Source organism: Hyla sarda, chromosome 7, assembly GCF_029499605.1.
Source record: "Hyla sarda isolate aHylSar1 chromosome 7, aHylSar1.hap1, whole genome shotgun sequence".
Lineage (NCBI taxonomy): Eukaryota > Metazoa > Chordata > Amphibia > Anura > Hylidae > Hyla > Hyla sarda.
In genome coordinates, this window is record NC_079195.1 from 83,680,162 (window position 1) to 83,752,250 (window position 72,089).

The following is a 72,089-nucleotide window of genomic DNA, read 5'->3' on the forward strand; positions in this document are numbered from 1 at the left end:
CACTGCGGCCTTCAACATCATCCAGCCCCCTCTCACCCCCTTTAGTTCTGAGTACTCACCTCCGCTCGGCGCTGGTCCGGTCCTGCAGGGCTGTCCGGTGAGGAGGTGGTCCGGGCTGCTATCTTCACCGGGGGCGCCTCTTCTCCGCGCTTCCGGCCCGGAATAGAGGCGTTGCGTTGACAATGACGCAGAAGTACGTTGGCAATGAACGCACCTCTGCGTCGTTGTCACGGCAACGTGACTATTCTGAGGCCGGGCCCGAAGCGCTTAGAAGAGGCCTCCCCGGTGAAGATAGCAGCCTGGAACCAGTATCCCACCGGACCACCTCCTCACCGGACAGTCCTGCAGGACCGGACCAGCGCCGAGCGGAGGTGAGTACTCAGAACTAAAGGGGGTGAGAGGGGGCTGGATGATGTTGAAGGCCGCAGTGGTCTTCAACCTGCGGACCTCCGGAGGTTTCAAAACTACAACTCCCAGCAAGCCCGGACAGCCGATGGCTGCCCGGGCTTGCTGGGAGTTGTAGTTTTCAAACCTCTGGAGGTCCGCAGGTTGAAGACCACTGCGGGTGGGGGAGTTCACTCGAGTATAAGCCGAGGGGGGTGTTTTCAGCACGAAAAATCGTGCTGAAAAACTCGGCTTATACTCGAGTATATACGGTAATTAATATTTTTACAGTACATGTCATTACAGACATGGCAATACCTATTATGTATATGATTTTGTTTTTTGATCTTTTTTGGTGATAATAAGGGCTTTTATTGGGAAAGGGGAATTTATTTATTTTTTTTTTTTTTTTACACTACATACTTTTTTATTTAATAACTTTAAATTTTTTTATTTTTTTTACAGGTTATACTATGCTGCAATACATATGTACTGCAGCACAGTATGACCCGATCAGCTGCACACAGTACAGCCTGTGCGATCCAGCCTGTGGCTGGATCTCACAGGTTTCCATAGCAGGCAGACAGCAGGTCATGATCTGACCTCCTGCTGCCATAGCAACCAACGGCGACCCGCAATCTTATTGCAGCACCCACGTTGGTGAACAGGGGGAGCACGTTCCCGATGTCAACACCATAGATGCTTGATCAGGATTGATCACGGTATCTATGGAGTTAATGCTGCCGGTACCGGCGCGATCGCTGCCCCGTCAGCTGCGGCTGGACTCTGGCTGTGATTGATAGCCAGGTCCCGCTACTGCCCGCAGCAGTGCAGGAGATCGCTAGGACGAATGCATATGTCCCAGTGCGCGAACATGTCAGGTGCTGGGACGTATGCATGCGTCCTATAGTGGGAAGGGGTTAAATACTTGTGAATGGGGGTGTGCGGATATGCCTTGCATTATAAAGTGTTTAAATCCAAATAACTTACAAACATCCTTTTTGGCCAGGTCACTCATTTCCTCATAGTTTGTGAATATGGTGTTTGCAACTTCTTCCCACACATCACGGATTGCTTGCCTTTTGCTGTGGTGTGCATCAGCTTGATTATACAAAAGTGGACGTGACTGTACCTAAAAAGATAAAAGATTTTAAAAAAAATTAACAAATGTAAAAATTAATTCATACTTATCTGTTGACCTGTACACCTGTACTCCACTTTTATGACATGGAATCAAGTTCTGGCACTGTGTCGTAGTGGGATAGTCCTGGCGCAAATCTACTGGCAATCTATCTTGCTATGTTGAGTGTTGTACTTTCACAACAACTGCAGGCACAATAGATTATAAACCAGATTTTTCCAACCAGCATGCCTCCAGAAGTTGAAAAACTACAACTCCCAGCATGCCTGGACAGCCGAAGGCTCCTACCCAGCTCTCCTAGACTCCTGAAAGGCCTATCAGACTGGACTCTGGCCTTTGTAGTACAGTGTTTCCCAACCAGCATGCCTCCAGCTGTTGAAAAACTACCAGCATGCCTGGACAGCCGAAGTCTCCTAGAGAAGGTGACAGCCCATTTGGAAACATACCTCAGTGATGAGAATATCCAGGTCCACACTCATTTTGGATGCAACCCTTTTTTTGGACATTTTGGTGCTTCTGTTAAGGGCTAGCCAGCAGGTGCAATACATCACCATGTGAAGAGCATGGACAAAAATGGCCGACTTTACTCCTCACACTCCTGTTTCCTCCTCCTCTTCCTCTTCCTCTTCTTTTTTCTCCTATGCCATGCTGAATTCTGTGCAAATTCTGCGTGCATTATGGGCAAATTCCATGTGCATTACGTGCAAATTCAGCGCAAAAAAAAAAGGTAATTTTGCAGCAGAATTTTGCAGCAAATTCCTCAGTGTGATCATACGCAAAGGGGTATGTCCCCTCTTTTACAGGTCTTAACCTTGGTATCAGGAAAAAAATTCAGTTGTTAAATTTCATATCAATGGAAACAACCTATTGCAATATTATTACTTTTATTTATATAAAAAAAAACGTTTGATATATTATAGATTAATGTATGCAGAATAACTTTCCAATAGCATGTTATTAAAAAATATGCTTCTTTCTATTCAATTTTCCACTTTGAAAAAATGACCACTAGGGGGTAATTTTTTCAAAGTGGAAAATTAAATACTGTAGAAAGAATCATATTTTTTAATAACATGCTATTGGAAAGTTATTCTGCATACATTAATCTATAATATATCAAAAGTTGTTTTGATGAAAGTTACCCTTTAAATTAGTTTTTCTTATTTTTACTCTTCATGTTACTAACCATGGTGGGGAACCCCACATCTAGAAATCATACCACCAGAACATTAGAAGACTACTAAAATATCCAATATTTAAAGCATATCTAGTGGACAGTGAATCCAATGATTTTGCTATGTTTGTATAAAAATTTTGATAAAAATGCCTCCAGTACAGAGCTACATAAATTTTACAATTTTATACATTGCAACAAAACTTTGGGATCTGAGTTGTTGTCACGATTCGGCTGGCTGGAGGTGGATCCTCTGTGCCAGAGAGGGATTGGCGTGGACCGTGCTGGTGGACCGGTTCTAAGTTGCTACTGGTATTCACCAGAGCCCGCCGCAAAGCGGGATGGTCTTGCAGCGGCGGTAGCAACCAGGTCGTATCCACCAGCAACGGCTCAACCTCTCTGACTGCTGAAGATAGGCGCGGTACAAGGGAGTAGACAAGAGCAAGGTCGGACGTAGCAGAAGGTCAGGGCAGGCAGCAAGGATCGTAGTCAGGGGCAACGGCAGGAGGTCTGGAACACAGGCTAGGAACACACAAGGAAACGCTTTCACTGGCACAATGGCAACAAGATCCGGCGAGGGAGTGCAGGGGAAGTGAGGTATAAATAGGGAGGGCACAGGTGAACACACTAATTAAGCCTGCTGCGCCAATCAGTGGCGCAGTGGCCCTTTAAATAGCAGAAACCCGGCGCGCGCGCGCCCTAAGGAGCAGGGCCGCGCGCGCCGGGACAAGACTGATGGAGAGCGAGTCAGGTACGGGAGCCGGGATGCGCATCGCGAGCGTGCGCCTCCCGCATCGCGAATCGCATCCCGGCTGAGAGAGGTATTGCAGCGCAAATGCGAGGATGTTGCGAGCGCTCCGGGGAGGAGCGGGGACCCGGAGCGCTCGGCGTAACAGTTGTCTCTGTGTTTTAGTGTTTACATTTATTTTAAAGTTGAAATCATTATTATTATTATTTTTTTGGTCTGGTCTGGGGGCTGAATACATTTTGGGGTGAGGTCTGATTGATTTTGGGGCCAGCAGTGGTCATAAAAAGGGACTCTCTCTGAGTGATCTGGGTATAGCAGATGATCTTTAATTTTAGCACTTACATTAAATGGAGGTACCAACCTGGGACAGTTATGGCATAGCCACACAATATGCCATAAATGTTCCCTAGCCACGCCTATCTTGAGGTTGTGGACTTCTCGACATTCGCCTTGTCTGTGGTAGACAGAAGTGGTTGAAAAGCCAAAAAAAACAGCTGAGCGAGTTGCTTTCCCTTTGTCTTTAAAGGGAGTTTTGTACTCAGTGTTGCACTGCATGCTATACTGCTGGGAGTTACACAAATTGAGTAAAATAGCCAGTTTGTCTGTTTCAGCTTCCTGACCACCTCTGGCATCATCAAACAAGGGAGTCCTTGTTGTCACATAGAAATGCCTCTTTAAAGATTTTGCCTAATGTCTTAACTCCCTGTTAGGGCCATTCCTGTGCAATGCTATTTTCCCCTCTCAGGATAAGCATTACATTAACCCCTTAATGACATTGGACGTAAATGTACGTCATGGTGCTGTGGTACTTAGCGCACCATGACATACATTTACGTCATGGACATGACCGTGAGCCTCGGACCGGTGCTCCTGTCATGTGCGGCAGGTCCGGTAATGGCAGACATCCACAATCGTGCCGATGTACGCAATTAACCCCTCAGATGCTGTGATCAATGCAGATCACGGCATCTGCAGCAGTGCGGTCAGAAAAATGGATGATGGGATCGCCCACAGCGCTGCTGTGGGGATTCAATCATTTGTAATAGCGGACAGAGGTCCCCTCACCTGCCTCTGTCTGTCTCCCGGGGTCTTATGCTCTGGACTGAGATCGAGCAGACCAGAGCAGAAGATGAACGATAACGCTGATCAGTGCTATGCCCTATGCCTAGCACTGCACAGTATTAGCAATCAAATGATTGCAATAAATAGTCCCCTATGGGGACATAAAGAGTGTAAAAAATATATAAAAAAATATATATAAAAATAAAGTAAAAAAATTTCAAAAATTCCCTCCCCCAATAAAAAGGTAAAATGTCTGTTTTTCCCATTTTACCCCCAAAATGCATAAAAAACTATTTATTAACATATTTGGTATCGCCGCGTGCATAAATAAATAAAAAAAAATTGCCAACATTTCAGCTTTTTTGTCACATCATATTCCAAAAAAAAAAAAATTAATGAAAGATGTATTAAAAGTTTTATATACACAAATGTGGTATCAATAAAAATTTGAGATGACGGTGCAAAATATTAGCCCTCATACCACCGCTTATACGAAAAAAATAAAAAGTTATAGGTCTTCAAAATGGAGGGATTTTAAATGTACTAATTTGGCTAAAAAAGTTTGAGATTTTTTTTAAGCGGTACAATAATAGAAATGTATGCAATCATGGGTATCATTTTATTTGCATTGACCCACAGAATAAAGAAACCATGTCATTTTTAATGTAAATTGTACAGCGTGAAAATAAAAACCTTCCAAAATTAGCAATTTCACCACACAAATAGTATTTTTTTGGTTGTGCCATACATTTTAGGGTAAAATGAGTGATGTCATTACAAAGGACAACTGGTCTCGCAAAAGGAAAGCCCTCATACTCGTCTTGGGATGAAAATATTAAAAAGTTATGATTTTTAGAAGGTGAGGAGGAAAAAACGAAAATAAAATTGGTCCTTAACCTGTTGGGGACGAAGGGCGTATGCATACGCCCTTGCGTCCTGGTACTTAAGGACGAAAGGCGTATCCATACGCCCGTGGGAATTTCGGTCCCTGCCGAGCGCCGGGTGGGGCCAAGACTGGGGTGACTGCTGATATCGATCATCAGACCCCCCATGTTGGCGATCGGCGGAAATCGCAAGTGAATTCTCACTTGCGATTTGCTCCGATTCTGGGTCGTACGGGTCTATGGTGACCCGGTGACCTGGAATATAAGGGGGATCGCGGTTGTCTAAGACACCCATGCTCCCCCTGAAGGGATAGGAGTGAGGTGGCAGAGGTGTCACCCTTCCTATCCCTGCTATTGGGTGTCAGAAGCGACGACCAATAGCAAAACTTACATTTTCCCCATCCTGCCCCCCCACAATAGGCCGGGCAGCATGGGGAAACGACGGGGACCGGGGACGCCGAAGATCCACTTACCCGTCTGGAGGCTGCGGGCGACGGTGATTGGCGGGCGGCGATGTCGTGCGGAAGAAGAGGACGGCTCCCTGGATCCTACGGTAAGTTGCCTAGCAACATCTGGAGGCCTACAGTCTGAGACCACTATATAGTGGTCTCTAACCTGTAGCCCTCCAGATGTTGCAAAACTACAACTCCCAGCATGCCTAGACAGCTGTTTGTGTATGCTGAAATATGTAGTTTTGCAACAGCTGGAGGGTTACAGTTTGAGACCACAGTGGTCTCTAAATTGTATCCCTCCAGATCTTGCAAAACTACAACTCCTAGCATGCTGAGACAGCTGTTTGCTGTCTGGGCATGCTGGGATTTGTAGTTTTGACACATCTGGAGGTCCACAGTTTGGAGATCACTGTGCAGTGGTCTATAAACTGTAGCCCTCCAGATGTTGCAAAACTGTTAATCCCAGCATGCCCAAACAGCAAACAGCTGTCTCAGCATGATGGGAGTTGCATAACAGATCCTTACTGAAGGTTTTCCAACTAGTGTGCCTCCAGCTGTTGCAAAAGTACAACTCCCAGCATGCACGGTTTGTCAGTACATGCTGGGAGTTGTAGTTTTGCAACAGCTGGAGGCACACTGGTTGGAAAATACAAAGTTAGGTAACAGATCCTAACTGAAGGTTTTCCAACCAGTGTGCCTCCAGCTGTTGCAAAAGTACAACTCCCAGCATGCACGGTCTGTCAGTACATGCTGGGAGTTGTAGTTTATAGACAGCTGAAGGTTTGCCCCCCCCCCCCCCCCCATGTGAACGTACAGGGTACATTCACACAGGCAGGTTTACAGTAAGTTTCCTACTTCAAGTTTGGGCTGCAGCAAATTTTTTGCCACAGTGCAAACTCCTAGCGGGAAACTCACTGTAACACGCCAGTGCGAATGTACCCTAAAAACACTACACTAACACATAATAAAGGGTAAAACACTACATATACACCCCCTTACACTGCCCCCCCCCAATAAAAATTTAAAACGTATTGCACGGCAGTGTTTCCAAAACGGAGCCTCCAGCTGTTGCAAAACAACAGCTCCCAGCATTTCCGGACAGCCACTGACTGTCCAGGCATGCTGGGAGTTTAGCAACAGCTGGAGGCACCCTATTTGGGAATCACTGGTGTAGAATACCCCTATGTCCACCCCTATGCAATCCCTAATTTAGTCCTCAAATGCGCATGGTGCTCTTTCATTTCGGAGCCCTGTGGTATTTCAAGGAAACAGTTTAGGGCCACATACGGGGTATTTCCTTAAGAAATTGCACTACAAATTTTGGGGGGCTTTTTCTCCTTTTACCCCTTATGAAAAGGAAAAGTTGGGGGCTACACCAGCCTGTTAGTGTAAACGAATAAAAAAAATTTACACTAACATGCTGGTGTTTTGGTGTTTTCCCATACTTTTTATTTTCACAAGCAGTAAAAAAAAAAAAAGACCTCCAAAATTTGTAACGCAATTTTTCCTGAGTACGGAAATACCCCACATGTGGGCGTAAAATGTTCTGTGGGCGCACAACAAGTGGAGTGAGGAGTGAGAGCGCACCATGTACATTTGAGGCCTAAATTGGGGATTTGCACAAGGGTGGCTGATTTTACAGCGGTTCTGACATAAACGCAAAAACATAAATACCCACATGTGACCCCATTTTGGAAACTACACCCCTCACGAAACGTGACAAGGGGTATAGTGAGCCTTAACACCCCACAGGTGTTTGACGAATTTTCATTACATTTGGATGGGAAAATGAAAAAAAAGTTTTCACGAAAAGAAAATACCCCATATGTGGATGTAAAGTGATCTGCTGGCGCACTACAATGCTCAGAAGAGGAGCGCCATTGGGATTTTGAAGAGAAAATTTGTCCGGAATTGAAGGCCACGTGTGTTTACAAAGTCCCCATAGTGCCAGAACAATGGACCCCCCACATGTGACCCCATTTTGGAAACTACACCCCTCATGTAATGTATTAAGTGGTGCAGTGAGCATTTACGCCCCACAGGTGTCTGACAGATTTTTGGAACAGTGGTCCGTGAAAATGAAAAATGTGATTTTTCATTTGCACAGCCCACTGTTCCAAAGATCTGTCAAAAGCTGGTGGGGTGTAAATACTCACTGCACCCCTTATTAAATTCTGTGAGGGGTGTAGTTTCCAAAATGGGATCACATGTGGGGGGGTCCACTGTTCTGGCACCACAGGGGGCTTTGTAAATGCACATGGCCCCTGACTAACATTCCAAATGAATTATCTTTCCAAAAGCTCAATGGCGATCTATCTCTTCTGAGCATTGTAGTTCGCCCGCAGAGCATTTTACGTCCTAAAATGGGGTATTTCCATACTCAGAAGAGATAGGGTTACAAATTTTGGGGGGCATTTTCTCCCATTACCCTTTGTAAAAATGGTAAATTTGGGGAAAAAACTGCACTTTAGTGAAAATTTTTTTTTTCATTTACACATCCAATTCTAATGAAAAGTCGTCAAACACCTGCAGGGTGTTAAGGCTCACTGGACCCCTTGTTACGTGCCTTGAGGGGTTTAGTTTCCAAAATGGTATGCAATGTGGGGTTTTCTGCTGTTCTGGCACCATACGGGCTTTCTAAATGCGACATGCCCCCCCAAAAACCATTTCAGCAAAATTCACTCTCCAAAATCCCATTGTTGCTCCTTCCCTTCTGAGCCCTCTACTGCGCCCGCCGAACACTTGACATACACATATGAGGAATTTCCTTACTCGAGAGAAATTGGGTTACAAATTTTGGGGGTATTTTTCTCCTATTACCACTTGTAAAACATCAAAAACTGGGTCTACAAGAACATGCAAGTGTAAAAAATGAAGATTTTGAATTTTCTCCTTCACTTTGCTGCTGTTCCTGTGAAACACTTAAAGGGTTATCAAATTTACTGAATGACATTTTGGATACTTTGAGGGGTGCAGTTTTTAAAATTGGGTCATTTGTGGGGTATTTCTTATATGAAGGCCCTTCAAATCCACTTCAAACTGAACTGGTCCCTGAAAAATTCAGGTTTTGAAAATTTTGTGAAAAATTGGAAAGTTGCTGCTGAACTTTGAAGCCCTCTGATGTCTTCCAAAAGTAAAAACATGTCAACTTTATCATGCAAACATAAAGTAGACATATTGTATATGTGAATCAATATATAATTTATTTGGAATGTCTATTTTCCTTACAAGCAGAGAGCTTCAAAGTTAGAAAAATTCAAAATTTTCAAATTTTTCATCAAATTTTTTTATTTTTCACCAAGAAATGATGCAAGTATAGATGAAAATTTACCACTACCATAAAGTAGCATATGTCACGAAAAAACAATCTCTGAATCAAATTTATAAGTAAAAGCATCCCAGAGTTATTAATGCTTAAAGTGACAGTGGTCAGATTTGCAAAAAATGCTTCCGTTCTTAGGGTCATAATGGTCTCCGTGCCCAAGGGGTTAAAGGGGTATTCCGGTGGAAAACATTTTTTTTTCATTAACTGGTGCCAGAAAGTTAAACAGATTTGTAAATTACTTCTATTAAAAAATCTTTAGCCTTCCAGTACTTTTGGATTTCTTTTTTTTTTCTGTCCACTGTGCTCTCTTCTGACACCTCTGTCTGTATCAGGAACTGTCCAGAGCAGCACATGTTTGCTATGGGGATTTGCTCCTATTCTGGACAGTTCCTGATACAGACAAAGGTGTCAGTAGAGAGCACTGTGGACAGAAAAAAAAAGAAATCCAAAAAGAAAATAACTTTCTCTCTAGTATATAGCAGCTAATAAGTACTGGAAGGATACAGATGTTTTAATAGAAGTAATATACAAATCTGTTTAACTTTCTGGCACCAGTTGATAAAAAAAAAAAAATTCCACCGGAGTACCCCCCTTTAAGGACAAAATGGGCTTGGTACTTAAGGGGTTAAGAAAGTGACCTCCAGTCCACACGTAGAGCTTAGTGTGAATGGTTGGTCACACTGGAGACTATGTAGAACTTTAATCAATGCAATCCATGTTTTTATGCATAATACCTTATTGGTCTTTAATTGAAAGTTTTAGGGTGTTTGAGAAGAATAAATTAGAGAATGTAGTAAATGTGGGTTAGATATATCTCTTCTTTCCATCTCCATCTTTGTAGGTGATAGGACAAGCTTTCCATACAGGGAAGAGACTAGCTTTATTTTTACCTTTACATATAATTTCAGTTTAGTGCTATACAAGAGATTATAATTTTAGTAAGTATATATCAATAAAGAACATTATAAAAGGATGAAAAAATTGGAATGGTCAACAGTGAGAAGGGAATTACCAGATAGCAGTAAGTGACAGTATTACCTGCTGTGATTACTTACATAGATGTATTATTTATTAATACTGTGATGATAATGATAAATTATATATGTGCAGTACAGGAGAAGGCATCCTCTCTGTGTGAGCCGCGTCTGCGCCTACACAGAGGAGACGTGACCTCCACCCCCGCTGAGCAGTGCAGGCGCTGATGATGTCACTCATCGGTGCCTGAACTGTGGCAGAAGGGAGATGTGGGAGGAAATCGCTGCATGGGACATCAGGTGCCTTCACCTACTGTCGGGGGACCCTGCTGTCTACACCTACTGTATGGGGATCCTGCTGCCTACACCTACTGTGGGGGGACCCTGCTGCCTACACCTACTGTGGGGGACCCCGTTGCCTACACCTACTGTGGGGGGGCGACCCCACTGCCTACACCTACAGTCAGGGGACCCCGCTGCCTACACCTACAGTGGAGGGGACCCTGCTGGCTACACCTACTTAGGGATGCCTGGCTGCCTACACCTAGTGGGAAGGAACTCTGCAGCCTACACCTACTGTTGGGGAACTCTGCTGCCTATACCTAATGTGAAGGAACTCTGCTGCCTATACCTAATGTTAAGGAACTCTGCTGCCTACACCTAATGTGAGGGACTATCTACTATGTTCCTGCCTAGCTAATATGTGGACAAACTACCAAACTAATAGGAGGGCTACCTACTACCTGCATAGGTGTTTTTCATACAGGGGATGCTATCTGAGGGATTTACCCACAGGGGGCATAACTACCTACCTGGGAGGACATTAACTACCTGGGTGCATGATCTATTGGGGGCCACTACCTCCTGGGGACATTACCTACATGTAACTTCCGTAAGCAACATCTTATTTTCTGTCTGCTAACACAAAATACAAGACTAGACTCTGGAACCGCCACTGGGTGGAGGGGGGTGGGTGCTGGCTACATACTTGACTAACTACCTGGCTACCTAACTTTATACCTGGATGCCTAACTACTTACATAAATATATTGCTACCTACATACCTGGCTACCTAACTATGTACATACCTGACCTTCATATATGGGTGCCTAGTCATCTACTTACATATCTGGCTTTTTGATCTACCTACCTATTTACCTGGCTACTTACCTACCTGCCCTTTTACTGTGCAGTACACCAAGGAGGGCATTATTACAGTTTGTGGGCCTATAAATGGAAAGATTGTGTAGAGGAGGGGAGGGCACTGCAAAATGTAGAGTCTAACATGTTTGTCCTGCAGATGAGATGGACATGGCGGTCTGATCCAGACGGAGAAGAAAAGGAAAGAGAACGCTGCTGATCAGAAAAGATGCAATTGTGAGTCCCTTTATGTAACTGTAATCACTTACATTGTATACATATCGGGGGAGATTTATCAAAACCGGTCCAGAGGAAAAGTTTACCAATTGCCCATAGCAATCAATCAGCTCGGTTCTTTCATTTCTAACAAGGCCTCTGCAAAATGAAAGAAGCAGTCTGATTGGTTGCTATGGGCAACTGGGCAACTTTTCCTCTGGACAGGTTTTGATAAATCTCCCACATCCTGTGTACAGCTGATATCTACCGTCCTGTATATTATCCCTTATATTGTATACAGATCCTAGTATACTGGTCTGTGTATAGTGTTTTCTTCAGTACAGTATGGCGGCATTCAGTTATTGTGTGGTGGTAAATATTTACTTATTGTATAATGGTATTATTGGTCATGGAAAATTATTTCACCTATGTTAAAGTGTTTCTTACATATAAAATTAAGTTTATTTTGTGCATAGGGGTGGTAGACTGAGCTGTCCCGTGGAAGCAGGAGAAAAGATCCTCGTAGTGGCGCTCACTCGGTGGTTACTGGCAGTAGCCGGGAGAGGTATGTGAAGCCTCGGTCGGCAATAAGCGATAGCGGACAGGTGGAATAATAAATCAAAACTTTTAATGGAGGGACTAAGCGTTACGAGGGGCAAGACCCCCTCTTCATCAGGTCCAATGATCATTGGACCTGATGAAGAGGGGGTCTTGCCCCTCGTAACGCGTAGTCCCTCCATTAAAACTTTTGACTTATTATTCCACCTGTCCGCTATCGCTTATTGCCGACCGAGGCTTCACATACCTCTTCCTTCTACTGCCAGTAACCACCGAGTGAGCGCCACTACGAGGATCTTTTCTCCTGCTTCCACGGGACAACTCAAGCTATCCAGCACCGGTCAGAGACAGCCTCCGACACGGGATTACCTCCGGCAGCTCCCGGTCCTCTACCCTGCAATTGGGTGACATACGCTACAAGGTGTTGTACTCTGCGTACAACACCACCAGGTGAGCACCGTTCTATTTGCATTACGGCATCGATTGCCATCAGAGTAACGGCACAGGTTGCGCCCCCGTCTGTCTCTCCCTCCCTTTTTTTTTTATTACATGTGCATAGGGGTGGTAGAGGAATTTGGGTGGAATAGGGGCAGGAGTGTGACCAGCGGTGAAGCATCGCAGGGGGCCCTTAGTTTTTTGGGCCGTGGGCCCTGAGTGGTGTCAGTCCGCCCCTGAATATACCTAATACTTTTAGTAAAGGTAGGAAAAAGCCATTGGCCGCTTGGCCTAAACAATAGAAATAAAATCACTCAACTGCTCATGTAGGGCACATATGTAAAATTTATACTGCGGTAAAGCAGACAAACTTAGTCAGAAATAGACTATGTTCAGTCTTCTGTGGAGATAAAAAAAGAAAGGACAGACGGATGGCACCTCGTGTGATACCCTTAGGCAAGTGAGTGGAGAGTGGGGGGCAACTCCGCGGAGCTTATAGATGGCGTCTCACCTTGTGATGGTAATAAATGTGCATATAACCCATGATAAAATTGGGGTACTGATGGTGTGAGCCGCTGCTGAGTAAAGGGTTGCAGGAGAAGACAGTGTTGTCCTGGAGTTTAGTAGTAGAAGTAGGGCAGGAAAAAATGCTTGAAGATGGCGCTGCTGACTCTTGAGGCAAATACCAGAGATAATGGAAAAAGTCCTCAGCAGGACATTTTATTAGAAGAAAATAATAAAAAATAGACAAGATTACGCATTTGGGAGGATCCCTCCCTTCCTCAGATCAGGGTGAGTTAGTAACAGTAGTAACAGGTTTATATAGCACAATAATGGGCACCAAAAACCAAGGGGAGGGGCAAACAGTAAAAAAAAATTTCAAAATACAGTGTAAAAAACAGTAGAATTGTCAGGATCCAGACTGGTATGCAGGGAGGACACAGGTGGTGGATCCTCTGTGTCAGTGAGGTGATGGCGTGGGCCGTACCAGGGGAACAGAATCTAAGAGGTTACTGGTTTTCACCAGAGCCCGCCGCAAAGCGGGATGGACCTGCTGCGGCAGGTAACCCCCAGGTCGTTCCACCCGATAGCGACTCAACCTCACTGACTGCTGAGTCAGGCACGGTACACAAGGATTAGGCAAAGGTAAGGTCAGACGTAGCAGAAGGTCGGGACAGGCGGCAACGGTTCGTAGTCAAGGGCAACGGCAAGGGTCTGGATACACAGGCAATGGACATACGGGAATGCTTTCACTGGCACAAGGCAACAAGATCCGGCAGGGACAGGAAGGGGAAGTGGACTTTTATAATGTAGGGAGTGCTTGGAACTAATTGGGCCAGGCCCCAATCAATGGTGCACTGGCCCTTTAAATCTGAGAGACCCGGCCCGCGCGCCGGGACTGAACAGGAGGACGGGGCAGGTGAGAAACATGGGGCGCAATCCGAGAGCGAGCACGCTCCGGGGAGGCAGCGGGAGTCCCCCTCTTTTTAGAACCGAGGAATCTGTGGATGAGATCTTTGTCTAGAATATTGGCCTCAGGTTCCCATGATCTCTCCTCAGGGCCACAATTCTCCCAATCTACCCAAAAAATTTTACCTCTGAGGACTTTGGAGGCAAGGATTTCTTTAACGGAGAAGACATCAGAGGAGCCAGAGATAGGAGGAGGAACAGTGACCTTGGGAGAAAAGCGGTTAAGTACGAGAGGTTTGAGAAGAGACACATGAAAAGAGTTGGGAATACGAAGAGAAGAAGGAAAATGAAGTTTGTAAGAGACAGAATTGATTTGGTTCTTGATTTTGAAAGGTCCGAGGTACCGAGGACCAAGATTGTAGCTAGGGACACGGAAACGGATGTACTTGGCGGAGAGCCATACTTTGTCACCGGGAGCAAAGACAGGAGGAATTCTTCTCTTCTTATCAGCATGTCTCTTCATGCGAGATGAGGCCAGTAGGAGCGATTTTTGAGCCTCCAGATGGAGGAGAAGTCTTTTGTTAACTCGTCTACAGCAGGAACTCCAGAAGAAGTGGGAATGGGGAGGGGGGGATGTGGGTGACGGCCGTACACCACAAAAAATGGAGATCTGGAGGAAGATTCAGAATTCTTGAAATTGTACGAAAATTCAGCCCAGGGCAGAAGGTCGACCCAATCATCTTGACGGGAGGAGACAAAATGACGAAGGTAGTCACCAAGGATCTGGTTTACTCTTTCCACTTGTCCATTGGATTGTGGATGATAGGAGGAAGAAAAATGTAATTTGATCTTCAATTGACTACAAAGTGCTCTCCAAAACTTAGAAATAAATTGAACGCCTCTATCAGACACAATATGCGTGGGAAGTCTGTGGAGAAAAATATGGAGAAAAAATTGCTTAGCCAACTGAGGCGCAGAAGGAAGACCTGGAAGCGGGACAAAGTGAGCCATTTTGGAAAAACGATCCACAACCACCCAAATGACAGTGTTGCCATGAGATACGGGAAGGTCAGTGATAAAGTCCATACCTATGAGACCATGGCTGTTCAGGCACAGGCAGAGGAAGGAGAAGACCAGCCGGCTTCTGGCGTGGAGTCTTGTCTCGTGCACACACAGTACAGGCCCGAACAAAATCGGTCACATCTTTCTCCAAGGAAGACCACCAATAGTGTCTGGAGAGTAGCTGTATGGATTTTTTGATTCCGGCATGACCTGCCAGGTGGGAGGAATGACCCCATTTGAGAGTCTGGAGGCAAAGACGTGGAGGAACATAAGTCTTTCGGGGAGGAATTGGCACCAAAGAAGCTGGGGCGGAAACGACCAGACACTCCGGAGGTATGATGTGTTGAGGAAGAATTTCAGATTCCAAGGCATCGGTGGCATGTGATAGAGCATCAGCCTTGACATTCTTGTCCGCAGGACGAAAAGGAATTTGAAAATTGAAGCGGGAAAAGAACAATGACCATCTAGCCTGGCGAGGATTTAACCGCTGGGCGGACTGAAGATAAGACAAATTTTTATGATCAGTATAGATGATGATGGGATGCAAGGATCCTTCTAGAAGATGTCTCCATTCCTCAAGTGCCAACTTAATGGCCAATAATTCACGGTCTCCAATGGAATAGTTATTTTCAGGGGGAGAGAAGGTCTTGGAGAAAAATCCGTAAGTGACATTTTTTCCTTTAGTGGTTTTTTGAAGAAGGACGGCTCCGCCACCAACGGAGGAGGCGTCAACCTCAAGGTAGAAGGGCTTCAAAGGATCTAGCTTGGACAGGACTGGAGCAGAAGAGAAGGCGGCTTTGAGGTGTTTAAAGGCTTCCTCCGCCTGCGGTGGCCAGGATTTTGGATTGGCATTTTTCTTGGTCAAGGCCACAATAGGTGCAACAATGGTGGAGAAGTGGGGAATGAACTGACGATAATAGTTTGCAAATCCGAGGAAACGTTGGATGGATCGCAAACCAGTGGGACGTGGCCAATCTATTATTGCAGACAGTTTATCAGGGTCCATTTGAAGACCTTGACCTGAGACTATGTATCCCAAGAAGGGAAGGCTGCTGCATTCAAAAAGGCATCTCTCCATCTTGGCATAGAGGAGATTCTTGCGCAGGCGCTGAAGCACTTGACGGACATGGAGGTGATGTTCTTCCAGGTTGGAAGAAAAAATAAGAATATCATCAAGGTAGACCACCACACAGGAATACAGCAAGTCCCGGAAGATCTCATTGACAAAGTCCTGGAAGACTGCTGGGGCTTTGCACAGACCAATTGGCATGACTAGATATTCAAAGTGTCCATCTCTGGTATTGAAGGCGGTTTTCCACTCGTCGCCCTCACGAATGCAGATGCGATTATAGGCGGCTCTTAGGTCAAGTTTGGTGAAGACCTTAGCTCCACGCAATCTATCGAATAGTTCAGAGATGAGTGGAAGAGGATAGCGATTTTTCACAGTGATCTTATTAAGGCCACGGTAGTCGATACAAGGGCGTAGCGACCCGTTCTTCTTGGCCACGAAGAAGAATCCGGCTTCGGCTGGAGAAGAAGATTTTCAAATAAAACCTCTTTTGAGGTTTTCCTGGATGTACTTCGTCATGGCTTGTGTTTCCGGGGCAGAAAGTGGGTAGATCCTACCATGTGTGGTACCAGGGAGCAAATCGATAGGACAGTCATAAGGTCTGTGTGGAGGTAAGATCTCTGCTTGCTTTTTGCAGAAGACATCAGCATAGTCCTGATAGGCCTTAGGAAGACCTGGCAATGGAGTTGTAATGGAGACTTGGCAAGAAGGAACTGAGTGAAGACAACGCTTGTGGCAAGAAGATCCCCAACTTTTAATGTCCCCAGTGGCCCAGTCGAGACTAGGCGAGTGACATTGGAGCCAAGGCAAGCCCAGAAGAATTTCAGAAGTACAGTTGGGCAGCACAAAAAATTCAATGTGTTCGTGATGTTGAATTCCCACACTCATGAGCATAGGTTGAGTGCGGTAACGCACAGTGCAGACCAGCCTTTCTCCATTGACGGATGAAATGAAGAGAGGTTTGACAAGACGGGTAACTGGAATATTGAACTTGTTGATGAGGGAGGCTTCAATGAAACTTCCTGCTGAACCAGAGTCCAAGAAGGCCACAGCGGAGAAGGAAGTATTAGCGGACGTAGCAATCCGCACAGGTATAGTCAGTCTTGGAGAGGAAGAATTCACACCTAGCAACGCCTCTCCTACGTTAACTAGGTGCGCGCGTTTCCCTGACGCGGAGGACGAATAATACAGTCCTTTAGGAAATAGGGGGTATTGAGTTGCAGCTATCATACAGGGAATAGTGGAGCCACAGAATATAGGTGGCTACAGGTCATAGTCTATACTAGTGGAGCCATAGGGTCTAAGTGACTACAGGTCCTAATCTATATATAGTAAATAGGTAGAGTAATCTGATTGGGGGGGGGGGGGGGGCAGTAAGGTGTAAAATTTATGTATTAATATTATAGGAGGTGAGGAATATATTTAAATTACTTTAGCCAGTATATATATATATATATATATATATATATATATATATATATATATACAGGGATCAGAATAAAACTATTGGTATAAAAAGGTTAATACTGGATTATATAACAAAGATAATACTGTTAAATATGAAGAGCCGTCAATTTGGGGAACCCAGGAATGGGTTGAGGGTGTAGTGAAAAAACTTAATCATATAGGGGATAAAACATATTCATAATAACTAACATAAAAGCGTAATAAAATGATAAAGTGGTATTTATGCATATAAAATGTATTTAAAAGCACCGATAGAGAAACGTTTGGGCCAATGGAATGGTTATTGGGAACATTCAATCATTTCATTGAGGCCTGAGGGGACCAGGGTTTGTAGTTTGTTTATCCAATAGTTTTCTCTCTTCCGGAGGGTATTAAACCTGTGTGGATTGTCTTTGGATATACTTTCTATAGTAGTGATGGAGATTACATTGAAGTTTTGGTTATGGTGTTGGGTTATGTGCCTGGAGACGCTATGCAGGAGAAAACCATTGGTGGCATTATTTCTGTGTTCCGTCATTCTCTCCCGTAGGCACCTAATGGTCCTCCCCACAAATTGTACACCACATTGGCATTCAAGAAGGTAAATAACGTATTGGGAGGAACAATTTAATATTGATTTGATGGGATAGGTTTCTCCCGTGGTTCTGGATGAGAATGTTTTGGCCAGGTTAAATTGGCACAACATTTGCAGCGAACATGCCCACATCTATAAGAACCAGTGACCACTGGTTCTTATAGATGTGGGCATGTTCGTTGCAAATGTAGTGGGCATGCTTTGAGTATGTAGTGGCATTATTTCAAAATACCTTTTGGCTGGTTGTCCATCTTATACAAACATCATATGACAGTTTTAAAACACAAAGAGAAAAAGAAACACATCCGCACATCCAAAATTTGTAATTTGATCTATTTGCTTCTCAGCATAAATTCAAAAACTAACAGGTTGTTAGTATACATTTTGATCAAAAAGTACAAGCCCACTCGCCACGTCGAGGCCACCTATTTAGAGTGGGTCCCTAACCTAACACTGACGTAATGCCGGGGGCAACCACCACCCCAGCGACACCATGCCCACAAGGGGAATGGCCCAATGGCCAGGCAGCCCCACAGCTGCCCGACCAAGCCCCTGGCTCTGGGCTACTCCACCCCACAGACAAAGCACCACAGTAACAATGATCGCCGCAGAGCACCACACCAGTGTGAGCACCTACCATGTGCTCCCTGCCAGAGGGCTGGGAGAATGTTAGGAGGAAACCCGTATGCAGTCTCCTGCTGATTAAAAACTCCTGGGCCAAATGGGTGGAGCAGAGTGCTGGCAATGAAGGAGGGGATAGACTACAATTGTAAAACACCAAGAGAAAAATGAACAAAGCCGCACATCCATAATTTGTAATTTGATCTACTTGCTTCTCAACATGAATTCAAAAACTAACAGGTTGTTAGCAAACATTTTGATCAAAAAACACAAGCCCACTCGCCACATCACGGCCCCCTATTTAGAGTGGGTCCCTAACCTAACACTGGCATAGTGCCGGGCAGCGACCACCGCCCCCATGACACCATGCCCACAAGGGGAATGACCCAATGGCCAGGAAGCCCCAAAGCTGCCCGACCAAGCCCCCTGCTCCGGGTCACTCCACCCCACAGACAAAGCACCACAGTAACAATGATTTCCGCAGAGCCCCAAACCAGTGTGAACACCTACCATGTGCTCCCTGCCAGAGGGCTGGAAGAATGTTAGGAGGAAACCCGTATTCAGTCTCCTGCTGATTAAAAATGCCTGGGCCAAATGGGTGGAGCAGAGTGCTGGCTATGAAAGAGGGGAGAGACTACAATTGTAAAACACAAAGAGAAAAATGAACACAGCCGCACAGCCACAATTTGTAATTTTTGATCAAAATGTATGCTCCACCTATTCAGCCCAGGCATTTTTATTAGCAGGAGACTGCATATGGATTTCCTCCTAACATTCTCCCAGCCTTCTGGCTGGAAACACATAGTAGGTGTTCACACTGGCGTGGTTCTCTATGGCGGCCATTGTTTCTGTGATGCTTTGTCTGTGGGGTGGTGCAGCCCAAAGCCAGGGGCTTGGTCGGGCAGCAGTGGGGCTGCCTGGCCACTGGGTCGTTCCCCCTGTGGGCATGGTGTCTTGGAGGCGCTGATCAGTGCCTGATGGTAGAGGTCAACAATCTTTTTTGTCCAGAAAAACCCTTAAACCAGCCTGGTGGCAATCCACAGCTGATGGTACAATGACAACTTTGGTATTGATAGACCAAGATGGCAACACAAGAACTGACCCTAATTTTTTAGAATGCTTATGCTAATACTGTTGTCATTTTCAAAGATGGCCATAACAACAGCTATGCCAAGTAAAAGAAACCTAATATCAGCAATTTTTGGCTACTGATTTGGTTTTTGATTTATATCAGCTATTTTAAAGTAACTGAAATGAACTGAGAAATATTAATGGAAGGATAACTATTATATGTAGTATTAGCATTCTAAACATGGAGGCAAAAATATAGGAGCAGGGAGGAACAAATACCTACGAAAAGTGCTCAAAACTCCTCTGTTTCACGTCATCAGATCTTGAAAGCAGCATTCAGAGAGTACACAAAGCTCATAGCTTTTAGTAAGTTCCACAATAGTCAGATACAGGAGCTGTTTTGCTTTTCTGTTACCTTCTATTGTACTCTTGTCCACCAGGAACTAGAATCTGTATTGTATGCTTGACAAAACATGGCTTGGAAGTGTTTTGCGGTGAATGAAATAAAAGTTAAACCTGTATATTTTACAAATAATAGAGCTCTAACATACTTATTAAAGCCTCTGTAATAGCAGAACAATATAAAAATAGGACCCTTAAAAGTGACTACCTTTTGTAGGGAGTGGGGAATAAAGGCTATTCATTTACTGTAGGATATATTTGGCTTTGTCAAAAACTAGAACTCTTCATTATTTCAAGTGAAAGTTGTTAGAGATATAATAATTGGCATCACATGTTAATAGCTATTATTTACTGGCATCATTGGAGCCTACCTGCTATTTGTGCTTTCCTTGGCACTTAGGAACTGCAGGAATTTATTAAAGCTACATTTAAACAAATAAGCTCAGACTTTAAAGTGTGGATCTTTTAACAGAACAACACCTACTTTTCCGCTTTAGTGCTGACTTTTCATTTCGTTTGGTATTTCAATTTCATTTTATGTTGCATAGAAATAAGGTGGCATTTTAGGTGGCCTTTAAGGCACATAAAATTGCATTTTGTGCCCAGAGATGGGCCAAGCTTTTACCTTCAAAATATTATTTACTTGGGGTTAGGGATATGTCAAGTTATTCATGCTTCTCTTTGGTTGTTTCAGGTGGTTCATAACATCCTCAAGGGGGGGGGGGGGGGGCACTGAGTTGGTGCCAGGAATGGCCTATTTATCACAGTATATATTTTCACTACAGTAAGCATATGTTACTTTATCCTGAAATTGTATGTAAATCTATTTAACATTTAAACATATATACATTTTACTCTTATTACTGCAATGGCTGAAAGGGAGAAGAGACAACATTGGAATGTGGACTTATATGTTTGTACCAGCATGGCTGGTGAAGTAGTGCAGCAACTTGCACCAAATATTAAATTTACTGATGGATGAAGTGAAAAACAATTAATATATTAGGCAGCAAGTGAACAGTCAGGTTTTGCAGTTGAAGTTCTTAGAAGACATGGAAATAGGCAAGTGTAAAGATTCTAGTGAGTTTTTTGGGTGCCGAAATGTGACAACAAAATGCAGCTGTTATTGGTTCCTAGAATGCAGGGTTAAGTATTTACCAAAAGTGTTTTATCTTTTGGACATTATTATGAGGGCATCTATGTTGCCTGAATGGGTTTTTAACTGCAGGTCGAACGTAAAATGAGCTGCATGCTAGCAATAACGTTTTCTTTCTTGAGAATCTGCTCCTGTAACGTCTATTCAGAGCCATTTTTATCCTGCTGTATTGGAGAGGAATTTGGAGGTCAGGAAGCATGAGGTATGTAAGCGGACAAGTCTTCGCTATAAACAGGGGCGTTTCTAGGTCTGCAAAAGACTGGGGGCTAGAGCCCAAGCCATTCCCCTAACCACACCACAGTCACGCCCCTAACCACGCCCTCATTCAAAACCAATCACGCACAGTATACCAGTATACAAGAAAAAATATTATCACCATACATATTACCGCCATACTGTTGGTGATCATATCTAACCAAAACTAAGACCAATATTACCAATAATACCAGTGCAAAAAACTAAAATTCTCAGCCTCTCCAAACAAATGAAACACGTGCACACTGCTAGTTTTGTGTGTTACCTGTAGGAACAAATAAAACTGCCATACAATGACCACCACCACGATTACCACTGGCTAATAACACTATATTTGTTACTGAATAAAATAAACAAAAGACCATATTTGCAAATACATTCGCCATACAGAGGTAGATACCAGCTGTACACAGGATCTGTATACCATATAAGTGATTATATACAGGACCATATAGAGGTAGTGGGCAGCAAAGTCTACTAAAGAAAATCTGCAGCAGAAAATACGCACGTGTGAACGTAGCCATAAAATTACATCTAGGGACTCACAGATGGCGTCTTTTCTGATCACTGGCGTCCTCTTTCCTTTTCTTCTCTATCCATATCAGACCAACATGACGGCTTCTTCCAGTCAAAACTTCATCTCTTCAGCATCTGCAGGACAAACATGTTAGACTCCACATTTTCCAGTGCCCTCCAGTGCCAGTGCCCTCCTCTACACAATCTCACCATCTATAGGCCTCCATACTATAAAAAATGCCCCCTTGGTGTCCTGCTCAGTAAAGTAGTCAGGTATGTAGGTAGGTAACTAGCCAGGTAGTTAGGTAGCCACTTTTTTTTCTTTCAGTTACGTAGGTAGGTAGTCAGGTATGTAGCTAGGCAGTTAGGTAAGCATGTATGTAGATGTTAGGTAGCCCAGTATGACAGTAGGTGAGTGTTTCCTGACCAGGGCGCCTTAAACTGTTGCAAAACTATAACTCACAGCATGCTCAAACAGCCTTTGGCTATCTAGGCATGCTAGGAATTGTAGTTTTGCAACACCTGGGGGTACCCTGGTTGTGATACACTACCTTGAAAGGCTTCTAAGGCAGTGTTCCCCAACTAATGTACCTCCAGCTGTTGCAAAACTGCAACTCTCAGTTTGGGAGTTGTAGTTTTGCAACACCTGGAGGTACTCTGGTTATGGAACACTGTCTTGGACACCTTTCAATGCAGGTTTTTTTTACAACCAAGGTGCCTCTAGATGTTGCAAAACTACAACTCCCAGCAAGCCCAATCTTGACATGCTGAGAGTTGTAGTTTTCCTACATCTAAAGAGGGACATAAAATGGCAGTGAGCTTGTGGTGTGGCCAACACCTCTACCCCCCCCGCCCCCCTCTTCACCATGTGGGTCAAATACCTTTCTGCCGAGCCGGCCCTTCCAGGTCCAGGCATGGTTCCCCCACATTAGATAGGCAGCATAGTTTCCCCACATTAGGTAGCGCAGTTTCCCCACAATAGGTAGTGCAGTTTCCCCACATTACATAGCGCAGTTTCCCCACATCAGGTAGTGCAGTTTCCCCACATTAGGTAGCGCAGTTTCCCCACATTGGGTAGTGCAGTTTCCCCACATTAAGTAGCGCATTTTCCCACATTAGGTAGCACAGTTTCCCCACATTAGGTAGCACAGTTTCCCCACATTAGGTAGTAGTTTCCCCAAATTAGGTAGCAGTTTTCCCACATTAGGTAGCAGTTTCCTCACATTAGGTAGCATAGGTTCCCCACATTAGGTGGGATAGTTTCCCCACATTAGGTAGCATAGCTCTCCCCCCGACACAGACAGGCAGACACAGAAAGACACATACAAACAAACACACAGACACACTCACCTGGCAGCGCTTCTTTTCTCCGGCAGCCTAATGAGTGACGTGATTGACGTCCTTCTGCGCGTATCTGTGGAGGAATGTCACTTGCGCAACACCCATTGTTAGACCCGAGCCAGTCGGCAGGCTCACTGTCTTAAAGTGCCTGCTGCACTATTGTGTCACAGCCGCTTTAAAACAGTGAGCAGCGGTGGTGCAGAGACCCAGAGCTATTGGCGTTACACCCGGGGCTATAGCTGCGTTAGCCCCCCCAGGCGGCTTTTATATACATGCTTTCTGAAACAAGTGTTGTGCCTGTTTTGCACAGTGCTTTTTAGTAAACAAAGTGGTTATTAAGGGTCATTCTTCATAACATATATATCTACACTCTGCGGTTCTTTTGTTTTGTATGAGTAGGAATTAAAACTGTTCTACTGGAACTTTCTGGAAAAAAAATCTATGTAAATCTGCTCAACTTCTCCTGCTTTATTACATGGTTAGACTGTGTGTTTAATGTGGCAGGTTCCATTTAAAGGGGTACTCTGGTGGAGAACTTTTATTTTTAATCAACTGATGACAGAATGTTAAACGGATTTCTAAATTACTTCTATTAAAAAGTCATCAGAGAGTACTGTGGTCGTGACAGAAAAGAAATCTCAAAAGAAAATAATTTCCTCTGTAGTATACAGCTGCTAAAAGTACTGGAAGAATTAAGAATTTTTAATAGAAGTAATTTAAAATTCTGTTTAACTTTCTGGCACCAGTTAATAAAAAGAAAAAAAAGGTTTACCACTGGAATACCCTTTTAACACCTTAAGGACTCAGCCCATTTGGGCCTTAAGGACTCCTTGCCTTTTAAAAATCATAACTCTTTTATATTTTCATACACAGACTAGTATGAGGGCTTGTTTTTTGCACAATCAGTTGTCCTTTGTAATGACTCCACTCATTTTACCATGAAATGTATGGCGCTACCGAAAAAATACTATTTGTGTGGGGAAATTGATAAGAAAACCGCAATTTAGCAAATTTTGGAAGGTTTTGTTTTCATGCTGTACACTTTACGGTAAAATAGACATGTTTTCTTTATTCTGTGGGTCAATACAATTAAAATGATACCCATGATTACATACTTTTCTATTATTATATTGCTTAAAAAAATCGCAAACTTTTTAACCCTTCTATTTTGCTGACCTATACCTTTTTCATTTTTCCGTATAAGCGGCGTTAAGAGGGCTCATTTTTTGCACCATGATCTGTCATTTTTTGTGATACCACATTTGCATATATAAATCTTTTAATAAATTTTTAATAAATTTTTTGGGAATAAAATGTTATAAAAAAGAGGCAATTTTGGCCTTTTTTTTTTACATTCACGCCGCTCACCATATGGTATAATTAATAGGGATCGACCGATATCGATTTTTTAGGGCCGATACTGGTAATCTGTGACCTTTCAGGCCGATAGCCGATAACTTATACCGATATTTCGCTATTGATGCAACCTGAATGAGGACATTTTAAGGCCTCGTGTTGCATATGTGCCTGGTCAAAAAACCCAGTGTCAGACAGTACTGGAGCGGATCCTATACCATACCCCACTTTACAGTATGGTCATGGCACGGAGGTGGTTCTAGACCATTCGGAAATGCCTACATTACACTGATAATGCGGCATGTCACCCCGAAGTGAACCCGCCTATGACCGGCTTTACAAAGTGAGGCCAATCATAGATAATTTTGGGGCCAAATTTTTGGAGGCCTACGTACCGCTCAGGGAGCTCTCGGTATATGAGTCTCTTATCAGTTTTAAGGGGAAACTCATCTTCCGCAGTATATTCCATGTAAGCGGGCGTGGTATGGCATGAAACTCTACAAACTTTGTGAGAGTACCTCCGGGTACACTTACAAGTTTAGTGTATAAGGTATGAAGGACGAGATTCCAGTATTGAACCCCCATATTGTCCCCCCACTCTGGGTGTTAGCTGGAAAATCGTTTGGGACCCTGTGCACCCATTGCTGGATAAGGGTTACCACCTTTACATGGACAACTTTTATACCAGCATCCCTCTGTTCACATCCCTTGCCGCCAGATCCACATCCGCTTGTGGGACCGTGTGGAAGAACCAGAGAGGCCTCCTTCTAAATTTTGTTAAGACACCTATGCCCAAGGGTGAGTCCCGTGCCCTTACCCATGAAAACCTGTTGCTGGTCAGGTATAATGATAAGAGGGATGCCCTTATGCTGACCACAATTCATGGTAACGGCAGCTCACATGTCCCTGTGTGAGGTACCACAACAACAGTCCTCAAGCCTGATTGCATTCTGGACTACAATCGGTATATGGGGGGAGTTGATTTCTCTGATCAAGTCCTCAAGCCATATAATGCAATGCGGAAAACATGGGTATGGTACAAAAAAGTTGCGGTCTACATGGTACAGGTGTCCATGTACAACTCTTTTGTACTGTCCCAGTATGCTGGCAACACAGGGACATACCTCCAGTTCCAAGAAGAAGTCCTAAAGGTCCTGATCTTTGGCAACCGGGAAAGAGCAGGCCGGAGTTCTCAAGGAACTGAAGTTATAGGTGCCTGGATCGTCCCAGGCCAGCACTTTTCAGGTGAGGTCCCCCACACTGGAAAGAAGGGACGATCCTAGAAAAAATGCAAAGTGTGTAACAAGAGGGGGATACGGAAGGACACCACCACTCAATGTGACACTTGCCCTGATAATCCGGGCCACTGCATTAAAAACTGCTTCAGGGAGTATCATACTTCCATGGAGTACTAAATGTTCCCTATTCATTTTAATTTCCCATAATTTGACCGCAATGTACCAAGTCCAGAGTACATTCCAAATTTTAACCCCCTGACTGTGCTCCTGCTCTTTCGGGGTGCACCCGCAGAGCTGTTAACGTCCAGATATGAGGTATGTCCTTACTCCAAAGAAATGTATCTACAAATTTACGGTGAAATTTTCTCCTATTACCACTTGTGAAAATGAGAAATTTGGGGCAATCCCAGCATTTTAGTGTAAAAAATAAAAATTTTCCTTTTCACATCCCACTTTAATGAACATTTATCAAACACCTGTGGGGTGTTAAGGCTCACTGTACCCCTTGTTACTTTCCTTGAGGGGTGTAGTTTCCAAAATAGTATGCCATGTGTTTTTTTTCTTTTTTTGCTGTCCTGGCCCCATAGGGGCTTCCTAAATGGGACCTGCCCCCCAAAAACCATTTCAGTAAAATTTGCTTTCCAAAAGCCAAATGGGACTTCTTCTCTTCTGAGCATTGTAGTGCACCAGCAGAACCCTTGACATCCACACGTGGGGTATTTCCATACTCAGAAGAGATGGGGTTACCAATTTTGGGGGGCAATTTCTCCTATTACCCCTTGTAAAAATGTCAAATTTTGGAGAAAATTTTAGTGAAAAAAAATTTAAATTCATTTACACATCCAACTTTGACGAAAAGTCGTCAAACACGCTCAGCGGACCCCTTGTTACGTTCCTTGAGGGGTGTAGTTTCCAAAATAGTATGCAATGTGTTTTTTTTTGTTCTGGCACCATAGAGGCTTCCTAAATGGGACATGCCCCCCAAAAACCATTTAAAAAAACTCACTCTCCAAAATCCCATTGTCGCTCCTTCCCTTCTAAGCCCTCTACTGCGCTTGCCGAACACTTTACATACACATATGGGGTATTTCCTTACTCGAGAGAAATTGGGTTGCAAATTTTAGGAAGATTTCCCTCCTTTTACCCCTTGTAAAAATTTCAAAACTGAATCTATAAGAACATGCAAGTGTAAAAAAATGAAGATTTTGAATTTTCTCCTTCACTTTGCTGCTATTTCTGTGAAACACCTAAAGGATAAACACACTTATTGAATGTCATTTTGAATATTTTGAGGGGTGCAGTTTTTATAATGGGGTCATTTGTTTGGTATTTCTAATATGAAGGCCCTTCAAATCCACTTCAAAATTGAACTGGTTCCTGAAAAATTCAGATTTTGAAAATTTTGGGAAAAATTTGAAAATTGCTACTGAACTTTGAAGCCCTCTGATGTCTTCCAAAAGTAAAAACATGTCAACTTTACGATGCCAACATAAGGTAGACATAAGGTAGACATGTTTTATATGTGAATCAATATATAATTTATTTGGAATGTCCATGTTCCTTATAAGCAGAGAGCTTCAAAGTGAAAAAAAAATGCAAAATGTTAAATTTTTTCATAAAATTTTGGAATTTTTAACCAAGAAATTATGCAAGTATCGATGAAAGTTTAGCCCTAACATAAAGTAGAATATGTCATGAAAAAGCAATCTCGGAATCAGACTGAAAAGTAAAAGCATCCCAGAGTTATTAATGCTTAAAGTGACAGTGGTCAGATGTGCAAAAAAATACTCTGGTCCTTAAGGTGAAAATTGGCTTGGTCCTTAAAGGGTTAAGAGCTTACTGCACACAGATTTATTATTGAACTTGAAGATATAAGGGTTTAACCCCTTCAGGACACAGGGCATACAGATACGCCCTGGTAGTTTAGGACACAGGGCGTACCTGTACGCCCGTGGGAATTTTGGTCCCTGCCATGCGCCGGGCGGGGACTGGGATGCCTGCTGAAATCATTCAGCAGGCATCCCCGTGACAATGCCCACGGGGTCCTGAGTCCCCCCCCCCCCAATGTCAGCTATCGCCGGCGATTCCGGTCATAGGTGTGACCCAATGACCAGGAATTAGAAGGTGATCGGCGGTGTACTATACACCGCCAATCACCTCCTATAGCTAGGGGGAGGTGGCGATCCCGTCACATCCCCAGGAGCGCTGCTATGATCGTCTGGCCAATAGCAGCCGGCAGAGGAGGGGTTAATGTCCCCTTCTCTCAGCTCTGCTCGCCCACCGAGCAGAACTGAGAGAATAAGCCAGGGACCCACCTGAGTTTCAGTACAGGGACAGGTAGGAGGTTAAGAAAAAAGAAAAAAAGTTATAAAAAAAATCCCCCCCCCTCCCTAACAGGTCCTCAAGGGTCTGCCACAGATTTTGCAGCGCGACAGGGCATTGCATTTCATTGCAGGGCATTTTTTTGTCCGAAGCATTTTTTTTCTTATATTAATACCATTATATATAAGTTACACCAAACACATACACTACACACTTACCCCCTCCCCCCCACACACCTGCTTCCCCTCTGTCATCGCCTCCAATCCCCCCCACCACCACCGTAGAAAACAGGTAATGGCCCACCGGGCATATTTGGCGGAGGAGGCATACGCTTTACTTGCCTCCAACTACGAATCTGCCAGTGAGGACGAGGAAGATCCTACTTTTCTGTGTTCTTCCTCGTCCTCCTCACAGTCTAGCAGTGATAATGAACCCCCTATATGGTGGCGGAGAGGTCACACACCCCCAGAAGAGGTCACACCCCCCCAATGATAGTGACCCAGTGGCCGACACTAGTACGAGTGTCCATTACGCTCGTAATAGTCTGACCCCCCCCCCCCCGGGAAGCATACCAGAGCCCCCTTCCCGTGAACCTGTCTGTAGACCCCCAGGAGGATATCAGCCACGGATTCCTGAGATTGTTGGCGACTCAGGAATCCGGAATGACACGGCCAGATACACTGAAAAAAACTATTTTAGTTATTATTTCAGTGATGATTTTGTCAATCATATATTGAAGCAAACAAACTTGTACGCCCAACAGATCATTGCCCACCACCCTGATTCATATGGGCCTAGTCAAAAAACCCAGTGTCAGGCAGTAATGGAGCCGGGACATCGTCTACAAGATGGTATGGCCATGACACAAGGACGGTTCGAGGCCATTCGGAAATGCCTGCAATACGCTGATAATGCGACATGTTGCGGTCTACTTGGTAGAGGTTGCCATATACAACTCTTTTGTACTGTTCCAGCATGCTGACAGCACAGGGACATGCCTCCAGTTCCAAGAAGAAGTCCTTAACCCCTTAACAACGCAGGACGTAAATGTACGTCCTGGTGAGGTGGTACTTAATGCACACGGGTCATGCGCGGCAGGTCATCGGATGTCTGCCATTAACCCCTCAGATGCCTCCACTGCCTTCCACGGGTCTTCTGCTCTGGTCTGAGATGACCGATAACACTGATCATTGCTATGACCTATGCATAGCCGAATGATTGCTATAAATAGTCCCCTATGGGGACTATTGAAGTGTAAAAATTTAATTTAAGAAAGTTTAAAAAATTTGAAAAAATTTGAAAAATGCCCTCCCACCATAAAAATTTAAAATGTCCCATTTTCCCCATTCCCCCCCCCCCCATATTAATAAACATATTTGGTATCGCCGTGTGTGTATATATCCAAACTATTAAAATATAATATTAATAATACCGTACGGTGAACGGCGTAAATGTAAAAAAAAAATTGTACAAAATTGCTGTTTTTTTTATAACATTTTATTCCCAAAAAATGTATAAAAAATGTATTAAAAGTTTTATATATGCAAATATGGTATGAATAAAAAGTACAGATCACAGCGCAAACCATGAGCCCTCATACCGCCGCTTATACGGAAAAATGAAAAAGTTATAGGTCTTCAAAATAGAGGGATTTTAAACGTACTAATTTGGTTAAAAAGTTTCCGATTTATTTTTTTTAAGCGCAACAGTAATAGAAAAGTAAGTAATCATGGGTATCATTTTAATTGTCTTGACCCAAAGAATAAAAAACACATATAATTTTTACCGTAAATTGTATGGCGTTAAAACGAAACCTTCCAAAATTTGCAAAATTGCATTTTTCTTTTTAATTTCCCCACACAAATAGTATTTTTTGGGTTGCACCATACATATTTATGGTAAAGTGAGTGAATGCATTACAAAGGATAGTAGCATAGAGAGCAATGAACCGGCACTTGCACTGTTGAAAGGTTAAATTCACAGCTGTTATTTGACCACTAGGCACCTTGCCTGAACCTGGCGCATAATCCCAATACAATGCAATGTGAATATCGCAATAGAAAGAAAGGAGACTGCACTCACCAACCAGTAGAACGTCTTTACTGTAGTCAGTTAAGCATATAACTAACGTGCAAGACAGGCATTAGAGAGTAGGAGGTAGAGGTGATGACGGGACAGTACTGTTTTGCACAAGCCGACACCTGGCGTCTCCCTATGCGCAAGCGCATTATATGTGAGAGACACAGGAACATGTAAGAAACAGAAAGAGTCATCTGATCATAACAGGCGTATACAGACTAATACGTATAAAATACCAAAACATAATAAACATATCAAAATGTACATAGTACAGATCTGGGACAAGTAAGGGATAAAAGAGCACGAATAATATACATGTAACAGAAAAGGGCTAAACTCCTAATGGTCATTGAACCCCCGGGGTCCTGTGGCATCTAATTTTAAGATCCAACGTGCCTCCTTTCGCAACATTGTAGTGTGTCTATCACTGCTGTTAGATGATGGATATACACGTTCTAAACCTGCAAACTTTAGTAAGGTGGTATTACTTTTGTGAACTTCGCGCATGTGGGTTATAAGACGTATAGCTCCAATGCCGGTTCTAATAGACCGTAGATGCTCAAAAATGCGGACATGGAGCTGGCGAATGGTCTTGCCTATGTAATAGAACCCACATGGGCATATTAGTATATGGATAACATAAGTAGTACGGCATGTTATAAGTTGATTCACAATGTGTATGTAGTTACCCAATTTTAAATGTCTGCTAGCGCAGTTTTGTGAGCAAAATGAGCAGCTTCTGCATTGAAAATTTCCTTTTAAGGAATATCCTGTTAACCATTAAGAGGATGCAGGTTTTTGTATCTTAGCTGACATGTTTTTGAGGCCTATAGTAAAAAAAATTCTAAAAGTAATTAATGTTTTTTTCATTGTTACATGTTTGAGATCAATGACTGTGTTGAGCATGTACCAGTGGCAATGTATGGCTCTAATTACTGCTTGATTGAGATTGGAGTTGCTAAGGGAGAATAGAAATCTTTTTTCGTTTTCAATTTTTCGGGATCTATTTTTTGATATGAGTAGGTCTGTTCTGTTAAGTTTCCTTTCTCTATCAAGAGCGGAGTCTATTACAGGTGGTGGATAGTGCATGGCTAGAAGTCTATTTCTCAATTCTATAGCTTGATTCTCAAAAATATGAGTATCGCTATTGATGCGCCTTAGGCGCAAAAATTGTAAATATGGAATGCCTGGTTTTGTTTGTGGTGGGTGGGAGCTCTGATAATGGAGGATAGAGTTACGTGCGATGGGTTTACGGTATCCCATAGTTACTAGTGTGTCATTAATAACCTCCAATTTTACAAGAAATTCGAGCTCCGCTCCACCAAATACAGATGTGAGCAACATATTTTCTTTATTAATGGCGTTTAAATATAAAACAAATTTTTGGAACTCTGTTTCAGGGCCATCCCAGATGACCAAAATATTGTCGACAAAACGTAGGATGATAGGTCGTCCAGGGGATTGGCTCTGCGACTTGTGGACCTTAGGTAAAAAGTACCACCTTACAGGTCAAGAGGAGTTTGGAAATAGCTTTTCTGCGGTTTTTGAAGAGATTATGCCCTGTTTAGATTGACGTCTGAGAAACGACCGCAACTGAATCAGTGTTTTATGGTTGGGATCAGAGGGGAGACGTGCATATATAGTGTCATTGCTCAGCAGGCACTTAGTTTCGGAGGTGTAATACTCGGCAGACATTACCACAGTACTCCCACCCTTTTCTGCCCTTGAAACTTTTAAATCTGGTCTGCTAGCAAGCCACTTTAATGCACAATCTTCTCCGATGGACAAGTTACTAGTAGCATTTGGATACATTAGTGTCTTCACATCCCTTCGAACGGCCTGTGTGAACAGGTCTAAAGGGCTGCCCAGAGGAATTGGAGGAGAAATTTTGGAGGAATTAACACCTTTATACCTTACATCTTGACCTCGGGCTCTGTTTCGAAAGGGTGTGTATCAGGCACGAATGAATCTGGATGTGTATCGGTCAGATGGCATAAATCATAAAAAGCTTGGAGATCAATTGCAGTAGGGTTTTAATAGGGGGAAACCCTAAAGGACCTACCCTTAGATAGCAGGGAAATACACTCATCTGTAAGGGAAATATCTGTGAGATTTATCACATTAGAGGGTTCGATAACATTAGCTATTCCTTCCAGGAGACACCCTTTCTCTTGATGGAGCCGGCTGGATCTTTTCCTCTCTCTGCCTCTCCGGGTTTTCTTCCTAAAGGCAATGGACCGGAGACAGGTTTTTGTGGGTTTGGGCGATTGGTGGAATCGTCTGATTGACTTGTGTTTTTTCGCATGTTGCTTCTTCTTCTGTTAAAGTTGCCCCATCAAAATCTTTTGTTTTGTTTTTTGGTGTTCCAGGTGAAAGCTTGTGAAGAATCATAATCTGATTTATCTCTTATACATTTCTCACGCTTAGTTTATTTAATCTCAGCTTGCAAAACAGTCATTTTATTATCCAGTTTCTTGAAAAAAGCTGTTGCTGCAGTAATGCTTACTCTAGCACGATATTCCATTTTTGTTTTACAGAGTTCAGCTGTATCAGAGCTGTATTCGCTTTGATTTCTTTTGAGTCTGTTGGTCAATTTCATAGCATGTTCAAGGTGGGCTAATTTCCACTCTAGCATGAACTCTGGATCATCATTATACTGGAAAGGTGTCTTGTATACTCGTAAGCCCCGCGGAGTACGGGCGCTACTGGTGTAAGATTGCAGGGAATTAATTGTCCAAAAAAGACAGCATTCTTTGTCAGCAAGTGAAATAATTCTGTGTATTTAAAGCTCTTACTGCCATCACTGTCAGTTGGTTAAGGGTGTTGCATGACAGGAAGAAATCCTCTGCCTCTACTCTGCCTTCACTCTCCTCTGCCTCTACTCTGCCTGCATCAGTTCAGGGTCAATTAATGGTGCATTAGTGTCCATTTCCATGCTGTGGGAATACTTTTCCTTCCTTCCCTTAGAGCGTGCTCAGGTTCAAGAAACAACATGTACAAAATGTAGCAGAGAGAGCAATGAGCACTTGCACTGTTGAAGGGTTAAATTCACAGCTGTTAATTGACCACTAATAACCTAGCCTGAACCTGGAGTCCAGGGTGCATAATCCCAATACAATACACTGTGAATATCACAATTAGAGATGAGCGAACTTTTCAAAAATTCGATTCGGCCGATTTGCTGAATTTTCCGGAAAAGTTTGTTTCGTTCCGAATTTTTTCGCGGCAAATCTATATTAAAAAAGGCTATTTCTAGCCTACATACAGCCTCTATAGGGGTATAGAACACTTTGCTGTGTTCTAAAATGCATATGGAGTGTGCTGGGTTAGTGAAATAATACTGTTATTCAGAATAACATGCAGATTACCAGCATCGCTTTTAGAATCACTGCCACACAGCAGCACAATGACAGAGCCTGGTGGTGGCATCAGTGTCAGGAGACCATATAGTGACTGAATGACAACGTGGAGGTGTTGGCAGCATTAGGAGACCATTTAGTGGCTGAATGGCACAGCGTTGAGGTGTTGGCAGCATGAGGACACCATATAGTGGCTGAATGACACAGCTTGGATGAGGCTGAAGCATGAGGACACCATATAGTGGCTCAATGACACAGAATGGAGGTGTTGGCAGCATGAGGACACCATATAGTGGCTAATGGCACAGTGTGGAGGTGTTGGCAGCATAAGGACACCATATAGTGGCTGAATGACACAGCTTGGATGAGGCTGAAGCATGAGGACACCATATAGTGGCTCAATGACACAGTATGGAGGTGTTGGCAGCATGAGGACACCATATAGTGGCTGAATGGCACAGTGTGGAGGTGTTGGCAGCATGAGGACACCATATAGTGGCTGAATGACACAGCTTGGATGAGGCTGAAGCATGAGGGCACCATATAGGAGCTCAATGACACAGAATGGAGGTGTTGGCAGCATGAGGACACCATATAGTGGCTAATGGCACAGTGTGGAGGTGTTGGCAGCATAAGGACACCATATAGTGGCTGAATGACACAGCTTGGATGAGGCTGAAGCATGAGGACACCATATAGTGGCTCAATGACACAGTATGGAGGTGTTGGCAGCATGAGGACACCATATAGTGGCTGAATGGCACAGTGTGGAGGTGTTGGCAGCATGAGGACACCATATAGTGGCTGAATGACACAGCTTGGATGAGGCTGAAGCATGAGGGCACCATGTAGGAGCTCAATGACACAGAATGGAGGTGTTGGCAGCATGAGGACACCATGTAGTAGCTGAATGGCACAGTGTGGAGGTGTTGGCAGCATGAGGACACCATATAGTGGCTGAATGACACAGTTTGGATTTTAGTAAAACACCAGCCAGTGGATACTATTGTTTGGACTTTGACGGTTTGGAGCACCTTGACAGCTACTAAATGGTACAATACTTGGATGTACCTATGCGGTATGCACTGATGAGGGCAGTAATATGCCTAACTATTAGCAGAAAAAAATCTTTATTTTTGTAAAACACCAGCCGGTGGATACTATTGTTTGGACTTTGACGGTATGGAGCACCTTGACAGCTTAACAGGTACTAAATGGTACAATACTTGGATGTACCTATGCGGTATGCACTTATGAGGGCACTAATATGCCTAACTATTAGCAGAAAAAAACTCTGCATTTTTGTAAAACACCAGCCGGTGGATACTTTTGTTTGGACTTTGACGGTATGGAGCACCTTGACAGCTTAACAGGTACTAAATGGTACAATACTTGGATGTACCTATGCGGTATGCACTGATGAGGGCAGTAATATGCCTAACTATTAGCAGAAAAAAATCAGTATTTTTGTAAAACACCAGCCGGTGGATACTATTGTTTGGACTTTGACGGTATGGAGCACCTTGACAGCTTAACAGGTACTAAATGGTACAATACTTGGATGTACGTATGCGGTATGCACTGATGAGGGCAGTAATATGCCTAACTATTAGCAGAAAAAACTCTGGATTTTTGTAATACACCAGCCGGTGGATACTATTGTTTGGACTTTGACGGTATGGAGCACCTTGACAGCTTAACAGGTACTAAATGGTACAATACTTGGATGTACCTATGCGGTATGCACTGATGAGGGCAGTAATATGCCTAACTATTAGAAGAAAAAACTCTGTATTTTTGTAAAACACCAGCCGGTGGATACTATTGTTTGAACTTTGACGGTTTGGAGCACCTTGACAGCTACTAAATGGTACAATACTTGGATGTACCTATGCGGTATGCACTGATGAGGGCAGTAATATGCCTAACTATTAGCAGAAAAAAAATCTGTATTTTTGTAAAACACCAGCCAGTGGATACTATTGTTTGGACTTTGACGGTATGGAGCACCTTGACAGCTTAACAGGTACTAAATGGTACCATACTTGGATGTACCTATGCGGTATGCACTGATGAGGGCCTACTAGCAGAAAAAACTCTGTATTTTTGTAATACACTAGCCGGTGGATACTATTGTTTGACTTTGACAGTTATGGAGCACCATGACAGCTTAACAGGTACTAAATGTTCCAATACTTGGATGTACCTATGCGGTATGCACTGATGAGGGCAGTAATATGCCTATTAGCAGAAAAAAAATCTTTTTTTTTTTTAAAACACCAGCCGGTGGATACTATTGTTTGGATTTTAACAGGTACTAAATGGTACAATATTTGGATGTACCTATGCGGTATGCACTGATGAGGACCCATTAGCAGAAAAAAACTTTGTATTTTTGTAATACACCAGCCGGTGGATACTATTGTTTGGACTTTGACGGTATGGAGCACCTTGACAGCTTAACAGATACTAAATGGTACAATACTTGGATGTACCTATGCGGTATGCACTGATGAGGGCCTACTAGCAGAAAAAACTCTGTATTTTTGTAATACACCAGCTGGTGGATACTATTGTTTGGACGTTAACGGCATGGAGCACCTTGACAGCTTAACAGGTGCGAAATGGTACAATACTTGGATGTACCTATGCGGTATGCACTGATGAGGGCAGTAATATGCCTAACTATTAGCAGAAAAAACTCAGTATTTTTGCAAAACACCAGCCGGTGGATACTATTGTTTGGACTTTGAGGGTTTGGAGCACCTTGACAGCTACTAAATGGTACAATACTTGGATGTACCTATGCGGTATGCACTGATGAGGGCAGTAATATGCCTAACTATTAGCAGAAAAAACTCTGTATTTTTGTAAAACACCAGCCGGTGGATACTATTGTTTGGACTTTGATGGTATGGAGCACCTTGACAGCTTAACAGGTACTAAATGGTACAATACTTGGATGTACCTATGCGGTATGCACTGATGAGGGCCTATTAGCAGAAAAAACTCTGTATTTTTGTAATACACCAGCCAGTGGATACTATTGTTGGACTTTGACGGTATGGAGCACCTTGACAGCTTAACAGGTACTAAATGGTCCAATACTTGGATGTACCTATGCGGTCTGCACTTATGAGGGCAGTAATATGCCTAACTATTAGCAGAAAAAACTCTGTATTTTTGCAAAACACCAGCCGGTGGATACTATTGTTTGGACTTTGACGTTTTGGAGCACCTTGACAGATTAACAGGTACTAAATGGTACAATACTTGGATGTTCCTATGCGGTATGCACTGATGAGGGCAGTAATATGCCTAACTATTAGCAGAAAAAACTCTGTATTTTTGTAATACACCAGCCGGTAGATACTATTGTTTGGACTTTGACGGTTTGGAGCACCTTGACAGATTAACAGGTACTAAATGGTACAATACTTGGATGTACGTATGTGGTATGCACTGATGAGGGCAGTAATATGCTTAACTATTAGAAGAAAAAACTCTGTATTTTTGTAAAACACCAGCCGGTGAATACTATTGTTTGGACTTTGATGGTTTGGAGCACCTTGAAAGCTACTAAATGGTACAATACTTGGATGTACCTATGCGGTATGCACTGATGAGGGCAGTAATATGCCTAACTATTAGCAGAAAAAAACTCTGTATTTTTGTAAAACACCAGCCGGTGGATATTATTGTTTGGACTTTGACGGTATGGAGCACCTTGACAGCTTAACAGGTACTAAATGGTACAATACTTGGATGTACCTATGCGGTATGCACTGATGAGGGCCTATTAGCAGAAAAAACTCTGTATTTTTGTAATACACCAGCCGGTGGATACTATTGTTTGGACTTTGATGGTATGGAGCACCTTGACAGCTTAACAGGTACTAAATGGTCCAATACTTGGATGTACCTATGCGGTATGCACTGATGAGGGCAGTAATATGCCTAACTATTAGCAGAAAAAACTTTGTATTTTTGTAAAACACCAGCCGGTGGATACTATTTGTTTGGACTTTGACGTTTTGGAGCACCTTGACAGATTAACAGGTACTAAATGGTACAATACTTGCATGTACCTATGCGGTATGCACTGATGAGGGCAGTTAGATATGCGTAACTATATGCAGAAAAAACTGTTTAAAAAAAAAAACAGCCGGTGAATAGTATTTTTTGGACTTGCACAGTATGTAGCCTGCCCCTTGACAGATTAACAGGTACAAAATGGTGCAAATGCACTACAGTCCACTGAACAATCACGTATTTCTGAACAGCAGCAGGACCCAACAGTGCAGCACAACAAAAAAAAAATCCAAGGATTAAACCCTAAATTGCTCTCTGTCACACAATTCTGAGCAGCAGAAGATTTGTGGAGAAAAATAAACTCAATTGGGCTGAACAATGAGGAAATAAGATGCTTCAGAAAGTTCAGGCAGCTTGGAGATCTGTATGAGGCAGCTGACAGCTATCTGCCCCTCTCTGCTGCAATGCTCAATAACGTGAATAGGAGGTTTAGCAATCAATGATCCTTCTCAGTGTAACAGCACAGCACTCTGCACTCCTGCCTTTCCCTAATGCTGATGTGAGTAGCAGTTGCAATGTAACACTGTGGTATGAGCTATTCACACACACGCAGTCCCGTCCTCTCCATCTGAGTGCATAGATGAAATGAAGAGAGGCAAGATGGCCGCCGATTATATAGGGGCTATGACATCACAGGGGTCAGTGAACACTGATAGGCTGCATCTCACATGTGATTCAGGGTCAGCCCGCCTACCTTTATTCCCGCCGCTGTTTCCCACCTTCCCATAATCCCCTGCCCCATGTACTCACATGTGGATCTGCCATCTTAGGTCCCCAATAGCCTGGAATGCTGTAAAATGGAGTTTAATGAAGCGATTCGTGCGATAGAATCGCGGCGATACTCGTATTCGTTGCAAATCAAATTTTTCATGAAATTCGTAACGAATTCGGGTTTGTCAACTTCGATTCGCTCATCTCTAATCACAATAGAAAGAAAGGAGACTGCACTCACCATCCAGTAGAACGACTTTACTGTAGTCAGTTAGGCATATAAATAACGTGCAGGACAGGCATTAGAGAGTAGGAGGCAGAGGTGATGACGGTGAGTGCAGTCTCCTTTCTTTCTATTGCAATATTTGCATTACAAAGGATAACTGGTTGTGCAAAAAACAAGCCCTCATACTAGTCTGTGGATGAAAATATAAAAGAGTTATGATTTTTTGAAGGCGAGGAGGAAAAAATGAAAATGTAAAAATGAAGAGTTCTTAAAGGGGTTATCCACCATAAGGTGATTTTAGTACGTACCTGGCAGGCAGTAATGGATATTCTTAGGAAGGATCTGTACTTGTCTTTGGGCTAAATGGCTATGTCATGAGATTACCATAACACTGTGGCTAGCTTTTTGTGAACTGGTATTTCCTGTTGGACTTTTCTTTTTTTGACTACAAATCCCACAATTCCATTTTCCTCCCTCCCACACATCGGCCACCCCACCCATTGAAACATAAATGAGCTGCATCCGATCAAAGATCTGTGGTTTTCAATCAGGGTACCTACAGCTGTTGCATTTGTTGCAGATTGATCTCTCTCCCACCAAGTGATCGCTCCACCCATTGAAGCAGACAGGCTCCCTGTCATCAGCTGACTAGTGAGTCAGGTCTCGGCCGCATTGCAACCTGGGAAAAATCTGAGACAACAGTAATTTTGTATGCTGTTAAAAAGAAATATTGGGGTGAAAATCACATAAGAATTGTGAGAAAACCATCACACACAGGTACAGACACTATATTATGAACTATACTAACTTTACAGCAGCCCCTCTAGCATAGTCAAATAAAAAAGGTCCTGATCTTTGGTGACTGGGAGAGAGCAGGCCTGAGTTCCCAAGGATCTGGAAATATAGGTGCCAGTGTGTCACAAGAGGGGGATTCGGAAGGAAACCAACACTCAATGTGACACTTGCCCCGATCATCCAGGCCTCTGCATAACAAACTGCTTCAGGGAGTTTCACACTTCAATGCAGTACTAAATTTTCCCTTTTCATTTAAATTTTTCCTAATTTGACCCCAATGTACCAAGTCCAGAGTACATTCCAAATTTTAACCCCATAAACCACTAAATTGCCCAAAATAATCTTTCATCAAAAAAACTAAACAAAACCCTGATAAGACCTCTGGGGGGTATTTTTTCCAAAAATGGGACATGGGTCACTGAGTCACTATCACCGGGGACTTTTTTATGTTGCCTCAAATGCGCAGCGCTCTCTCCACACCTGAGTGGGGTGCACATTTGAGGCAACAGGTTAGGGGCGGCCACTCACATGACATTTCCTGAATGATGATTCAGAGCATAGAGTTTGTGGTGGGCATATTTTTTTGTTTTGGCTATGTTCTGGGTCATCATTCTGGGAACATAACCTATTTTATAATTTTATGGCCCACTGTACCCTACTTTAGTAACTTAGTGTACCCCATGTAATGCTCCTTGAGGGGGGGTCCCGCTGTTCTGGCTCCATGTAAATGCTCAATGCCCCTGACTGCGCTCCTTCTCTTCTGAGACCTGGTGTGCACCCACAGAGCAGTTTAAAGGGGTATTCCAGGAAAAAACTTTTTTTTTATATGACACCTGTCTCGGGAAACGCCCAGTTTAGAAGCAAATCCCCATAGCAAACCTCTTCTAAACTGGGCATTTCCTGAGACAGGTGTCATCAGAGAGGATTTAGACAGAAAAGAACAACCTTAACTTCAGAAGCTCATAAGTACTGAAAGGATTAAGATTTTTTAATAGAAGTAATTTATAAATCTGTTTAACTTTCTGGAGCCAGTTGATATATATAAAAAAGTTTTTTCCTGGAATACCCCTTTAAGTCTTAATATGAGGTATGTCCTTATTCCAAAGAAATGTATTTACAAATTTACGGTGACATTTTCTCCTATTAGCACTTGTGAAAAGGAAAAATTTGGGGTAACCCCAGCATTTTAGTGTAAAAAAATCAAAATTTTCCTTTTCACATCCCACTTAGTTTTAACATTTATCACATACCTATGAGGTGTTAAGGCTCCCTGTACCCCTTGTTACGTTCCTTGAGGGGTGTGGTTTCCAAAATAGTATGCCATGTGGGTTTTTATTTTTTTTATTTTGCTGTTCTGGCACCATAGGGGCAAATATAAAGTAGACAAAGTGAATATGTGAATCAATATATAATTTATTTGGTATGGCTATTTTCCTTATAAGCAGAGAGTTTCAAAGTTAAAAATTTTTCCCATTTTTTATCAAATTTGGTGATTTTTTAACAAGAACGCCAAAAATTTACCACTATGTTAAAGTAGAATATGTCACGAAAAAACTATCTCGGAATCAGAATGAAAAGTAAAAGCATTCCAGAGTTATTAATGCTTAAATGACAGTGGTCAGATTTGCAAAAAACGCTCTGGTCCTTAAGGTGAAAATGGGCTTAGTCCATAAATGGTTAAAGGAGTACTCCACTGCCTGACCATAATGCTCTCTGCTGACACCTCTGACCGTTTTAGGAACTGTCCAGAGTAGGAGCAATCCCCATAGAAAACCTATCCTGCTCTGGACAGTTCCTAAAATGGACAGAGGTGTCAGCAACTAGCACTGTGGTCAGACAGAAAGGAAATTCAAAAAGAAAAGAACTTCCTGTGGATCATAACAGCCGCTGATAAGTACTGGAAGGATTAAGATATTTTTATAGAAGTAATTAACAAATCTGTTTAACTTTCTGGCACCAGTTGATAAAAAAAAATGTGTTCCAGTAAAATACCCCTTTAACTATTCGGTTGGGTGCGTTTAGAAGATTCGTTATCACACCCCTATCATGATTGATAGAAAAACTATGTAACTTGGGGTTTGTTTTATTTGTATTGAACTACAGAATAAAGCGAACATGTCATTTTTACCATAAAATTCCCCTTGTAAAAATAAAAAGCCCCAAAATTTGCAAAATTGCTGTTTTGTTTTCAAAATGTTAAGGTTGCATCACAAAATACAATTAGTCCCACAAAAAACAAGCCTCCATATGGGTCTGTAAATGGAAAAAAAGAAAAAGAAAAAGAAAAAATGACTGTGTCCTCAAGGGGTTAGTAAGTAAATTAACAAGTAGAACACACAAAAGAAAAGAAAATAATAATTATGAAAATTAGTACAGAATTTAGAACCTATTTAATGTTTTTTGAGGGTGCATTTACAATTTAAGGCCGCATTTAATTATGTGGCTCCTTTATTAAATGCATTAATAACTCATTATTTTATTATGCATTTAATCTTGCTCTTTGTTTAATATTACAATTATTTTAACCAATTTATTTAACAAAAATATTAGGAGATATGTGGAAGACTACTTCTTTTTTTTTTTTTTTTTTTTTTACAGCCCTGTAGTTTATGCCTCATGGCTTGAAACATCTAAAAACAGAAGAAATTATACAATACATGAAAGAATAACAAGCAGAATGATTTTAAAACATCACATTCATAAATTTGAGAAGCTTTCTACTTATGTATATTTGCTACAAATATGCTGATATTGCCTTTAATTAGATTTTTTGTGTTTTTCTTCCCATTTTTCTGCTGCCACATTTAATAAATAAGCACCAACTGTTTCGGAAGGCTGTTTGTAAAGCAGAGAATTAATTATTCCTCCACAAGCCAAAGATAAAACTAACTCATTAGCCATTCAGTTACAGCTGTTGATGTATTGTACCTGGAGGAACATTCCTGATGTCATAATCTGCTTGGGAAAAAAAAGGTAAAAAAAACAATTCAGGGCACTCAGATGCCTGAGATAAATTACTTTCATGTGGATTGCTTTTCCTTTTTTTGAGTAATCTGGAAAAGAACTGGTGCACATATATTACACTTATAGATGAGCGAATCGAAGCTGACGAATCCTAATTTGTTACGAATTTCATGAAAAATTTGATTCGCAATGAATGTGAATATCGCTGCAATTCTATTGTGCAAATCGCTTCATTAAACTCCATTTGTGTGGTCCAGGCTCCAGGGCATCTAAAATGGCAGATCCACATGTGAGCACATGGGGCAAGGAACTCTGGAAAGGCTGGTAGGCGGGATGACCCTGAATCACATGCGGGATGCAGCCTATCAGCAGCGAGTCACCCCTGTGATGTCACAGCCCTATATAATCGGCAGCCATATTGCGGCCAGTCACTTCATTCATTACACTGCAGAGAGATGGGACGGACAGCCTGTGTGTGTGTTACACAGAAATTGTTTTTCCAGCAGCATTTCACCTCCTAGTCACATCAGCATTCTGGTGGACAGAAAGCAGTGTTTTTTTTCACTGAAAAGGATTTTTACTGCAACCATTAACCTCCCACTCACTTTCTACAGCATTGTATTACAGAGAGGGGCAGAGAGCTGTGTGTTGCCTCATACATTTCAACAAGCTGCGTCAACTTCATGAACCTTAGCAGGGAGGACAGTCAGCAGCTACTGCCCAGCCAAGAAGTGGAGAAGACATCTGCCGCATCCTCGGCTAGGCAGGCAAGTAGTGATCAGGAGAGTGAAGTGGGAGGTGGTGTTGCCAGTGTTCAAGGTCCTGAAGTAAACACTGTTGAGGAACCTGAGGAGGACATCAGTGACATGCAGACACAACTCGATGATGAGGAAGCCGATCGCACTTGGGAGCCGGTTGAAGAAGGGGCTTCATCATCATCAGGAGAAGAGGGTTGCAGGTTGCCGTGAGGCAGCAGCTGAGCCAGCAAGGTGGTAGCATGGTTAGCAGTCAGCATGGTGGCAGAAGTGGAAATTCTGGAGCCAAATGTGCCCGGGGGAGACCACCTGCTTCGCGGCAGCCTACCTTCCCAGGAGGTAGTGGAACAGGGCTTTCTGGAGACGGCGGCAGTAGCAGTCAATTAGTGCGGACTGTTGGTGGGAAAATCAGCTACTTGGCGGTTTGGCAGTTTTTCTTCAAGCATCCGGAGGAGGTTGACATAGCCAAATGCAAAATATTTCGGCAGAAGGTGAAGCGTGGCCAGGGACCCAATGTTGGCACTGTGCCAACATATGCTTCGCCACCATAAAGTGGTCTGGGAGAACCGTGGCTCCAAAGTAGTGGTCCAGCATGCTGCATCACCCAGTGGCATGCCGCTCCCAGTTTCAGCCAGCCAAGGCTCCACCACCTCAACCGAAGGGAGCTATGGATCATACCCTCCTTTTGTTGCTCCAAATGCTCCTGCTCCTCCTACTTTTAGTCAGTCATTCCGCCAACAATCGGTAAAGCCGAGTCCAAGAGACAACAGTATGCGCCCATTCTTCCAATGCTGAATGTGCTCCTGTCCATGTTGCTGGTGCTGCAGTGGTGGACTCTGCACCTTTCAGAGAACTGATGGCTTGTGCCGAGCCGAGGTGGAGAGTGCCAAGCCGTCATTTATTTGCAAAGAAAATTTTGTGGAAGAGAAGGTGGGCCAGTTCTTGAGCCTGTAAGTGTGTACCAAAATGCACGGCAGCGCCTACGTTTGGAGCTGTAACTATTGTCAGGGACAATACATGTCCTTTACGGCTCGCTGGGTAAATGTGGTTCCTGCACAGCCACAACACGAACTTGCACAGGTCACGCAGCTTCCTCCTCCACGCTCTCAGGCCATCGGTCCTGTGACAGTGTGCGACTCTACCTCCTCATCCTCCACCATGTCCTCCCTGCCTAGACAAGTCTCAGTGCCCCTTCAGCATACCATGTGTGCAGGGCACGGCGGTGTCACGCTGTTCTTCACATGGTTTGCCTTGACGATCGGAGTCACTCAGGGGAGAACCTGCTAAAAGTAATTCGGAAAGAAATCGGAGCATGGCTTACTCCACGAAAACTGGAAATGGAAACCATGGTCACTGACAACTGGAAGAACATCTTGTCTGCGCTGCGACTGGGAAGGCTGAGCCATGTGCCCTGCATGGCACATGTGTACAATCTGGTTGTCAAGCGGTTCCTGAAGTGTTCCCCCCATTTGCAAGACATCCTAACAATGGGAAGGAAACTTTGCATGCACTTCAGCCATTCGTACACCACAAAGCACACCCTTCTTGAGCTGCAGTGTCAGAATGTATCCCCCAACATAGTCTGATTTGTGACATTGCCACACATTGGAATTCCACCCTCCATATTTTGGACCGAACAGAGAAAAGCCATCACCTATTTCTTGATGACCAAGTGGATAGGGGTACTCCCCTGTGTAACTTCAATGTGAACCTGTGGCAGCTCATACGTGACACCTGCCATTTGCTCAGGCCCTTTGAGGAAGCCACATTATTAGTAAGTCGTCAGGAATACGGGATGAACTACGACATTCCACTGCGTTCTGGACGGAGAGCATTGTTTTTTTCACTGAAAAGGATTTTTACTGCAGCTGCAGGCATTAACCTCCCAGTCACTTTCTTCGTCATAGTATTACAGAGAGGGGCAGATAGCTGTGTGTTGCCTTATACATTTCAACAAACTGCATCAACTTCATAAACCTTAGCAGAGGAAGCAGGAATAAGTGTTTTCAGTGCAATTCAGTGTAAAGAAATCATCTACTGGTTATACTAGTCTGTAGACAGTATAATACCCTGCAGTCCATTCCTAATAGTCTTTGACAGAGTGCAATTTTGTGTTTAGTACACAGCTTATTTTGGTTGCAGCACTGTTGTGTACTGCTTGTGTTTTACAAAAATATAATTTTTTTAAGGGTACTGTAGCGCATTTTTCTGCCCTCATCAGTGCATACCGCATATGTACATCTAAGTAGTGTACTATTTTGTACATGTTAATCTGTCAAGGGCCTACATACTGTGAAAGAACAGACAAAAGTAATCCCCAGCTGGTGTTTTACAAAAATTCAGAGTTTTTAGGTGTACTGTAGCGCATTTTTCTGCCCTCATCAGTGCATACCGCATACGTACATCTAAGTAGTGTACTATTTTGTACCTGTTAATCTATCAAGGGCTTACATACTGTGAAAGGACAGAAAAAAGTAATCACCGGCTGGTGTTTTACAAAAATAAAGAGTTTTAGGTGTACTACAGTGCATTTTTCTGCCCTCATCAGTGCATATTGCATACGTACATCTAAGTAGTGTACTATTTTGTACCTGTTAATCTGTCAAGGGCCTACATACTGTGAAAGGACAGACAAAAGTAATCACCAGCTGGTGTTTTACAAAAATACAGAGTTTTTAGGCATACTGTAGCGCATTTTTCTGCCCTCACCAGTGCATACCGCATACGTACATATAAGTAGTGTATAATTTTGTACCTGTTAATCTGTCAAGGACCTAGATACTGTGAAAGTCCAGGCAAACTCACCGGCTGGTGGTGTACTCAGATACTTTTCTAAGTGTACTGTAGCGCATTTTTCTGCCCTCATAAGTGCATACCACATACCTAAATCTAAGTAGTGTACTATTTTGTACTTGTTAATCTGTCAAGGTCCTAGATACTTTGAAAGGAAAGCCAATAGTACACGCCTGCTGCTGTTCTACACAAATACTGTTTTAAGGAAGAGAAGCATTTTGTACTCCCCTCATAAACTCAATAAGTATGTCAGGCAGAGTAGTGAAATTTCAATTTCAAAATCCTTAATTTCAATTTCAAAATCTTAAATTTTTATTTAAAAATCAAAAATGTTAATGGTCTCCTCATGCTGCTGCCAACTCCAGGCTGTGCCATTCAGCCATTATATGGTCTCCTCATGCTTCAGCCAACTCCCGGCTGTGTCATTCAGCTGATATATGGTTTACTGATGCTGCTGGGCCTGGGTCTAGGCCTAAACATTTTTTATGGTAGCACTAGCTACCCAAAATCTTCAGTTACATTTCAGAATTCATCTTTTAATCTTAGGGATTGTGAAGCCCTAGTGTCTACTCCAGCTGCTGCCAACTCCAGGCTGTGCCATTCAGACACGATATGGTCTCCTCATGCTTCAGCCAACTCCAGGCTGTGTCATTCAGCCAATATATGGTTTACTGATGCTGCTGGGCCTGGGTCTGGGCCTAAACATTTTTTATGGTAGCACTAGCTACCCAAAATCTTCAATTTAAATTTAAAAATGTGTCTTTTTTATCTTAGGGAATGTGAAGCTCTAGTGTCTAATCTGCATGTCATTCTGAATAACAGTATTATTTCACTACCCCAGCACACTCCATATGTATGTTAGAACACAGCAAAGTGTTGTACACCCCTATTGAGGCTCTCTGTAGGCCAGAAATAGACGTTTTTTATATACAGGATGGGCCATTTATATGGATACACCTTTATAAAATGGGAATGGTTGGTGATATTATCTTCCTGTTTGTGGCACATTAGTATATGTGAGGGGGGAAACTTTTCAAGATGGGTGGTGACCATGGCGGCCATTCTGAAGTCGACCATTTTGAATCCAACTTTTATTTTTTCAATAGGAAGAGGGTCATGTGACACATCAAACTTGTTGGAAATTTCACAAGAAAAACAATGATGTGTGTTTTAACGTAACTTTATTCTTTCATGAGTTATTAAATTATATAATTATATAAAAAGTTTTTGACCACTTATAAAATGTGTTCAATGTGCTGCCCATTGTGTTGCATTGTCAATGCAACCCTCTTCTTCCACTCTTCACACACTGATAGCAACACCGCAGGAGAAATGTTAGCACAGGCTTCCAGTATCCGTAGTTTCAGGTGCGGCACATATCTTCACAGCATAGACAATTGCCTTCAGATGACCCCAAAGATAAAAGTCTAAGGGGGTCAGATCGGGAGACCTTGGAGGCTATTCAACTGGCCCACGATGACCAATCCACTTTCCAGGAAACTGTTCATCTAGGAATGCTCGGACCTGACACCCATAATGTGGTGGTGCACCGTCTTGCTTGAAAAACACAGGGAACATGCCAGCTTCAGTGCATAAAGAGGGAAACACCTCATCATGTAGCAATTTCGCATATCCAGTGGCCTTGAGGTTTCCATTGCCCCACTATCTTTGTACCCCATATACCACACCATACCATCAATTTTTGTGTTCCAACAGTCTTGGAGGGATCTATCCAATGTGGGTTAGTGTCAGACCAATAGCGGTGGTTTTGTTTGTTAACTTCACCATTCACATAAAAGTTTGCCTCATCACTGAGCAAAATCTTTTGCGTAAACTGAGGGTCCTGTTCCAATTTTTGCTTTGCCCATTCTGCAACACCTGAAACTACGGATACTGGAAGTCTGTGATAGCATTTCTCCTGCGGTGTTGCTATCAGTGTGTGAAGAGTGGGAGAAGAGGGTTGCATTCACAATCCAACACAATGGGTAGCACATTGAACACATTTTGTAAGTGGTCAGAAACTTGTAAATAAACTCATGAAAAAATAAAGTTATGTTAAAACCAAGCACATCATTGTTTTTCTTGTGAACAATAAGTTTGATGTGTCACATGACCCTCTTCCTATTGAAAAAACAAAAGTTGGATTCAAAATGGCCGACTTCAAAATGGCCGCCATGGTCACCACCCATCTTGAAAAGTTTCCCCCCTCACATATACTAATGTGCCTTAAACAGGAAGTTAATATCACCAACCATTCCCATTTTATTAAGGTGTATCCATATAAATGGCCCACCCTGTAGATTCGCCGCAAATAAATTCGGATCGAACCAAATTTTTTCGAACAATTCAGTGAATCGGCCGAATCAAATTTTCAAAAGTTTGCTCATGTCTAGCCTACATCTCACGGCCACATGAGCCCTGTGGGGGGCTGAACTGGAGGAGGAGGGGCACAGTGGAGCACATTTTTGCCAAATGGGCGGTTTTTCTAGTAATCTGACAAAAGAGGAGGAGCTGGAGCAGCCAGAGGAGCTAGAGGGTTATGAAGAAGGCGAGACAGAGGACCCAGACACACTGTGGCAGTATGCAGTGGAGATGTAGGCAGGGAGTCCCTAGTCACTTGCACAAATGGCACGATGCATGCTCACTTGCTTGCGTAGTGACAGCCGAATTGTCACCTTTTGGCAGCGGGATGACTTCTGGCTGTCCACCTTATTGGACCCTCGCTACTCCCACCATTGCGAGGAGGAGACCATAGAAAAAAACTTATGGATAGAGAAATATATTGGATCCTTCGCTTGGACACTAGACATCCGAGAGGTCTCAGTAAAAGGTAGACGTCATTCTTCACTATTAGGTGGGCATTTCTTCTCTTTTGTATAGATAAATATTTCTTCTTATATATTTTGTCTAATTAATTTTCTTCATAATTAGGCTGATATGATTTTTTCAATAAGATGGGAATGTGTTCAATATGAGGCTAGTCCTATTAGATATATGTATTTATATATTGTTGTGTTGTGCACATATATCCTTGTTCTCATTATTGATTTGCATTGAAGATGCATTTTACTATTTACTATTTAGGATATATATTTAAACACAATGGGGGAGATTTATCAAAACCTGTGCAGAGGAAAAGTTGTCCAGTTGCCCATAGCAACCAATCAGATCACTTCTTTCATTTTGCAGAGGCCTTGTTAAAAATGAAAGAAGCGATCTGATTAGTTGCTATGGGCAACTGGGCAACTTTTCCTCTGCACAGGTTTTGATAAATCTGCCCCAATGTGGATTATTTTCCTTAATAAAAACCTATAGCTTATGCCTCTAGGACCTCACCAATGGTGCATAATGGTGTGGAAAAAGATAGATGTAACAGCATTTATTCAAAAATTGCTTTTAATTCAGATATAAAATGAAATATATATATATAAATAAAATAGTAGCAAAATATCAAAATAGTAGCAAAATATCAGATTACACTGGCATTGATCTAATGAAAATCTCACTGGGCCCTAGTGAGGTATCAAAAAATGTGTGAATTAATATTTAAATAAGACCATGAATCTGCAGATAAAAAAATATAACAATAAAAATAATAATAATAAAAATACCAATATAAAAATAAGTCCGTGAGAAACGTATGGATATTGTAACATAAAGTCAATGAAGAAATTAATAAAAAAGTTGATGAATGAATGATATGGAGTATCTCTCACCACTGCTTCTGGCTTGGTCTGTTGTAGTGGATGGATCGCAGCCTCATAATCCTCATGTGCCCAAATGAGTGGAAGGGGGGGCACAGATTGATAGATCTCCCTTGGCAGCCCCGTTGGCAAGGGGGCGCAGATGTTGCGTATCGTGGGCTCCGATGGCAGGGGAGCAAGCGGCAGTTGCAGTGCTCGGGACCTCGTTCGCTCACCGGCTTAGCACAGACAGCACTAGTCTGGCACTCCGGCAGGAGTTACAGTCGGCTCGGGTGCGACAACGGGTCTGCTGGTGATGGTATTCCGGGAGTAATGGAAGGTCTGGGATTGGCGTCCCACGTGGAGGCAGAAGATGAGGCTATGAGATGCAATGGATGGTAAGGTTACAGCCAGGCAGGGCGGAGTAGAACAGGTTTAACTCCTCTGTTGCCGAGGTATTTGCAGATGGACGCTAAAGATAACTGTGTGAATAGTGCCAGATTTCTAAACGCGTTTTGGGGTACTGGGAAACAAAGACCTCCGACCCCTTCCTCAGTAGAAATGTGTATATGATACAATTTAATGATGAGGCTGTTTTTATAGTGAATTCACACCTGATAGTGGTTAATAGCATTCAAAAACAATACACGGTCATGGAATGATAGTGGATTGACTCTTAAGACTAGTAAGAAATGGAGTGGAGCAGCTCTTAGACAATAACTCATGAAAAACCGGATGGTGAGATAGGACGTTATTCACACCCTATTAGCTCTGATAGTAAAATCGGTCATGTTACTTGTAGTTAGACAATGTGAATTAATACAAATTTACTATAACTAATACATATAGCAATAAAAGAGTGTTATATTGAATAAACCTATATATAGAAAAATAAAACAAAAATGAAAATGTCATAAGGATGTTAGAAATAATATATGAAAAATAAGTATAGAGATGGTAGATGTGGAAAAGGAATATGAAAATAAGGATAGAAAAAATGAAGTAAAAATAAAAATGAAATGAAAATAAAAATAAAAATAGATATAATTGATGAAAATTAAAATAAAGATAAAATTAAAAATGAAATTAAGATAAAAAGATGAATGAAAAATAAAAAGAATAAAAATAAATGTCCAAATGTCCAGGGCCGAGAGCAAAATGATCTACGAATTTGGATCAATGGAACCCAGAGGTTTGAACTCCAGCTTTGAATTGTTTGGTTTTTTATGAGGTGGTTCCCCTCCGACCACCACCCGCCGCCATGTTTCACTCTTATCGGCGGTTCGTGGTTTGATGGGAACCTCTCAACAACCATCTTCCAGGTTTCAGATATTCTGTGTTCACTGTTAATCTCTTTTATTTGCTCTTATCATCTCTATTTATTTTTTATTTTCTTCTGTTTTAACTTTGTTCATTATCATTTTTAGTTACGCGACCCCCGGCCTATTCATATTCTTATATTTTTTATCTCCATCCTTTTCATTATCATCTATCATCTACTGTATATTTCATTTTTATTTTCCATTATTATATTTTTTATCGTTTTATTTTTCTTTCTGTTTTTTTGTTTCCGTTGTTTTTCATCCATTTATTTTTATTTTTATTCTTTTTACTTTTCATTCATTAAATGTTATCTTTATTTTAATTTTCATCAATTATATCTATTTTTATTTTTATTTTCATTTCATTTTTATTTTTACTTCATTTTTTCTATCCTTATTTTCATATTCCTTTTCCACATCTACCATCTCTATACTTATTTTTCATATATTATTTTTAACATCCTTATGACATTTTCATTTTTGTTTTATTTTTCTAAATATAGGTTGATTCAATATAACACTCTTTTATTGCTATATGTATTAGTTATAGTAAATTTGTTTTAATTCACATTGTCTAACTACAAGTAACATGACCGATTTTAGAGCTAATAGGGTGTGAATAACGTCCTATCTCACCATCCGGTTTTTCATCCGGAGTTATTGTCTAAGAGCTGCTCCACTCCATTTCTTACTAGTCTTAAGAGTCAATCTACTATCATTCCATGACCGTGTATTGTTTTTGAATGCTATTAACCACTATCAGGTGTGAATTCACTATAAAAACAGCGTCATCATTAAATTGTATCATATACACATTTCTACTGAGGAAGGGGTCGGAGGTCTTTGTTTCCCAGTACCCCGAAACGCGTTTAGAAATCTGGCACTATTCACACAGTTATCTTCAGCGTCCATCTGCAAATACCTCGGCAACAGAGGAGTTAAACCTGTTCTACTCCGCCCTGCCTGGCTGTAACCTTACCATCCATTGCATCTCATAGCCTCATCTTCTGCCTCCACGTGGGACGCCAATCCCAGACCTTCCATTGCTCCCGGAATACCATCACCAGCAGACCCGTTGTCGCACCCGAGCCGACTGTAACTCCTGCCGGAGTGCCAGACTAGTGCTGTCTGTGCTAAGCCGGTAAGCGAACGAGGTCCCGAGCGCTGCAACTGCCGCTTGCTCCCCTGCCATCGGAGCCCACGATACACAACATCTGCGCCCCCTTGCCAACGGAGCTGCCAAGGGAGATCTATCAATCTGTGCCCCCCCTTCCACTCATTGGGGCACATGAGGATTATGAGGCTGCGATCCATCCACTACAACAGGCCAAGCCAGAAGCAGTGGTGAGAGATACTCCGTATCATTCATTCATCAACTTTTTTATTAATTTCTTCATTGACTTTATGTTACAATATCCATACGTTTCTTACGGACTTATTTTTATATTGGTATTTTTATTATTATTATTTTTATTTTTATATTTTTTTTATCTGCAGATTCATGGACTTATTTAAATATTAATTCACAAATTTTTTGATACCTCACTAGAGCCCAGTGAGATTTTCATTAGATCAATGCCAGTGTAATGTGATATTTTGCTACTATTTTGATATTTTGCTACTATTTTATTTATATATATATTTCATTTTATATCTGAATTAAAAGCAATTTTTGAATAAACGCTGTTACATCTATCTTTGTCCACACCATTATGCACCATTGGTGAGGTCCTAGAGGCATAAGCTATAGGTTTTTATTAATTTACATTATTGTTACCGGTGGGGTCCGGCTTTAGCTTTAACTGCCTCGGTCCTTCTGTTGTGAGCTGCACCTTATTTTTTAGTTTGGATTATTTTCCTGTTTAAATGCATCTTTCTTTTCATATCATATAGTACAAAACATTATTTCCCAGTAAGATATACGATTTTGATTCGGTATATATATATACGTGGCCTTATTATTCATATGCATTTTATATATCATTTTATATTTCTCTAGCAATACAGTGAAACATTTGATTATTAAATTGCAGTCATTCATTGTGTGGTTTTCTTTTTACAGAAGAAAAATATTATAGGTCAACTATAATATGTTTGTTTATTCTACAGTTAATATTGTATACATTTATATCCTATTTTTCTTCTGTTTAAAGGCACCTACAATATTATTGTGTCCTTTTTTAACCCTTTGTTGCACAATCAAATGATAGTATATCTATTGAATTTCCTGATATTTTGATAGGATTTTCTTCTTTTTTCATATTCCTATTTGCTGACATGCGAATGTCTAACAATGTGTATGTTTTTTTGCTATATTTATAATTGTACACTATTTTTCTAACAATAAAGATTATCATCCTATGTTTTTATTTTATGTATATATTCACATTTGTATAGTAATGAAAACGCAGTAGTCCTTTTGTGAATGAGGTTGTTGGTAGAGGTCCAGTGGGAGTTAATTTACCTGCTGCTGCACCTTGTCACCTCCCACTCCATATATAAGCATTCTTAGAACGTGTAATCATTGTATGACTAAGGCCAGCAGCTGGCCGAAACGCGTCACTTCCGACCTGTTACCTGTTGCTTCTGGCGTGATGTGAAATATATTGATTTGATCTGCACCTGAGCTGGAGTTCTTTCCATATTCCTTATTGCCTGCGAGTGGAACTCCGCACTTTCTCCGTGCTCGATATCCGGACCAGGGGTGAGCTGGCTTTGTTTCTACATTTGCATTGGACCCTCGCTTCCGCCACAAAATAGGGGCCTTTTTTTACACCCACTGAGAAGGAGGACAAAGTGACCTACTACAGAGGCATCCTATGTAGTCAGTTGGCCAATGCCTATTGGTGCCGTTGTCCATCCTCTCGCAGGTCTGAATCGGGGGGCCCCCTGTGCTTACCTTCCACTGCCAAGGCTGCTGTGGAGGGGTGGGGTGGCAGGAGCAGTACCAGCTCCATCAGCAGCAGCCTGAGTCTACAGTTGCTGATGAGAACCTTTTTTCACCCGCATAGTGAAGCAACTCATCAGCAGCAGGTTGACCTGGAGCAGGACCTGAGCCACCAGGTGGTGGCACACCTTGTCATGCCCATGCCAACATACCTTGAAGATCCGCTGGACTTCTGGGCAGCCAAACTTGAATTGTGGAAGCAATTAGCAGAGTTTTCCCCCGGAAAAGCTGTCCTGCCCGGCTAGTAGTGTGCCATCAGAGTGGGTGTTTAGTGTGGCAGGGGCCAAAGTGACCCCAAGGAGAACTCGTCTATCCACGAAAAATGTGGAGAGACTAAACTTTGTGAAGATGAATCAGGGATGGATAAGCAAGGATTTCCACCCACCAATGCCTGATGCATGAGAGTAGATTGACCATGGTGCCACACCAACACTTAACAAATATGGATAGTGCCAAACAGGCTTAAGGCGCTGCTCCCCAGTTACAAACATTCCTCCGCATCAGACCTTTTTTCACCCACCTTCATCAACGGGTACTGGTATTGCCACCCAACGCACCACTCTATCACCGGGTCACTTTCAGGACTCCTGATGCTGCTGCTGCCACCTCCAGGCTGTGCCATTCAGCCACTATATGGTCTCTTCATGCTTCATCACCTCCAGGCTGTGCCATTCAGCCACCATATGGTCTCCTCATGCTTCAACCAACTCCAGGCTGTGCCATTCAACCACTGTATAGACTCCTCATGCTTCAACCACTTTCAGGCTGTGTCATTCAGACACTATATGGTCTCTTCATGCTTCAGCCACCTTCAGGCTGTGCAATTCAGACACTATCTGGTCTTCTCATGCTTCAGCCACCTCCAGGCTGTGCCATTCAGTCACAATATGGTCTCCTCATGCTTCAGCCACCTCCAGGCTGTGCCATTCAGACAGTATATGGTCTCCTCATGCTTCAACCACTTTCAGGCTGTGCCAATCAGACACTATGTGGTTTCCTCATGCTGTTCACAAACTCCAGGCTGTTCCATTCAGTCACTATATGGTCTCGATGGATCTGTGTAGCTCACTTAGCAATTAAGAGATATACCCGAGGTGAACTGGTGTTACCTTCACCCAGAGGTCTAACACGTATTATATAGTAAAGTTGATGGATCAACTGTAAACCAGTCCTCAAGGTACCATATTTTTCGTCCTATAGGACGCACCGGGTATAAGACGCACCCAATTTTTAGGGGCAAAATCTAAAAAAATAAAGATTTTGAACCCAATAGTGGTCTTCAACCTGCGGACCTCCAGATGTTGCAAAACTACAACTCCCAGCATGCCCGGACAGCCAATGGCTGTCCGGGCATGCTGGGAGTTGTAGTTTTGCAACATCTGGAGGTCCGCAGGTTGAAGACCACTGCATAGGAGGTAATACTCACGTGTCCCCGCCGCTCCAGACCCGTCACCGCTGCCCTGGATGTCGCTCCATCGCTGTCGCCATGTCCCCGTCGCTCAGGAACGTCTCTGCTGCCCGCCGGGTATCCTCGCTCTCCGTCACCGCCATCACGTCGTTACGCACGCCGACGCACGTACGACGCACGACGTGATGACGAGGAAGGAGAGCGCCGGCATACAGGGGATCCCTGAACGGAGAAGACACCGAGGAGGAAGGTAAGGTCCCCCCCGGTGTCCTGTAAGCACTAACCCGGCTATTCAGTCGGGCTGTTCGGGACCGCCCCGGTGAGATCGCGGCGGTCCCGAACAGCCCGACTGAACAGCCGGGTTAGTGTCACTTTCCCTTCAGACGCGGCGGTCAGGTTTGATCGCCGCGTCTGAAGGGTTAATACAGGGCATCACCGCGATCGGTGATGTCCTGTATTAGCCGCGGGTCCCGGCCGTTGATGGCCGCAGGGACCGCTGCGATAGGGGTGTATTCGCCGTATAAGACGCACCGACTTTTTCCCCCCAGTTTTGGGGAAGAAAAAGTGCGTCTTATACGGCGAAAAATACGGTATATTGGATATTAATAGAAAAATAGAAAAGAGATAAAAAGAGATGGAAAAGGGGTGATCCTGATATATAAAAAATAATATTTATTAGAATAATCACAAATATGTTGATTAATCACTGATATTCGCTGTCCCTGCAGGGCCCTAGCATGGGACATAGAAGTCAGCGAAAATAAACTAATATGAGAAAAATAAAAATAAGAATTAATAAAATTACATTAATAAAATAAGAATAGAAACTTGCATCTATATGAATTGATCTATGATAAATAATATAGTCAATAATGCGCTATTCAGTAACAGAGTACTGTATTTTTTCAATAGCTAAGTTTAGTTCCAATGGCTAGGTAGTAACAAAGTTCAGCAAAGTTCAAATGTACCAATCTTAATATATGATGAAATAACAGTCATTGGTGGTACAGTGTTGTAAACTGTAGCAAGTTATTACTTCAGATCACTTGATGTAATAGATGGATACGAGGTCTGGTGCACAGCACCACTCACCGCTCCTGATGCCGTCTAGGTAACTGGCTGGACGGGCTGGTGTGGAGTTGTCAGTCTCCAGCGATGCTCGGTGTCTCTGCCAGCCATGTGGATCTCCTTCTCCTTTGGTCCTCGGCTGGCACGGGTGGCACCGGTCTTTCAGGTATACCGTGGATTGTGGGTTGGTCCGGGGAGACAGCAGTGATGGCAAAAAGTGGCAATGTAGTAGCAGCAATGGCGATGTAGTGGCAGCGGTGAGAGTAGGTGCGGCGTGCCTCGTGTGAACTGAGCGCTGTGCGCGCGTAGTGCAGCGTAGTTCCGAAACTAGGGACTTCCAACAGTTGCAATAGGATTGTTTAATAACGCTATGTTGAAGATAAATTCAGATGGATTTAGGTATATGCAAGTCTATGGCTAGATTCTAGACGCGTTTCAATGCCTCGGGCATTTTCCTCAGTAGAAATATAGGAAAATGCCCGAGGCATTGAAACGCGTCTAGAATCTAGCCATAGACTTGCATATACCTAAATTCATCTGAATTTATCTTCAACATAGCATTATTAAACAATCCTATTGCAACTGCAGGAAGTCCCTAGTTTCGGGACCACGCTGCACTACGCGCGCACAGCACCCAGTTCACACGAGGCACGCCGCACCTACTCTCACCGCTGCCACTACATCGCCATTGCTGCTACTACATTGCCACTTTTTGCCATCATTGCTGTCTCCCCGGACCAACCCATGATTCACGGCATACCTGAAAGGCCAGTGCCACCCGTGCCAGCCGAGGACCAAAGGAGAAGGAGATCCGCACGGCTAGCAGAGACACCAGGCATCGCTGGAGACTGAAAACTCCACACCAGCCCGTCCAACCAGTTACCTAGGCGGCGTCAGGAGCGGTGAGTGGTGCTGTGCACCAGACCTCGTATCCATCTATTACATCAAGTGATCTGAAGTAATAACTTGCTACAGTTTACAACACTGTACCACCAATGACTGTTATTTCATCACATATTAAGATTGGTACATTTGAACTTTGCTGAACTTTGTTACTACCTAGCCATTGGAACTACAAAGATTGCTACATTTTGAATTTTGTCACTACCTAGCTATCGGAACTAAACTTAGCTATTGAAAAAATACAGAACTCTGTTACTGAATAGCGCATTATTGACTATATTATTTATCATAGACCAATTCATATAGATGCAAGTTTCTATTCTTATTTTATTAATGTAATTTAATTAATTCTTATTTTTATTTTTCTCATATAAGTTTATTTTTGCTGACTTCTATGTCCCATGCTAGGGCCCTGCAGGGACAGCGAATATCAGTGATTAATCAACATATTTGTGATTATTCTAATAAATATTTATTTTTATATATCAGGATCACCCCTTTTCCATCTCTTTTTATCTCTTTTCTATTTTTCTATTAACATCCAATATACCTTGAGGACTGGTTTACAGTTGATCCATCAACTTTACTATATAATACGTGTTAGACCTCAGGGTGAAGGTAACACCAGTTCACCTCGGGTATATCTCTTAATTGCTAAGTGAGCTACACAGATCCATCGAGACCATATAGTGACTGAATGGAACAGCCTGGAGTTTGTGAACAGCATGAGGAAACCACATAGTGTCTGATTGGCACAGCCTGAAAGTGGTTGAAGCATGAGGAGACCATATACTGTCTGAATGGCACAGCCTGGAGGTGGCTGAAGCATGAGGAGACCATATTGTGACTGAATGGCACAGCCTGAAGGTGGCTGAAGCATGAGGAGACCAGATAGTGTCTGAATTGCACAGCCTGGAGGTGGCTGAAGCATGAAGAGACCATATAGTGTCTGAATGACACAGCCTGGAAGTGGCTGAAGCATGAGGAGTCTATACAGTGGCTGAATTGCAAAGCCTGGAGGTGGCTGAAGCATGAAGAGACCATATAGTGTCTGAATGGCACAGCCTGGAGGTGGCTGAAGCATGAGGAGACCATATAGTGTCTGAATGGCACAGCCTGGAGTTGGTTGAAGCATGAGGAGACCATATAGTGGCTGAATGGCACAGCCTGGAGGTGGTGAAGCATTAAGAGACCACCCCTTTTCCATCTCTTTTTATCTCTTTTCTATTTTTCTATTAATATCCAATATATCTTGAGGACTGGTTTACAGTTGATCCATCAACTTTACTATATAACACTATATGGTCTCCTCATGCTTCAGCCAACTCCAGGCTGTGCCATTCAGCCACTATATGGTCTCCTCATGCTTCAGCCCCTTCCAGGCTGTGCCATTCAGACACTATATGGTCTCCTCATGCTTCACCACTTCCAGGCTGTGCCATTCAGCCATTATATGGTCTCCTCATGCTTCAGCCACCTCAAAGCTGTGCCATTCAGACACTATATGCTCTCTTCATGCTGCCACAAACTCCAGGCTGTGCCAATCAGCCACTATATGGTCTACTCATGCTGCTGCCAACTCCAGGCTGTGCCATTCAGCCACTATATGGTCTCCTCGTGCTGCCACAAACTCCAGGCGATCATTCAGCCACTATATGGTCTCCTCATACTGATGCCACCTCCAGGCTCTGTCATTGTGCCGCCATGTGACACATGACTCCTATGTAACCACACGCCAGGGCATGGGACATAAAAATTTGTGAGTGTAATCTTAAAGGGGTATTCCAGGCCAAAACTTTTTTTATATATCAACTGGCTCCGGAAAGTTAAACAGATTTGTAAATTACTTCTATTAAAAAATCTTAATCCTTCCAATAGTTATTAGCTTCTGAAATTGAGTTTTTGTTTTCTGTCTAACTGCTCAATGATGATGTCATGTCCCGGGAGCTGAGCAGTTCCTATGGGATATTCTCCCATCATGCACAGCTCTCGGGACGTGACATCATCATTGAGCAGTTAGACAGAAAACTTCAGAAGCTAATAACTATTGGAAGGATTAAGATTTTTTTATAGAAGTAATTTACAAATCTGTTTAACTTTCCGGAGCCAGTTGATATATAAAAAAAAGATTTTGCCCGGAATACCCCTTTAAATTTCAATTTCAAAATCTTCAATTTCAATTTTAAAATTCAATTTTTAATCTTGGGGATTGTGAAGCCCTATCGTCTATTCATGCTGCTGCCAGCTCCAGGCTGTGCCATTCAGCCACTATATGGTTTACTGATGCTGCTGGGCCTGGGACATTACCTAAAAATATTTTATGGTAGCACTAACTACCATAAATCTTCTATTTCAATTTTAAAATTCATCTTTTAATCTTAGGGATTGTGAAGCCCTATTGTCTACTCATGCTTCCCCCACCTCCAGGCTCTCTCATTGTGCCACCATATGGTCTCCTTATGCTGTTGGCACCTTAACTTAAACTTTTAATAGTTTAATATATCTAAAATCTTCAATTTAAATTTTCAAAAATATCTTTATTATTCTCTATGGTCTTGTCAGGTGTTGCCACCTCCAGACTGGGTTGTTCTGCCAATATATGGTCTCCTCATGCTGCTGCCAATTCCAGACAGGGGCTGGAGCAGGTGGTATCTCGCCTGGCGGAGGACCGCCAGCTCGATGCTCACCAGAATAGGTACTCCAAAAATTTTAATAAATTCAAATTAAATTAAATTAAAATTATATAAAAAATCTCTTTATTCTCTTCAATTTTAACACAATATAGTCTCCTTTCTGCCACATCCTCCTGCAGCAGTGATTCTAATAGCAATGCCTGTAATCTGCATGTCATACTGAATAACGGTATTATTTCACTTACACAGGCAAAGTGCTCTACACCCCTATTGAGGCTCTCTGTAGGCCAGAAATAGCCGTTTTTAATAGCAATTTGCCGCAAATAAATTCGGTAAAAAACTAATTTTTGGGGGAAAATTCAGACCGAATAACATTTTTCAAGTTCACTTATCTCTAATTACACTGTTAAATTTAGTATTTCATATTATAAGGCAAGTGAATAGAAAATAATTATGACTTTATAAATGCAATTTAGGGCAGATCAGTCAATATGTCTACTAGGTCTACAAGATGAATATGATCTACGAGGATCCTGAAAACTGTCGCAGGGCTCCAAATTATGTTGTCAATAGGTGCCTGGAGGCTTAATGGCACCTAATGCCTAGTGCATGCAGCACTTTTTTTTTTGTTATTTCATCCTAAACTTGGACTGGATCCCAAAGAAAAGACAAGTATGAAGGAAAAACTTTAAAGGGTATTCCTCTGGAAAAAAATTTTTTTAAATCAACTGGTGCCAGAAAGTTAAACAGATTTGTAAATTAGTTCTATATAAAAATCTTAATCCTTCCAGTACTTATCAGCTGCTGTATACTCCACAGGAAGTTGTATTTCTTTCTGGAATTCTATTTCAGTCTGACCACAGTGCTCTCTGCTTGACACCTCTGTCCATGTCAGGAATTGTCCAGAGTACAAGCAAATCCCCGTAGCAAACCTATCCTTCTCTGGACAGTTCCTGACATGGAAAGAGGTATCAGCAGAGAGCACTGTGGTCAGACAGAAAATAAATTCTAAAAGAAAAGAGCTTCCTCTGGAGCATACAGCAGCTCATAATTACTGGAAGGATTAAGATTTTAAAATAGAAGTAATTTACAGATCTGTTTAACTTTAAAAAAAAAAAACATTCTAAAAAAATGCAGTGTAGAAGAAATATCAGCCTATTGTGTGAGCTCCAGTATCCAGGGTAAGTATGGGAACATTTCAAGGTTTTTACGATACTGTTACATAATCTATATATATAAAAATCAAATGGCCCCTATTTACTAAGAGTGGAGTGTACGTTTCTTTGTGGGTTTTAATTCCCTACAATTTATTTTCCAAGGTATTTACTAAGGTTTCCCTACATTTTCCACTTTCTCTACACTTTGCTTTTTTTTTACACATGCTCTGATCTGTAGGGTTTTCCTCAGCTCAAATCCTCCACATTTTATGTGGAAACCTTAGTAAATATGTTGGGTTTTTGTGAAAATGACGGGGACACGCCCCTTTTTGGAGATCATGCCCCCTTTCCCGGCAGCCACGCCCCTTTTGGGGTTTTCTAAGCAAAATGGAGAGTTAGTCAGGTTTTTTCAATTCTGGCGCAAATTCTGGCGCACAATCTGACGCAGACAGAATTTCTGGGGCAATGCGACAGAATCTGGCGCACAACCCAACAAAACATATCAGGTTTGCAATAGTAAATGAGGGCCAATGTGTGTATGTATGTGTTCAGGCATCACTTCGAAACTGCTAAAGATGTTTCCATGAAACTTGGTACACATGTTACTTACATGTCATCAACAAACATAGGATAGATAAATTAACCCTTACCAATTCCCATTTGCGACGGTTGGGTTTTTTGTTTAACCTCTTAAGGACACAGGGCATACCTGTACGCCCTGCGCCCGGTCCTGGTCTATAATGCGGGGTCACGCCGTGACTCCGCATCATAGCTGGTTAGTCTTGGTGGCTTATGAAAGCCAGGAACCTCGGCTAATAGCGCGCGGCACCGATCATTGTGCCGCGCGCTATTAACCCTTTAGACACGGTGTTCAAAGTTGATTGCTGTGTCTAAAGTAACAAAAATACACCCCCGGCAGCTCAGTCGCACTGATTGGGACCATCGCGGTGAAATCGTGATGTCCTGATTAGCTAGGACGCAGTAGAGGAGTGCCTTACCTGCCTCCTGTGCACCCGATCGGCGATTGATTGCTCCAAGCCTGAAGTCCAGGCTTGAGCAATCGACTGCCGATAACACTCATCATTGCCGTGTTAATCTGCTTTCAGGTGTGATTTTTATATTGCCCACACCTGTTACTTGCCCCAGGTGAGTTTAAAGGAGCATCACATGCTTGAAATAATCTTATGTTTCCACAGGTTTGAAAAGGTGCCAATAATTTTGTCCAGCCCACTTTTGGAGTTTGGTGTGACATTATGTCGAATTTGCTTTTTTTACTCCCTTTTTTGCTTTAGTTCCTATACACACAGAGGGAATAAACTTGTGTTTAGCAAAACATGTCTTACTGCATTCCTTTTATGTGATAAATACTTCATTTTCTTGAAAAATTTCAGGAGTGCCAACATTTACAGCCATGACTGTACTATTAAGTGAATGGAAGTGCCCACGTACATTATTTTTTGATTTGCTTCTTTAACAGAAAACAACTTATGCCATGATCCATTGGTCACCAGATTATGTAGGTTATTTACCCATAGAAAAAGAGCTTTAGGACAGAATTGCTCTGTAATTTAGTTGCTTATAGAGGCTAAATATGATGGCTCATAGGATACTACAGTTCTATACTATAAAGTAATAGGGACTCCAGGTGCAATCTTACATGCCATATACATTTATCCTAAGACTAACGAACAAGGAAATTATTTTCATTTTTTGCCTATGAACATTTTAGTAAAATAGTAATTAATACGATTAATATTTTTAAATAATATCAATCATTGTTTCAAACATTGTAGCTAACTTTAACCTTTTTAGTAAAACTTCAAGCTGAAGACTATTTAATAAGTAAGAAAAACAGAAAACAGACACCATATCAGTTCACACTCCATACTGGTAATAGGATATGCATGGTTTTTTAATGAGTTAACAAAAAGGCAAAAACATGACAGATTGCAGTTCACTTGATGTAGACATCAGTGTGCGCCTTCCAACAATTTTGGCAATTTCTAAATATTTAATATGAAATAGCTACTATATAATTTCTAACCTCTGTATCAACTAAATTTGAAGACCAGACACAAAAAAGGTCATTTTTTGCAAAAGTGAATAAAAGTTAAAGCAAATATTACTTAGTGATTCATATGAAGAAGAATTTGCCATGAAGGCAGAGTTTTTTTTTTTCATGTCTGTATCAAAGGAAATGAAATGTTTGCAATACTTTTCGCTTGATAAATTTATGAAACCATTTGTAGTATGAACACTGCTGACATAAACAGACTGTGACCTGAAAATGATTATATTCTACTCTGCAAAGAACAGAGAAAGGGGGAAGAATATATTCAGCAGTCGGAAACATTGCCACAGGGCCAGAGTAATCCTTAATTAACTGAATATATTAACAGAGCACTATAAAAGGAAGGAAAAGAATTTTGTTTTTATATCACGCCCTTTGAAAAGAAGTCATTCCATTGCAATTTACAAGCCACAATAAGCTGTAATAGCCAATGGGCATTTTCTACAATAAAACAAGATCGTTTCAGAATTGGGAGGTTAAAGCTGAACCTTCACTTTCTTATATATTATTTATTGATTGTGTGTGTGTTTTTCTGAAATGCAAGTGTATGCAGCCCTTTTATTTCTATTATGTGAAGAATGCAGTGGAAGTGAAAACTGCTACAAGTACCTATTCCTTCTTTTAAGATAATGGAACTGACTTGCAGTAATTCACTAAATGATGACAAAGCATTGTCACACTACATTAGGAACTTAAAACAATGGGAGATCATCCACAATGATGTTTGTGGTAAACACTATATATATATATATATATATATATATATATATATATATATATATATATGACAGATAAGAACAGCACATCCAAAGAAGATAAAATTAGTAGGTGCACGCCATCATCTGGGTCTTGGTTAGGGATCCCAATGTAGCAAATATCCACAGGAAAAGACGGCAGCTGAATTTGTTATTTAACTTTTGCAGCTACATTGTGTACCCCAAAATTACTCTACGATAATCCAAGCATCCAAGGTATTATCCCTAAGAACTGTTTTTCAAATGGCCTCTTAAAAACTGGAAATTGATTGGTGTGGTCAACTCCCACATATTTTCCTGTACTTTTTTGACATACCATTCACATGGTTCCTATGGTGACATCAACATAAGTGTTTTCTAACAGGGCAAAGCACAGTTTGCAAAAATTAATAGAGAGGCCATGAGGCTTGTCTGGGGTTGTAAAAGTATTCAAGCAGTATCTATACAGGTCTTTTTAACCCACAAAATGGTCTATTTAACCCACAAAAGGTGTTCCAATGACCAGCCATTGCATGTTTCCTAAGAGGGGTATTATTTATTGGAGAACTCAAAAACAAAATTGAGTTTACAATGACATAATAACATGGTTCATAAGGTTGAGGAAGGACAATAGTCCAAGAGATAATGTTTAGGCAGTGCCAAACTTTTTGTTGTGTTAACCAGGTGAGGTTTTCACCGGAGCTTTAAGATTTAAAGGTCCAGTACGCTTATTAGTGTAATTCACCTGTGGCTCATTTATAAATTCCTCCACCCTCCTCACACCCCTGCCAGATCTTTGTTGCCTTGGGCCTTAGAGAAAGTGTTCCTCAGTATTGCTTTGCCGTGTATCTGATCCCTTGCTTTGTGACTTTGCCCTTGCTCCTCTGCCGCCTGCCTACTGAACTCCAGCTACGTCTTGACTACCCTACTGTGCTGCCTGCCCTGACCTTCTGCTATCCAGACGACAAGCTGCATTATCCCTTCTGTGCCTCGCATCTCCTCAGCTGCCTGTGTGGTCGAGCCGTGCCAGGGGTAGCGACCTGGGTGCCGCAGCTAGTCCATCCCGCTTTGCAGTGGACTCTGGTAAAAACCAGCGGCACCTTAGACTCCGCTCCCTGGTTCAGTCCGAGTCATCTGCCATGCAGGTCCAACGGATCCACATATACCGGTGTTCCTGTCTTCTGCAACATGAGTGTTACAGTAAGATCTTGCCATGGATCTTGCTGAGATACCCCAGCCTGAAGTCGCGGATCTTCCCTCCATTGTGGTACGTCAGTAGCAGTAGGTGGCCTGACAGGCGCAGTAATTTTCTCAACTTTCAGCCATGATGCAACAGCTTTTGGCCTTGAAACAGCAGAAGGTACCACAATCTGGCCCACTCCCACCTCCAGCTCCTGCAGTGTCTTCTGGCTCCCAGCTACGCCTGCCTTTACCTCCCAAGCACTTGGAGCTCATGTCTGAACTGTTTCCGACGGAACGTACAAAGGTGGCCTTTGTCATTAGTCTACTGTCTGGAAAAGCCCTGGCTTGAGCTACATCCCTTTGGGACCGTGGTGATCAAGTATCCTCCAATTTGTCAGCCTTCTTGGCAGAATTTCGCACGTGCCTCTTCAGCTGAGACGGTGTTGCTGAACCTCTGTCAGGGGAATTGTACCGTTGGTGAATACGCGGTTCAATTCTGCATTCTAGCCTCTGAACTTGCCTGGAATGATGAGGCCTTGTGTGCCACATTCAAAAAAGGACTGTAAAGCAGGATTAAAGATGCCCTTGCAGCAAGTGATCCTCCATCTTCTTTGACAGAACTTATCCACTTGGCCACACGCATTGATGTACGTTTTGCTGAGAGACAACAGGAACTGTGCTTAGAGAGGGAACCTGCCCGCCTGACACCCATGTTTCAATGTCCACCTCTTCAGTTTCCTGCATCTCTTGCCGAAGAGGCTATACAAGGAGATCGTTCTCGTCTTACGCAACAGGGGAGATCACAATGACTGTACAGTTCGCCCGCACCTAGGGTACGTGGGAGAGGCGTCCCTGGGTGTGAAAACTACCTATCCCCACTTAACTATTCCTGTAAAAATCTTCGCTTCAGCCAAGTTTTCCTTCAGCGCTACAGCATTTTTGGATCCTGGATCAGCAGGTGACTTTATTGATGCGGCTTTAGTCCACTAGTATCATCTTCCCCTTACTCGGCTTGCCAAGCCCTTGTTCATCTATTAATGGACAAAATCTGTAGTGTTGGGAGCGAATATTCGCATTTCAAATTTTTATCGCGAATATCGCAAATTCGTGAATATTGCGAATATATTCGCTAGATATTCAAAATTGCGAATATTCGCTTTTTCCCGCATATGCGCATATTCACATATGTGAATATTCGCATGTTCCTTCTTTTCACTTGTGGGCCAATTAGAATGATGTAAATACACTTGTCAGATGTTATCAACAACATCCCTATCAACCAAAAGTAAAGTTGCCCACCCCCTCACTGTTTTCTTCCTCAAATACGAGATTATGCGAATATTCACATATGCAAAAATCACAAATATGCGAAATTTGCAAATATAGGACGAATATTCGTCTATATATTCGTGAAATATCACGAATTCAAATAAAGGCAATGCCGCTCATCACTAAAAATCTGTACTGAATCTCTCGTCATGCAAGTGGGAGTATCGCATAAAGAAAAGATTGAATTATATGTTCTGCCACACTGTACTTCTGAGATTCTTCTTGGCTTTCCTTGGCTGCAACGCCATTCACCGCAACTGGATTGGAGAATTGGAGAAATAATTTGCTGGGGACAATCCTGTCAAAATTTTTGCCTCCAACCCTTTCTGCATAAAGTTGTTTCGTGTTCCTCCTTTACCTGGCCTGCTGCCACATTACCAAGATTTCTCTGATGTTTTCTGCAAGAAACAGGCTGAGTCTTTGCCTTCACACCGTCCTTACAACTGCCCTATTGATCTTCTGCCTGATACCACTCCTCCTCCTGGAAGGATATACCCTCTATCAGTTCCTGAGACCTGAGTATATCCAAGAGAATCTGCAAAAGGGATTTATCCGTAATTCCTCTTCTCTTCTCTTTCTTCTTTGTAGGGAAGAAGGATGGCTCACTATGTCTATGTATTGACTACAGGGGACTTAACAAAATCACTGTCAAAAACCGTTACCCTCCACCTCTTATCTTAGAACTTTTTGACCATCTACGTGGTGCCAAGGTTTTCTCCAAGTTGGACTTACGCGGTGCGTATAACCTCATTCGTGTCCGTAAGGGAGATGAATAAAAAACGGCCTTCAATACTCGTGACGGACATTTTGAGTATCTTGTAATGCCTTTTGGTCTCTGCAATGCTCCAGCCATTTTTCAAGAGTTTGTCAATGATATCTTCCGTGATCTTCTCTACACCTGTGTTGTTGTTTACCTAGATGACATCCTGATCTTCTCTTCCAACCTAGAGGAGCATAGTTCTCATGTTCGTCTGGTTCTTCAGCGACTATGGAAGAATCATCTCTACGCCAAACTGGAGAAATGCCTGTTCGAGAAATCTAGTCTTCCGTTTCTTGGCTACATTGTCTCTCATCAGGGCCTGCAGATGGATGCAGATAAGTTGTCAGCAGTATTGAATTGGCCTCGTTCTTTGGGCCTATGTGCTATTCAACGCTTTCTGGGTTTCGCTAACTATTATGATCAGTTTATCCCACATTTTTCATCCTTGGCTGCTCCAATTGTGGCTCTAAGAAGGCATCTAATCCTAAAACTTGGCCTCAAGAGGCTGAAGAAGCCTTCTCCCGTTTAAAGTCTGCATTTGCCTCTGCTCCTGTGCTTACAAGACCTGATCCGGAGAGGCCCCTTGCTTTGGAGGTTGACGCCTCATCTATTGGAGCAGGTACTGTTCTCACTCAGAAAACGCAAAGGGCAAGAGAGTAACTTGTGGGTTCTTCTCCAAGACATTCTCTCCTGCTGAGAGGAATTACTCCTTTGCAGATTGTGAACTCCTCGCTATCAAGCTAGCTTTGGAGGAATGGCGACATTTGTTGAAAGGTTCTTCTCATCTGGTCAGCATATACTCCGACCATGAGAATCTTCTATACCTTCAGTCTGCTCAACGTTTGGACCCCCGCCAGGCAAGATGGTCGCTGTTCTCTTCTAGGTTCAACTTCTTCATTCACTTCCGTCCAGCAGACAAGAACATCAGGGCTGATGCTCTCTCCAGGTCCTCTGACGTCATTGGTTTGGACTCCACGCCTAGGCATATTAATCCTCCTGACCGTTTGATTCCTTCTGCTCCTGCCGAGATTCAGCAAGTTCCTACAGGAAAATCCTTTGTGCCCGCCAGATTGAGACACAAGATCCTGAAATGGGGTCATTCTTCCTTGACAGCAGGACATCCTGGAATATGCAAGACTCTACTTCTTATTTCCCGGCAGTACTGGCGGCCCCATCTTGAACATGATGTTTCTAATTTTGTTCGGTCCTGTGAAACATATGCCCATGACAAAACTCCTCGACAGAGACCTGCAGGACTCTTACAGCCTTTACCCATTCCAGAGACTCCCTGGTCCCATATCGCCATGGATTTCATCACTGATTTGCCACCATCTCATAATAACACTGTCATCTGGGTCGTTGTAGATCGATTTTCCAAGATGGCTAATTTCATTCCTCTACAAGATCTTCCTTCTGCCCCGCAGCTGGCGAAGAACTTCTTGTTAAATGTCTTTCGTTTACACGGTTTTCTCAGCATATCATCCCCACACCTCCTGTTTGAATAGTTATTGTGTAATATTACGTCTGATAGTAGTCTTTGTTTGTACCCCATAATTGTAAGCGCTGCGGAATCTGTAGGCGCTATATAAATAAATAAGATTTAAAAAAATATATATTTCGGATTCAGGTGTGCAGTTGTCTCTAAGTTCTGGCAAGCCCTTTTTAACCATCTGGACATCAATCTGGACTTCTTCTCGGCCTACCACCCTTAGTCCAACAGTCAGGTGGAGAGGGTTAATCAAATCCTTGAGACTTCAGCATTTTGTTTCAGCTCGCCAAGATGATTGGGTTGACATTCTCCACTGGGCTGAATTCTCATATAATCATAAGGATTCCAAATCCACAAGGTCGTCGCCCTTTTTTGTTGTCTATGAACTCCATCTCCATTCTCCTCTTCCTCTCCCAGTCTCCCCCGGTGTGCCTGCTGTTGATGAGCTGGTCCGTGACTTCTCCACCATCGGGCAACAGACCTGACAGTCGTTATCCCAGGCTTCTTCACACATGAATGTGCAAGTGGATAAAAGTAGAAGACCTCCTCTGTCCTTCTCTCCTGGTGACATGGTGTGGCTTTCATCCAAGTACATCCGCTTCAAGATCCCTTGTTACAAGCTCAGTCCCCGCTACCTTGATCCCTTCCAGATTCTTCAAAAGATCAATCCTGTCTCCTACAAACTCCATCTATCTGCTGCGTTACGTATTCCCAATTCCTTCCACGTCCCTCTCCTCAAGCCTCTTGTCTTAAACCGGTTCTCTCAGAAGAATCTTGTCCCCAAACCTGTCTCCGGCTCTTCTGACATCTACAAAGTTAAACAGATTCTTGCAACAAAAACTGTGAGAGGTAAACAATTTTTTTTGGTCGACTGGGAGGGTTACAGTCCTGAGGAGAGATCTTGGGAGCCTGAGGAGAATATCCTGGACCGTGACCTTCTCAGGAGTTTCTTCTCTCGTAAAAGAAGGGGGAGACCAAAGGAGGGGTACTGTTATGTTATGAGCTCCGGCTGCACACGCTGGTCCCCTTACCTGCTGCTGCTGACGGGGCTGGGACTCGCATCGCGGGATGCGCCCGCATGCGAGCCCCAGATCGTCACTCTCCGGGTGTTTCTCCTTCCTCCGTCTCTGCCTCTCTGCTCTGGCGCGCGTGTCCTCGTTCTTTAGGGCGCGCGCGCCGGAGCTTTAAGATTTAAAGGGCCAGTATGCTTATTAGTGTAATTCACCTGTGGCTCATTTATAAATTCCTCCACCCACATCACTCCCCTTCCGGATCTTTGTTGCCTTGTGCCTTAGAGAAAGGGTTCCTCAGTATTGCCTTGCCGTGTATCTGATCCCTTGCTTTGTGACTTTGACCTTGCTCCTCTGCTGCCTGCCTACTGAACTCCTGCTATGTCTTGACTACCCTACTGTGCCGCCTGCCCTGACCTTCTGCTATCCAGACTACGAGCTGCCTTATCCCTCCTGTGCCTCACATCTTCTCAGCCGCCTGTGTTGTCTAGCCGTGCCAGGGGTAGCGACCTGGGTGCCACCTGTCGCAGCAAGTCTATCCCGCTTTGTGGCAGGCTCTGGTGAAAACCAGCGGCACCTTAGACTCCACTCCCTGGTATAGTCCAAGTCATCTGCCACACAGGTCCAGCGGATCCACAACCACCGGTGTTCCTGCCTTCTGAAACATGAGTGTTACAGGCCCGAGTTTGTGTCAGAACAATTCCAAAAGGCTAAATGGAATAGAACACATTACATCTGCACTATAACATCCAGCTACAATGGTTTGACTGAAAGATTGATCCAGAGTATAAAACATACCTAACTGTTCCAAAAATCTACTAACTTTTTATTGGCTTATCAGAAAAGAAATCATTCTGCTACAAATCAACCTCCAGTTGCATTGATTTTAAGGTTTTCTTTATGTTCTAGACTAGATCTTCTTAGTCCAAACTAAAAAAAGAAAACAACAGACAGGTCAGCCCATATTAGAATATGTCAGTTTAATGTGAACTGTACTGGTAAAAAAAATTACTATGGAGAAAAGTGGTTTCCTGGAAAGATCACAACATAAACAGGCCCATCTACTTACACAGTGAAGGTCTCTACTGGTGTTATCTGGAGATGTCATATTAATCAACTAAAGGACTTGAATTAAGCTGCTGTAGAAACCATGCCAAGTTCTGAGCCTACCTCATTTTGTGTTTCACTTACCATACCATTGACCTTGTCAAGATGCCTGTGGTATCATGTAATGGTTTTCTTTCTGAATCTGCTACTGAGACTGTCTCATCAAAAATGGAAGGTTCACAGTCACTACCATCAACCTTAGATCAGTCCACCACTCCCACTATCAATACATAGAGACAATACCCCACAAGAAGAAAAAGTCCACCTTTTTTAGAATTTTTTAGAAATTTACTTTTTCGTATTTGGAAAGTGTTATGTTTGTGAATATATGTAATGTATATATTTAGAGCCATTATAAATGTAAGTGCAGTGATTGATTTAGAATCCTGATCCATTTTTTTTACTCTGTTGATTATTTTGTCTAGTTATGTCAGTTATATTTTTCCCCTCCTTCTGTATTTTGAGTAGCAGCTGATACTTAGTCCAGCTTGTGTATGTTTATTTGAATAAAATGATTGTATTCCTGACTGAAGACCCTACAGGCATCGATTATCATCTTAAACATTTTCAACCTATATAACTAATATTTTAATTTAAGAAATCGAATCCCAAAAACCTATTGATCTTGGTTCCATGGCTAAACACATCATATGAAACTAATAACATTTTTGTGTCATCATTCTAGGGTTACATAAAACTAAGAGCATGGATCTAAGGGATCAATATGTCTCCTTAGGGAGTTTTATAGGCCATACAATGTTTTCTGGGATAATTCAAATGTTGGCAAGATACCTGTTCTGCCGAAAGAAGAAGAGATTGTTCTCTAGTGCCACCAATGAGCATAAACTGAGGGTTTCAATTGATAAAACTCCTTACGTCAAGGGATTGAAGAAGGTTCCAACTCATGAACTACCACTGATGTTATGTAAAGTATCTAAATGATGGATGCTATATAAATTAAAAATACATAAATTATTAACAACGGGATAAAAATTCCTCGAAACTGACATCCGCTTGTAAGAGGTGTATCTCTTAAAGTTTCCCTGGTTGTGTGCAGCGCTTGCAGTTGCTGTGGTTACACCCTAGCTTTTCCTGTCTTTTTTCTTTGGCCAATTTGGTGCCTTGTGTTACTACCCCTTACTAGCTATGCCTATTTATG